Source organism: Lytechinus pictus, chromosome 7, assembly GCF_037042905.1.
Source record: "Lytechinus pictus isolate F3 Inbred chromosome 7, Lp3.0, whole genome shotgun sequence".
NCBI classification, from domain to species: domain Eukaryota; kingdom Metazoa; phylum Echinodermata; class Echinoidea; order Temnopleuroida; family Toxopneustidae; genus Lytechinus; species Lytechinus pictus.
The window spans coordinates 22,305,301-22,366,248 of record NC_087251.1 but is presented as its reverse complement, the minus strand read 5'-3'; the positions used below and the strand labels follow the sequence as shown (position 1 = coordinate 22,366,248).

The 60,948-nt window shown below is 37.1% G+C and overlaps 1 protein-coding gene and 1 long non-coding RNA gene across 2 annotated transcripts; one reads left to right on the top strand and one right to left on the bottom strand.

Moving 5' to 3' along the window:
* Nucleotides 1-3,112: 3,112 nt before the first annotated feature.
* On the bottom strand, nt 3,113-27,511 carry LOC135154733 (calmodulin-A-like). Its single transcript, XM_064102216.1, has 6 exons — nt 27,386-27,511; nt 24,202-24,235; nt 19,509-19,655; nt 5,811-5,940; nt 4,948-5,063; nt 3,113-4,442 (listed from the first exon to the last, which is right to left on the bottom strand). Exons 1-6 carry the CDS (start codon nt 27,386-27,388, stop codon nt 4,399-4,401), a joined length of 474 nt encoding a protein of 157 aa, XP_063958286.1. The 5' UTR covers nt 27,389-27,511; the 3' UTR covers nt 3,113-4,398.
* A 24,273-nt stretch (nt 27,512-51,784) lies between these two features.
* Nucleotides 51,785-54,079, top strand: LOC135154732 (uncharacterized). Its single transcript, XR_010294119.1, has 2 exons — nt 51,785-52,982; nt 53,104-54,079. It is a non-coding gene; the product is annotated as an uncharacterized LOC135154732 (long non-coding RNA).
* The last annotated feature ends 6,869 nt before the right edge of the window (nt 54,080-60,948 follow it).

Sequence of the window (60,948 nt, the reverse complement as noted above, 5' to 3'; positions counted from 1 at the left end):
ATATCATTATTTTTGCTTGAAAAGTTTTTACATCAAATATCATGCTTAAAAATACTTGTTACTGTATTTTTTAAATAAAATATTACATGGTGGTGACAACGGTTTTAAGACTTTGCATATCAATATGATATCAAGTATACGTGAAGTTGATACGTCTTCATCTAAATTTCGCTGCACCATATAATGCCCTACACAATCCAGCACCGCCTCTTGAGTATACAAGCGCCATCGCTGGCTTGACCGCGCCGGCGGGGTACGCGGTTCTGAAATTACGCAACATTATGTAAGTGCATGTCAGACCAAAAATTGCTCAAAAACGTGATTTCGTGTACAAAGTCAATGCAAATTATGTTTTCAACCAAAAATCATAAATCTATGATTATTCTTAGTTGTGCTGGTCCAAATGTATTAATTTTATGCCGTTTATGATCTCAGAAGAGTCCCCAACAAATTTCATTGAAAAAACAATGAAAAACAAAAGGTCCAAAAACACAGAAATACATAAGAAATTGCAAAAAACAATATAATACATAAGAAATTGATCTGATATCGCTTTTTTTTCATGTACACTTGCTAAGAACACCACAAAAACTTTCCAAACCGAAGAACGTTTGGAACTTTACTTAGGGTCCCTAAGTAAAGTTCCAAATGTTCTCACTTTGGTTTTTAGGGAGTAAGAGGGAAAAGTATGATTTCGCATACTAATTACGCATAAATTAGCATATCACTTAATAGCAATTTGCACGAAATAAATTACTTAACAATTTTGTAGATTATGTCCCAGACAACCTGCGTGCCAATTTTCGGCGCGATCGCGCGGCCAACGGGGACTCTTCTGAGATCATACAGCATAAATTAAATACAAATATATATATATAAATTGATATATACAGTGCGTCCCAGAAAAAACGAAACCGAGATTAAGCGATGATTTATCATAACTTAATCACAAATACAATAGGCAAATGACCCACCAATGTAAAGCTTAGAATCTCCTCTTTCTAGATTATTCCTCATTCACGCATGAATGAGCGAAAACAATTTGAAGAAAGGATACCAAAAACTCATTTGGCGGGGGGTATCTGAATTTCAAAAAGAAAATCACATGCCTAAAAAGTTCAATATCTGCTCTTTTAATGATACCTTAATCACAAAAAATAGTCAAGAAGTAAAAAAGTTATGATCCCTCGAAACGATGCTTTTTTTCCATAATTTCATTAAATAAACGTGTTTTCACCGGTTTCCCACAGAAGCTGTCGCATGGTTAACAAAAGACTTAATGCATGGCTGATCGTCAACAAAACTGAGTGTCGAGTGAGTTTGAACGCTAGCCTGTAAAACCTCTTCATTTTATGAAATTATTGAAATTCAAGCCTTATTTCAAAGAACCAGAACTTTGTTATTTCTTGACAATTTTCTGTAATTGAGGTATCAAATTAAAGAGCACATATTGAAATTTATAAAAGTGTGGTTTTCTTTTTGAAACCCAGATACAGCCCGCCAAATGACTTTTTGGTATCCCCTCTTCAAATTGTTTTTGCTCACTCATGCGTGAAGGACAAATAATCTAAGTAATTTCAGATGAAACAGGAGATTCTAAGCTTTACAATGGTAGGTCATTTGTCTATTGTATTTGTGATTAAGTTATCATAAATCATCGATAAATCTCGGTTTCATTTTTTGTGGGACGCACTGTATATATATATATTGTGTGAAAGAAATGGATGAAGAGAACAATGGTAGGCGTAGCTTAAATCAAGGTTCCCATAGCTATCTACCCTTTGGAAAAATTGGTGATGCCGAAAAAATGTCTCTGTCGGGAATCGAACCCGGGCCCCCAGCTTTGAACGCCGGTGCCCTAACCACTAGACCACAGAGACGGGTTAGTGGCTAGGGCGACCCCGATACGATTGACCGTCAGATAGACAGATTTTCGACACCATACCAATTATAATTTCCTTTGTCGGGTGAAGGTTTACACTTTGAAAAAGCCATGGGAATTAAAATATATGCAACATGTGGGTAATTTTTTCACATATAATCTTTGGTTTGGGTCTCATCTATCCAATGAAAGTAAAAGTTTTGTCAGAATGTTACACTTGAGTGAGCACTGTCCAATTTTGTAAAGCTCGCAGAAATCTGTTTGCGCAGAAATGCTCGTTTTCACGCTGTGTCAATGGGAAAGGGCAAAATCAAACTTACCCTGCGAAACATTTCTCATACATTTCTCTTGTACTTTTAGTCAATTGAAATAAAACGGATACATTCAAGGATTTGTAACAATTTTGCCACCCAAATTGAAATTTCAACACTTATTAAGCACAACCTTTACCCTTTTTGTGCCAGCTGGATCTGAGGACATAACTAAATCTGAACAAAAGTTTATATCAGACATCTCCAGCATTTTTTCACTAAGTTTTTATCATTGAAAGTGGGTTTACATTTCATTTTCCATTAAATACTTGTTTCTCCACACATTTCCCAAACTTGGCTATGATTAACAAAACGAAAATCAAGCTTAAGCCATTCCATGTAAATAACAGCTCAGTGTAAAGCAAATACCGTCACGATGGCCTCGGTGTGTGGGGGAGTGGGGTGGGGCGAAATGCACTCTTCAAAGTGTTTTGGGCAAGGAAACAAGTCAAAAAAGGTAAAAGATATCTTCAAATCAGTTTTACCAGCTAAATTCCACGTGTTCTTCATGATTAAGGTCTACTTTTATTCGCATAACTATTTCACAGTTCTGCGCAAATCATTTTTCACTAACTTTTCAAAATTAAGTGGTGCTCACTCAAGCGGAAATATTTTTCGACAGTTATATCGTCATTTGCTTAAATGGATCTGAACCAATGTTAGAATGTGGAAAAATCTTCAGGATATTACAAATGTATAATTTTACAGGATTTTTTCCAAGTGTAAACTTTTTTTTTGATACGCACTGTATATATATATATATATATATATATATATATATATATATATATATATATTCATAAATATAAAAAAAAATGGGGAAGGAGATTATGTTTGGCTTCATTTTGTCACTGATCATTACTATCAGTCACAGTCATTCACTAATAGACAAAACAGACTACGCATTTCAATGAGTGAATTATGAAGAATCTCGTTCTTTTATTGTGAAGTTGGTGAAGATTTTAAATAGAGGCATGCTCCATAAAGTTTATGATGCTTCACATTAATGTAATAAAGAAATGATATATATTTGTAGCTAAACTATGAAATAAAATATGTGTGAGACCCACAGGGATAATACGTGTCTATCACCCATTCGCGCGTATCAACGTTTTATTTAGTGCTATAGTATTGAATTCGCATCAAATCAATTTCAAAACGGTAATCATTCTTGGTGAAGTTTTTGAATTGCTGCCTCCATGGTTTCTCTGCAACGTGGACTCATGCCATGTATATCATATGTCCATGCAATTCAGCCTGCTCAAATGTGTCCAAAATTTAGCGCCGCTATACATAAACCTGTTTTATAACTAATAAGTGGGTAATATTTTGGAAAAAGACAACATTGCATCGCCCATCCCCCCTCCTTCCCACGCCAAACTTTTACTATTGTGTATTATGGTTAGATGTCATTCAAAATGGAGATTGACAAATATTTATTTGAAAAAAAAACAGGGTTGTAGAAATTATAAAGTTTTATTAGCCAGATATAATACAATGAACATCTTAAAAGATTAGAGCAATTTTGTTCTTAAAAATCGAATTAATTCTAACTGAAGATAATGGAAAGTTCTAAGAACTAAGAGATATGACCGATAAGGGATATAATTCTCCCTTTAGGAATACTATACAAAAATCAAAGGATTTACCCAAGATAATCATTAAACTTTTGTTTTTTTAATTACTTTGAAACCATAACAATAAAGTAGAATAAATGTAGTAAGATTATGTTGATATATCAGTTGCATCCGCAGCTGATGATCTAGTCATTCTGACTCTGGTGTTTTTACACTCTAAAAACAAATCAGTAAAAAAATGACTAGGTAATAGGGTCAGCTGGGTGCAACTGTTATTCTAGTCATATTTGACTATTTTTTAGTCGTATTGTACTAGAACATAGTTATTTCTGACTAGAATATAATCAGAAATGTGACAAGACATATCAGTTGCACCCAGCTGACTACTGCACTGTAAAAAATGAAGTGCTAATCTAGCACTTACAATGCTTGTATAAAGTGACTACACTATACGAGTGCTGATTTTCTAGTTGAAATTTGAACTAGAAAATCAGCACTCGTAGTGCAGTCACTATACAAGCACTGTAAGTGCTAAATTAGCACTTCGTTTTTTACAGTGTGGTCTAGTCAATATGACGGTTTTAAGAGTGTAGAATGTTGGAAAGCAGGCTTGGGCCGTTCATCGTCTTTATGAAGTGGGAAGTTTAAGAACCATCAACGTCTGGACGAATTCTGAATTGTAGAAACAAACAACATAATTACCAATCTTACCTGCTATATATCAAATTGGATGTTTGAACCTTAAAATTTGACATGATTATGTGCGAGAAAGATAAATGGAAAACAAAATAAAATACTACTTATGTCACAGGTTATGTAAAATCTTTCGGACCTTGACCTCAATGGTGTAGGCATATTTTGTTAAACGAAAGAAAACTAAATTTTAAAAATGAAAAGCAAAGAAAATATACTTTCAGACTCGAAAATGGTCCTGAAAAGGGTAATTGAAGGAAAATGTGATCTTAATAATCTATTGATTGGGTGTGGTCAATTTGGTTGTTGGAGGTGATGATAACTGTCTGTAATTGTATCATTCTGTCGATGAATTCTTACACCTAGTAACGTCTAATAAAAAGATTATGAAGTTTCTATGAAATTACACTGCGATGTCGAAATAAAGAACAAAAAAGCGGTAGTCAGTGATTCTTCACTTCCATTGATCCCTTCAACTACATACCTTCATAGTTGACCAAACCGTCACCATTCTTGTCAGATTCCTTGATCAATTGATCAGCTTTCTCTTTAGACATGCTGATACAAAACTCACCCAAAGCCTCTCGCATCTCCTTAGCACTGAGCAAGAAAATGATCAATTATTATTTATTAAAACATTTTCCGTTCTTAACAATAATTGTTATCATTATCAGCATCATCAAAACAGATGGCTTATGTGTATTGTGGAAAGTATAAAACGATTCAAGCATTACGCCTGCTTGACAACTAAAGACGTTTTCTACCGCCTTTTCCACAAAAAGTCACAATTTTTTCCTTATGGTCGGAAGAGCTCGCTCGTCACCCCAACCCCCTTCCCAATGACAATGACAATGACAAGGATTTTATTTCTTTGACGGTCCCTCCTGGGGGCATAGAAGAAATATAACTACTTATAACAATGGCAATAATACGCATAAGAAAAATACAAAGGTAACAAAAAAATTCAAAAAAATAATTAAAAAAAAGAATCAAACATGATGATAATAAACATATGTACAATACAAGAGCAATAATAGAATCCCATCCCCGGATCCGTGCAAGGTGATTACAGTTAACTGAGAGTGGGTAGCTTGGTGGAGTTACAAGTACAGAAACTGAAGAAAATAATTAAGAAGGAAGAGGAAAGGGGGAATGGAAGGAGAAGGATCAAGAATAGGGGGAAGAAGATTATAAATGATAATAAGAAATAGAAGTAGTAGTAGTAGTAGTAGTATTAGAAGAAGAAGAAGGAGAAGAAGAAGAAGAACCTTTACAATTTTCTCCCGCTACGCCAAGTCTGGTCTCCCTCAAAATTTCTGCCCCTTCCCAAATCTCTGTCTAGCTCACCTGATACAACCGTTGTCATCTTTGTCAAGTGTTTTGAACCATCCTCGAATATCCTCTTCACTGTATGTGGATTCCGCTTGTGTTCTTGCCATCATCATCAAAAATTCTTCAAAATCAATTTTTCCGTCGTCTAGTAGAAGAAAATATCAAAAGTTTCAATATGAATTTATGCTTTCTGGGTTTCCGTTCCACATAAAAAAATATACCAGGGGCAACATAAGCGGGCGGGGCGGCCATAGACGTATACGGCTCCACCTCCCCAAGAAAAGAGGGGGAGGACAAATATGAATAAGGTATGATATATGTTATCTATCTTTTCACCAATGATTCCACGCGCACGATTAAATTATCGAATTTTAGTCGGGTAGATATGATCAAAATTATTGCATGACCGTCAAGTTGGGTATGACTGCGATTAGAAGATGTAGTATGGGGTGTCTACTTCAAGAATCCGATGGGTGCCACCTGGGCACCCTTGGGCATTTCTTTTTTTTTAATTGACGTCATAGGCCACGCCCACTTTTTCATATACCTCGATATAAATTTCAAATTTTAAGGAATTGTTTGTTTGTTTGTATTTATTTCCATATAAAAAGATAAAATATATACATGCTCAATTTAACATAACATACAGATCATATGGAGGATGGCCCATTTCAGCGGTATTAATAAAATACCGCTGTTCTTCCATGTTATGTTTGGTATCAAATTAAAGCTTATGAAAGATCAAATGTAAATTAATGGATCAATGCACAGTGATAAAGAGTAGACATTCATTGTCAAATCAACACCTCAATTGCCGGGATCATCACTTAAGGACGAACCCTGCAGATTAAGAGTAATACCTACTTGTCATTTTGAAAGTAGTCTAACACATCAGATTTCCTTTATATTTATCCGTTTTCTTATATTTTTTTATAGTGAACTACATGTCAATCTCATACAACTAGATAGGCAAAATCAGAAACAAGCAATATTTTGTATCATAATCATCAGTGGCGTAACTACGGGGGGCATGGGGGGCACGAGCCCCCCCCCCCCCCCCAAATCGACTGGCCCAAAAAAAACGGGGAAAATGAAAAAAAGAGGGAGAAAGGAAGAGAAAGGTAGTGGGGAAAGAAAAAATTATTGTTCATTATAATGTTATATTACATTATGTTATATTACATAAGAAGCATTTTTTCATAACTTTATGAAACATTATTTGCTCAGGGCCTATGTCTTTTTTTTTTAATCTTTATTGATCAAAAAATAAATCACAGTACAAATCAAACAAATCAACAAGCTATTTACATGATTAAAAACAGAGCAGCACTTACGTACATGTAGGTATATACTTGTCGAGACAGATACATAAAACAAATTAGATATCAAATCTCCACTTTTTAAAATGTACAGGTAATTTACCATTTTTCTTCGCCAAAACATATTCAATATCCTTAATACCTTTGATACGAGCTTTGAATTCCACAATATTGGGGTTTTTGTTATTAAATTTACAAAAGTGAACATAGTATTTGAAAGCAAGGAAAATGAATGTTAGAAAGTTATCACCTTGAATACCAAAAACCTTTACAAAGGGGGAAAGGATAATATTCGAATGTTGTTTTTGGTTTATTATAGATAAAAGATCATCCCATACAAGGTTAACCACCGGACAATCACAAAATATATGTACAATTGTTTCAGGGTCTCTTTTACAGAATGAACAGTTTGGGGAATCTTTTCTCTTGATTTTAAATAAAAATGCATTAAGGGCAATTGTCTTATGAAACACCTTGAAATAAAATGATCTGAGGCGGCTATCAATAGTACTCTTAAAATTCAGCATATGTATTTTCTCCCAGTCTACTTTGTCGTTAGAAGGGCACGACTTTTCCCAAAAGGAAATACAATTATCTGGGAGACATTGATCGAAAAATATCGAATATGCATAACTGCTAACTTTCCTTTTCTCTAATAATTTATCTACAACTTCGGAATGGATATCTAAATCTGGATTATTATGCCAATCTAACCATGGACCAGGAATATTTTGTAATAGAAAATTATATTTTCTTCTATCTTTTGCTGAAATTTCAAAGTCGAGAACTAACTCTTCAAATAACTTGTAACCTGGATGGGGTGGATTAAAGAGATCACTTATAAAAACTATGCCCTTATTAAACCAATTTTCATAAAAGAAAAATTGTTTAGATTTGGATCTGACATTTCTATTAAACCAAATACAATGTGAATAACCCAAATACAAATAATCATAACCAAACTCTTTTCTGGATGCTTTATCTCTAAACAAGTACCAGGTCCGGATTGAGTCTGCAAGTAGGGAACAATTTAAATTATTCAAAATTTGTTCAGGTGCATGGGCCTTCCACAAAATGTCCCTCATTGCATTAAATTTGTCTAAAAAGGAAACTTCAATTAATTTCCATCCACTATTGTAATTATCATTTAACAAAAATTTTACCCAAATCATTTTCTGAGCCATTGAAAATGTATAGGGATCAACCATTTTAAGCCCACAGGCAGAAAAGTCATTACAAAAATATTTCCTCTTTACTCTGTCCTGGCCTCCATTCCAAATAAATCTGTAAAATAAAATATTTAGATCCTTAAAAAATTTGCTTGGAATTTTAATACACAAAACAGATAGTAAATACAGCAACTGAGGCATTAATAAAGTTTTAATAACACAGATTTTTCCAACAAAAGACAAATTTCTTGAGCACCAACAATTCAATATATTCTCTATCTGCCTCAGCTTAGGAACATAGTTAAGACTATACAGTGAATTAAAATTCAACGAGAATTGAATACCCAATGTTTTGAAAGAATTATCTCTCCATGTTAGACCTCTTTCAGCAAATGGGAAATCTTGACAACCTTTTTTCCTTCCTATCCAGATAGCTTCTGACTTAGATAAGTTAAGCCTACACCCTGAACTACTAGCAAATTTATCAAGCACTTGAAATAAAATATTAAAAGATTCCAAGGAACCATCCAAAAAACAAGTTGAATCATCCGCCATCAATGAAATTTTCACTTCTTCATTTTGGATTGGAATACCTTTGATAATGTCATTTTGTCTCACAGCTAAAGCCATTGTTTCAATTACAAGTTAAAAAAGATAGGGGGAAATTGGGCACCCTTGGAATATGCCTCTTTCCATATTAATTACCTTAGTTGAAAATCCATTATTCATAACATAACTTTTCCTCTCGCAATAAATGGTTTTTACCCACTTAATAAATTTTGTTCCTATATTGAAGCGATTCAAAACTTCTATCAAAAAGTCGTGGTTTACACTGTCAAATGCTTTCTGTATATCAAGGAGTAAAATAGCTCTAGGGATATTATTTGCCTCAGTATATTCAATCAAATCTAAAATCAACCTAATATTAAAACCAATATTTCTTCCTTTTAGAAAACCAGACTGATCTTGGTGAATTAAGGGGTTTAAAAAAAAATTCAAGCGGTTTGCAAGAGTCTTGGTAAAAATTTTGTAGTCAACAGTTAAAAGCGAAATTGGTCTATAGTTTTTCAAATAATTAACATCTTTATCCTTCTTTGGAATCAACGTTATTATACCATTTCTTTGAAAATTCGACATCATGCCACTCTCCATTGAATAATTAAATGAATTTAAAAGTAAGTCACAAATATCAGGCCAAAATGTTATATAAAATTATATTGGCAATCCATCAAAACCAGGAGATTTGTTACGTTTCATTGACTTTATGGTTTCATAAACTTCCCCATTAGAAATTGGTTGTTCTAAAAAAGTTTTGACATTCTCAGCTAATTTGGGGATTTCAATTGTATCTAAAAATTCAATAATATCAGTTTGTTGGGTATTTTGTTTTCTGTACAAGTTTTGATAAAATTTATGAATTTCATCCAAAACACCATCCTGATTAGAAATTGTTTGATCTTGGTCATTTTTAATTCGATATATTGATTTCTTTTCTGCATATCTCTTCTCTAGGTTGCAAAAATACTTGCTACTTTTTTCGCCTTCTTCTATCCAACGAGATCGCGAACGAATAATCAAACCTTTTGTTTCATTGTCAAGTAACCTATTGAGCTTATTATTAAGCTGACTCAATTTTTCAATGAGATCATTATTCAGAGGGTGCTGGTTTAATTGCATTTGAGTTGAATCAATCTCTTTCAATAAATCAATTTTCTCCCTTTTCCTTTCTTTCTTCTTTCTTGCACCATATTCCATACCTATCCCAGTTATTTTGCATTTTAAGGCATCCCAAATTATATTTGGATTGCACTCTGACTCTTGATGATCGAGTTTAAAGTCACTTATACCTTGTTTCACTACCTGAATGAAATCTGGATCACTAGACAAAAAGCTACAATTGAGTTTCCAAAAAACCAGGACCTTTAGGGGGTTGGGCATATTTAAATTTCAACAGTACTGGTGAATGATCTGATTGTATACCTGGATATATTTTAGAAGAAATACAGTTGTTAACCAAGGTATTAGAAACAAGTATAAAATCTAATCTGGACAGCACTTTCGGGTTATCTTGATGTCTCGTATATTGACGTAAATTTGGATGGAAATATCTCCAAATATCAATTAAATCATATTCGTCCAACAAGAAATTAACAGTTTCATTTGCTTTAACATTGGAATGTTTCTGTTTTTTGCCTTGATAATCTAATGGACCTAATACTGCATTAAAGTCTCCTGCAACCATAAGAGGGGCATGGGGATATTGGTTAATTCTACTAAATACATAAAAAAAGAAATCTGGATCATCTTCATTAGGAGCATATATATTACAAAGAATCAGAGACATATCATGTATGGTAATAGACATAATCAAATAACGCCCATTAGGGTCACTATATATGTTATGTATTGTGGGAGCAAGATGTTTGCGAATCAAAATTGCAACCCCCCTACTATTAGAAGAAAAACTAGAAAACCAAGAATGTTCTCCCCATTGCTGTGACCAAAACTTTTCATCATTAGGTGATGAATGTGTTTCTTGGAGAAATATTATATCACTTTCGATAGAGCGTAAATAATGAAATATTTTTCTCCTTTTAATGAGGTCCTGAATTCCACGACAATTGAAAGTAGATAAGGTTACATACATGGTTCAAAAGGAAAAATATCACTTTGGTAAGCATTATCAATAAATACGTACATTAGACGAAAATGGAAGTATAATCGTTCAAGACACCTCATCATACATGTATCTGCCCAAGACGAAACATAGGATTGAATATACACATTTACATGTACTGCTCTGTTACAAAATACCATCAGGATAACATTAAAAACGAATCGAAAATACAAAAGAAAAAACATCAAATAAACAAACAATTGGAAGTAAAGTAGTGATGGGAAACCAAGGCACCAGGAACAAACAAAGGCTTCAAATCACACACAGCCCTGGTCTTAGGTGCTAGCAGTATAAAAAACAACAACAAATTTGAGCAACTTTGAGCAAAACTCACCATGTGATTAAAACTACGGTATCTAAAACTGCCTCATAGACAAATTGTGGCACTTTTATAACAAAGAAAAAAGAATGACTGCAATTTCTTGCAAAACATAAATCAACTCGTTAAACCCACAAAAAACCTTGTTGTATCTCAAAGATGCTGTTTAAAAATGGACAAATTCTCATCTCAAAAGTTTCAAAACAGATAAGACTTCAATTTTAAAGACACATTACAGCCTTGTTCAGCTATTTTTGTCATGATCATGTAATCCACAATTGCTGCCCCTGATCTGTTGAAAATATATCCAAAAGCTAAATGTGTTGAATTAAAAACTTGGCTCAGGGATATCAACAATACTGCGTACTTTACGAATAGCCCACTAAGTAATTTTTTTGTTTAACTCTTGATCAAAAGTTCAGTACGCTCTCTCTCTCAGGCTCAATTGGGAAGACACAGTAGAGATGCAACGAAAGTTATTTAATACATGTGGAAGAGAACGAAGTTACGTTGTAATCAATTTCCCATTAGGAGACTTGTAGCATAACTTGTCAGGAAAGACAAAAAAAGGGCTCTTGCCCTCTTCCTTCAGACGTTTGAATGCTCCAGCTATGGCTTTCCTCAGTTGTAGAACATGCTGTGAAAGGTCTTCAGCTACAAAGGCTTTCTGATCTTGGTAGAGCGATTTTGATGCCTTCAGCATCTTCATGCAGCATTTGCGAGCTCTTTCCTTTGCAGTAAACGAGCCAAAGCCAATGTGGATCCTCCTGGGACGCTGCACATTTTCTGACTGGGAACGAAATGATGGAGTACGGTGGCATCGCTGGGTATTTTTGATGTCCTCCTCTGGCACCTCTGCAAACTGTAGGAAATCATGGATCACATTCTTACAATCCTCGTTGTTGGACTCTTTCAATCCGAAGACTACTAAATTGTTTCTCCTTGAACGATTTTCAAGGTCATCCAATTTTCTCTCCAGCTTTCCATTTTGAACCTCCAAGGACTTAACAGCATCATTAAGAACAGTCAACTCAAGGATTTGATTTTCTCATCCTGTTCAGACAGCTTCGAAGTAAGTTGATGCAGTTTCTTATCGAGAATTGACTCAATGCGGGCATCTTGTCTCTTCTCAAAATTCTCAAAAAACTGGATGAACCATATAGAGGGGGCTTGTCAATGGCAGCCGTTATATTGGCTTCCGCAGCAGTGCTGGAAGATGGAGCGAGAATATCCCGCTTCGCTAGGGGTTCACGCCCATGGCCGGCGCCTGCAGTATCGGGGGATCCTTGGAGAGGAACCGCTAGGTCTGCGTGTGCAGTGTTCCGCTTGATTTTCTTGTGAAGGGGCGAGTTATTATCCATGATAACGTCTTTGATAGAGTATGAATAGTAACAATAAAAACACGACGTAACAAGAAAAGACGAAATAAATCAACTTTACCGTCTACTTATCACTTATATTCGTCACCGGTGGTACAGGTCTGCTCAAAACTGCTCTCGACGCAAATCACATCACTTGCGACAAGCTGCCATTTTCCCCATCCAAGCGGGCCTATGTCTTTGTTGTTCCTGGTGATCGCATAGACTGTTTAACAAGATATATAATCCTGTTGTACTAAAACCTCCCGTTTTCAATTCAATATACTGTACACCAAATATATTTCCTCGCAATTCGAATTATTATTGTTTCAGTGTAGTGACATTTGCTTCTTTTTCTTGACTAAAAGTGATTGCCCTATTTTAATGTCTTAATGTAAAACATTTCATGTCCGTGCTAACGTTCTCATTAGTTTAGTGAGATGTCTGCTCTTCATGAATCCCTAAAATCAGTCCTTATAATGTAAATTTTTCTTATCTCAATATAAAAAATTTTCAGCTCGCGCATCGCTCTCGCATCATTTGGTTAGTGAAATACGTACGGTCTTAGTGAATTCCTGCAAACAAGCCTTAGAATACTAAATGGGTTCTTGTACCGTTTGTCTTTATCCAGTAGATGCTGAATCAGCAATGTTCACAGCTGTGGAAAGAGCAGAACAGTAGAAGTAGGTTTTAGAATCCTCTATCTCCCCCCAAGCCTTTGGTACGACGAAAAGTGATAAAAAACGAGTCAGTGGCAAAGATGAAATTCCTGTCCAAAAAGCAATGTCTATTTTGAAAGGCTCCTCCAAACAGTTAACTCCAAAAAGTAGAAGAAAAGCAAAATGTAACGTCCAAATAACTGCAAACACGAACACCAGCAGGAACAAAAACGCGTAAAACAGAAACTCCAAGAACACAAAAAGGATGTCATAGCACGCTAGAGAGACATCTCGTAATCCGAGTGCCATGCAGGTCTACCGGCCTGACGGAGAGATCGCCTGGGCGAAGGAGCTGGTGTGGCAGCAGGAGCGATGCCGTCATCCTCAGGTGATGGAGTAGGAGGAGGCGGTCGATCAGCCACGGAAGGGGAAGCTTCACGAGGAACTGCAGCTGGGGCAGCACGGCCGGCCGGGGATGACAAGACATCAACAGGGTCTGGTTGGTGGGAGCCATCAGGTTGATCAGTCACCGTTGATGGACAGGCGTCGGTGATGGGCCCAGGTTGCTGTCGAGGAGACGGAGTGGGCACAACCGGACACGGGGATGGTGATGGTAGTCCGCCAGACACAGCAGTAGGTGTCAAGATCAACGGGGCAGATGGGGTGTTCGGGTAACTCCGGGTACGAAGGTCATCTTCCACTGTCCTCGGTGGCAAGGGCCGATGGACCGGAGTGTAATGCTGTAGAAACTTGCGATTCCTTAGTGTGATCCGGCCGGATCCATCAACACGGACCAGGTATTGGTCATGCTGCCGTACTTCAATCACCACGCCGGTCTTGTCCCATTTCAGAGGATGCGGCCCTGTTTGGTTCTGAATGCGGACGTGGTTGCCAACAACAAGTGGAAGAAGCCGTTTGGTGTGTTCCTTCCAGCGTTCTGCTCCCTTCATGTGACGGTTGCGAAGGGCCTCCTCCCTTGCCTGTAGGGTCTCGCACCAGGTGTCGTGTGGCTTGTATTTGCCAGGGGCAATAGGAATAAAGTCCTGGATCGGGTGGCCAAAGACACACATGGCTGGGGATAGCTTCGTGTCCCTGTCTGGGGTGTTGCAATACTGAAGTATCGCCCGTTGAAAGTGATCCGTATCAAGGGAACCAGTAGTGCCCGTGTTGCTCATGATAAGGCGCTTGATGGTCTTCACAGCAACCTCAGCTCGACAGTTGCTGTGGGGAAATGCAACAGAGGCAAGACGATGATGGATGCCCCAATCCGAAGGGAAACAACGCGAAGCTACCGCTGTGAACTCAGGGCCACCATCAGAAGCCAGCTCGTCGGGAATACCGAAGGTAGCGAAGACACGACGGAGACATGTGATGAGTCCATTCGCCCCCTGTGCAGACCGTTCGACGATTGGCCAGTTCGAGTACCTGTCCACTATGACCAAATAGTTGCATCCTTTGTAATGAAAATAGTCTGCACAGATACACTGAAAGGGGAAGGCCGGCGAGATTAGGGGAGCCGGCGGTGCACTGGGATTGGATGGGGCTATCCGGTTACACGTAGGGCTCTGATCGCGGGGGTGATGCCAGGCCAGAAGACAGAAGCGTCAGCACGAGCAATCATCGAGGTAACCCCTTGGTGAGCAGCATGCAGGTGGGTCAAGATTTCATCCCGGAGGGAAGGAGGAATGAGTACACGATCATTGAAGAGGATAACTCCATCAACCGAAGAAAGTCCATCGCGAAACTGGAAGTATTCACGCAGTGGGTGGGGAAATGCATGGCGATGGGCAGGCAAGCCAGACTCGATGAGTTCAAGGAGGGTCTGCATGTTGTCATCACTCGCTGTCGCAGAACGTACTCTATCCCATGTAACTGATTTGAGGTGAATAGAGTCCAAGGCACACATGGCAGAGGATAGTGTGCAGACTTCAACAGAATCAGTGTAAGGGTCCGAGGTCCGAAGGCCCCCCATTAGCGTTGGTGAGTGCAGAAATGACAGGCGCATGACACCAACCATGGCTACGTCATCTGGGAGGTGTAATTTCTCTGCCTTGCCTGTAGGGTGGCGAGAGAGGCAATCTGTAGCTCGGTGATGGACGCCAGGGACATGGAACATTCTGAACTTGTACCGCAGTGTCTTCTCCTTTAGATTCCTCAAGCGGGGATTAGGGATCCCCTCCAAGGCCCTATCGCCGAAAATCTTGAGTAGTGGCTTGTGGTCCACGGCAATGATGAGATCCTCGCATCCCAAGACGAAGTATCGTGCCTTGTCAAGGGCGTCCGCTACTGCTAGAGCCTCGCCTTCCACTGGGGCGTAGCGGGATTCAGCAGCATGAGTAAACCGACTCCCTACAAGTGTTACCTTCCAACCTGTGACACAGCAGAAGGGGATAGTGCCATCGCAGGTGCAGTGTTTCTGCAGAAGCCAAAAGCCAATGCCATCCTTAGACCAGTCCGTTGCCAGGCAGGTCGGCTTTCTGGGGTCAAATATCCTCACGCCATCTTCGATCTCGCCGGCAATAACAGCCTTGGAGTCTTCAAAGGCACGCTGGAGGGCAGTAGTCCACACAAATGGCGTACTGGGCTTCAGGAGCTGACGAAATGGTAACATCTTCTCTGTCATGCTGAAGGTATACGATACTTGGTTGACAAGCCCAAACCATGACCGCACATCAGTGATATTAGACGGTGCTGGAAAATCAAGGATCGCCTGCAGGTATTTCTGGCATGGCCGGACATTGTCAGTAGTGATTTCAAATCCTGCGAATTCGACAACATCTGCGCCAAGTGTGAATTTGGTAGGGTTGAGGATGATCCCTTTCCTACCACAGATGTCTAGCCATTCGACTGCTTGGAAGAAGCTGTCAGCTAATGTGTCCGCCCAGAGTAAGACGTCATCAACACACTTTGTCTTGTATGGGATGGCTGATACAATCTCGTCGTATCGCCTGGTGTAGCCGTCACCAGAAGCGATGTATCCCTGAGACGCGGTTTTGTAGCGGTATCTACCCCAGGGTGTGATGAATGTTGTGAGATGGCGATCTTCCTGGCAGATGGGTACACTGTGGTAGCCATTCCAAGCATCACAGACAGTCTTCTTCTTGCCGTGTGGAACTGACCTCGCTTGGAGAAAAGGGGATTGAGTGTGGTGTGTCTCGCGGGTTGCATGAGCATTGAGGGCCTGGAAGTCGACAGTCCTTCTCGGTTTGCCATTCTTCTTGGCACACACAACCATCCTATGGCACCAAGTGACAGGCTCACCAACAGGTACAGGTTCAAGCACACCCAGCTGAACATCGTGATCTAATGCTGCCTTGACTGCATCCCGCCAGTGGAGTGGTACAGGCACGGGGGTGTGATGTACGATAGGCTCTGCATCGGGGTCCACCATCAGTTTAATGGGAGGGCCATCCATCAGGGGCAGTGGTTGGTGTTCGCAAGTGTTGAACGTACTACTCTTGTAATAATCAAGGAGGTACTGCTGGAGCTTGGCACGGTTGTCCTCAGTTGCCGGGAAAGGTAGTGAGGTGGGAGGCGGTGGGGGCAATCTACGTTGAGGGCAGTGGCAGGCACGTCTTGTATGAGGCCCCTCAAGGACTGCAGCCGTGTCCGACAGGGGCGGGTCTCGTGTCGCACCCAGTTGTGGGAAACTATCTGAGATGATTCCAAGGCCAACACAGGCTTCCCGGCTGAGGAAGAGCTGATCAGAACTGTCTGTGACGTAGGTAAGCTGTCTCGTCCAGACGGTACGGCCTTGAGCACCCGTGCCAGACAGACACAATGGAATGGCCCCAAGAATCCTGACGCCCCCTTTAGTGGCAGTCCGCATCTTCATACTAACAGGGATGAGGTCCCGTTGACGTAATCCAAGGCGGCGAACTATCTTCATGCCGGCCAAGCAGCTCTGGCACCCAGTGTCAGCCATAGCAGGGGTAGATTGAGGCATCGTAGGGGAGGAGAGCCGAAATCCAAGAGCTTCGTAGTCATCAGGGACAACCAGAGCAGTCACATCTACAAAGGGTTGCGGGGAAGACTTCCTTCTGATCCATGCTTGGTTAAGGCTATCATAAACGTGATGATCAAGGGGAATGCCATGGCCTCCGCATGAGTGATCATAGCCATGAACAGAGCAAAAGGAGTCAAATAGAGCATTCTCCTGTCCCTCAGGGGTCACCGGAGGGAGACGTTTTGGTTTGTCCCTGCTTCGGCATACGTTCTCCATGTGGTGGAATCTATCACAGTGCCTGCATTTGTGTCCATAGGCATCACATTGTGTCTTACGGACGTGAGCAGGGGCACCCCGTCCATGTCCCTTCTTGCCACAGTAGTTACACAAGTCTTGGCCATCCTTGAGGTGCATTTGCTTGGTTTTCCGATATGAGCTGCTAGCGGAGTTTACGACGTGAGAGTGCAGGAGGGATGAAGCAGAACGCTTGCCAGCCTCCTTCGCCTCGATGAACTGGAAGACATCTTCTGGTTCTTGTCCCCCAAGAGGTCGAGCTGAATCTCGGGGTCAGCGATTCCCCTGGTCAGGGCATCCCGCAGTATCTCATCAGTGTAGTTGACATCCATAGAGCAACCAGGGCACTTAATGATGAACTTACAGATCCCTGCTTGACCACGTAAGCGGGCCCCGAAGCTGCGGACTGTCTCATCCCGGTCCTGGCGCATGTTATGTAGCGCCACTCGAGCTACCATGGTATTTTCCTCACGCACAGCGAGCCTCTTGATTGCCGCCAGCACCTCTGCTTCAGACTTGGTGGTGAGGCTGACGCCAGAGGATCTTGTAAGGTCCTTGCGAAGAGGCTCATCGCAGCATTCAAGGAGTTGCACGTCCTTGTCCTTGTCCTTGGTATCTTGGTACTCTCCACATAATCGGACCATCGAGAAGTGAAGTAAGCCCAGTCCTCGCTTGTACCGGCTGCAACTATGGTGGGCCTCTTGACCTTCTCTATCTTGGCAGCAGACCCTGTCCCAGCAGAGGCATGAATTGTGGAGTGGGTCGTGAGCAGGGCAGCAACAATAGAGGCATCCAGATCCGGCGTGGCGTAGTCGCAGCCTGGAATTGGGCAGGATACGGTAGGCATGGTGGTAGCTAGGCAGGTTTGAACACAAAAGCTGTGAACATAAATGGGTTCTTGTACCGTTTGTCTTTATCCAGTAGATGCTGAATCAGCAATGTTCACAGCTGTGGAAAGAGCAGAACAGTAGAAGTAGGTTTTACCCCTCTTCAGGTCTGAATTTCCTAAATTTTCAGCTCGCGCTTCGCGCTCGCAGTATTTGAATAGTGAGATGCGTATAACTATGACAACAAAAAGTGCTTCATGTGTTTAGATGTGTTTGTAACAAAATCAGAAAGTGCTTGGCACTCGCATTAGATGACTATTGTGAGATACTCTTAATGGATTCCTTAAAAACAGTCCTTAAAATATCCATGTTTGGGGTCAATATATACAAAGAATTCAGCTGGCGCTTCGCGCTCGCATCATTTGGTTAGTGAAATACGTACGGTCTTAGTGAATTCCTACAAACAAGCCTTAGAATGCACCTCATCAGGTCTGAATTTCCTAAAATTTCAGCTCGCAGTAATTGATTAGTGAGATGCGTATGATAATCATGATTACAATGACTACAAAAACTTGAAGTGCTAAATGTGTTAAGATGTAATTCTAACAAAATCAGCAAAGGATGGCACTAGCATTAGATGACTATGCTGAGATATGTATACTCTTAATGGATTCCGAAAATATAGTCCTTAAAATGTCCCTGTTTGGGGTCAATATATACAAAATTTTCAGCTCGCACTTCTCGCTCGCATTGTTTGTTTAGCTAGACAGTTACGTATCATGAAAACAAAAAAATATGCTTATGATGTCCCTTTTTAGGTCTGAATATCAAAAGATTTCAGCTCGCGCTTCGCGCTCGCATTATTTAATCAGTGAGATACATATCCTTTTAACGGCACTGCATGTCCTTAAAATGTCTCTATTAGGTCAGTAATACCTGGCAATTGAGCGCGCTTCGCGCGCCCCTAAGTGACTCGAAATTTTTGCTGGTGCCCCCCCCCCCCATGCCGTGACCCACGGTACGCCACTGATAATCATAGTATGCATGTCAAAATCATATGATCGTGAAGGGGTGTCTGGAAGAGTTACAGTTTCACTCATTGTTCAGTTTGCGATTCCTGATATAAATCTTCGTTATGGACTTACTGGTCGTATCGGCTTTTGTTACCATTTCTTTAATTTCCTCCTCAGTAAATCCACATCCACATTGTTCCATCGCAGCACCCAACTCTTCGCTCGTGATAAAGCCATCACCATTACTGTCATAAAATGAAGAGAATGTCCTCCTGTAATCTACAAAGAACAAATTAACGATTTCTTAGTACACAGTATAAAGGGTAATTGGGAGTTAAAGCCAAATGTCACTATGACGTCAAGTTTGCTTTCCTAAACGAAAGCCAAGGAAACATCCCAAAGAACTTTTGGCCGAAATCCATATAAGAATAACGAAATTATGGTTCTATCAAGTTCTCATTTGGTGACGTCATATGCCGACAACGCCCTTATAATCATATAATTTGATTTTTTTTTAATCCATCAGAATTCTCAGAAAATTAATTATTTGCTTTTGCATTAATCATCAGACAAGTCAGTAAAACAAAACCAAGCAAAATTGTCATCCGTTAATTACACGGTAAACAAAATTTAATAACACGTATGGATTTCTTTTCAAAATGTCAGACACATACAACATCGATTTCTATACAAATTATCATCAGAAACATAACAAAGTAAAACAGAAATAAAAAAACATGTATAGATTTCCACAGAAACTAATTACTACAACCGATCGATTACTGCTAAGAGATAAAAATGTTTAAACAATCAATGCTTATAACAGTATTCAATTTTTCAAACAGAAAATATTCAAGGAATAGTCTCCCTAGCAAATATCTAATTTAAATTAGAGAAAAATAACCAAACTTCACACTGTTAAACAAGTCCACCCCAACAAAAACTTGATTTAAATAAAAAGAGAAAAATTCAACAAGCATAACACTGAAAAATTCATCAAAATCGGATGTAAAATAAGAAAGTTATTACATTTTAAAGTTTCGCTTCATTTCACAAAATAGTTATATGCACATCTCGGTCGGTATGCAAATGAGGGAACTGATGACATCACTCACTCACTATTTTTTTTTTGTATTTTATTATATGAAATATTTTGATTTTCTCGTCATTGTCATGTGAAATTAAGTTTCATTCCTCCCTGAACACATGGAATTCCATTATTTTAACATTTTGTGGTTCAGGCAAGTAGGTCCTAATCATCAAATTCGTAAAAATTGATATATTGTATAATTCAAATAATAAAAAACAAAAGAAATTGTGGGTGAGTGGCATCATCGACTCTCTAACTGGCTCATTCATATAACTATTTTGTTAAAAATAAACGAAACTTTGAAATGTCATAACTTTCTTATTTTACATCCGATTTTGATGGAATTTTCAGCATTGTGTTTGTCTAATTTTTCTCTATTGATTCAAATCAACATTTTTCTGAGGTGGACTTGACCTAAAATCAGATGCAAAATAAGACAGTTATGGTATCTAAAATCTTTGCTTAATTTCACAAAACTAAATATCACTATTTGCTTTTTTTTGTATTTTGTTATAAGAAGTCATATTTCCATTTTCTTCTCATTATACTTCGAAACAAGGATTGACCCCTCCCAGAATTTCAATTGCCATTTTCGTTTAAGCTATAGTAATTTATTAATTTTTTCCTTGTCAAATCTGCAAAAATATAATAAAACCTAAAAGGAAATAGTTATCATTTGAACCTTACTGCGTTCTGTAGACAACAATATCTCTTTTTATTCAAATCAACTTGTTGTTGGGGTGGACTATCCCATTAAATGTTATATATTCAGTTTAGACATTTCAATTATTAAAACAATGCACGCGAGTAAACTGGTAAGCCAGATTGTATAAAGTGTTTTTACTCAATAAAAAATGGGAATCGATTAGATTTAAGACATATGGGGTAGGTGCTCGCATGTGACGTCACAGGGTCAAAATTTCAAAATTGTGAATACTTTATCTGATGGCTTATCGCCGGACCTCCATCATTGTGCTTTTATATTTTTCTGTTTTATTAAAAAAGGATTTGATATCGGGCTGAACTCCCCCTTAAAGGAGATTTGTTAAACAACAGAGAGACGTGTGACTAATGATTCATATTTGAACGTTCTATATTTGCTGTTATATATTTTAGTCTGTCCTAATACCAGACTATTATTTCGTCTGTTTGCTCATGTCAGTGTTGAAATCATGGCCCAAACCATCAAGGCCAAGGCATAGAAGCCCAAGGACAAATGCCAAGCAGTTATGTAAGAAAATAGTGGTATCAAATCAAATATTTTTCATACTAAAAAAATAAATGCATGAGACTAAGATATTTAATGTGCTGAAGATTTCTAATTCTATGAACCATAAATAGGGAAGGCGGAGTAAGATGAGCCATTTTTTGCTTTAATGCATTTTAGGACTGATATGACTAATAATCTTGTAGAAATAAGTACCTAGCCTTAAAATTCAATTCTTGGGAAAACATGTTTTACCTAAAAGTAACTTTCTACCCCACAATGAAAGGCACTGTAATCTTTGAAAAAATGTCAAACGGCTCAACTAGCTCCACCCGAGGGGTACGTTGAGCCACAAAAAACTATGTACAAAAGCTATATGGGACAAGAACCATATGACAATTTTGTTTAGTCTTTTCACTTTCAGGGGCGGATCCAGCTTTTTATAAAGGGGGGGTTGGGGTGGTATGCGAGGGAGCGTAGCGACCGAGTCCAAGCAAGCGGAGCGAGCGAGGGGGGAGGGTGTGGGAGGGGGGTGTCCCCCCTCCCACAGTAGGGAAAATATTTGAAAATCTGTGTGTGAAAATGGAATTACAAGTTTAAAAAAAAAGATAAGATTTAAAAAAATGGTCCCCGGATTTTTTTTTGGGGGGGGTTTGCAACCCCCCCCCCTCTAGATCCGCTTCTGACTTTCTATAGTTCTCTATAAACACTAACATCCTCTACAAGTAAAACTTGTGAATTTGATTCTTTCTGCCTGCATACGTGTTTTTATATATACATTACCATATGAATTACCATGGCTCAACTTGCCCCATGTTTGCTGGCACAACTTACCCCAGTCCGAGCTTCATGTGACACGACAAGAATGAGGATCCACACCTGGACTAACAATATTGTCATCTTTTGTCCTTATCACATTTAAAGATGCATGAGGGTAAAATGCAATTAATATCTATATTTCACACTTTCTAACTTTTTTGGGGCTGAAATTTGTATTTTCCCTTTGAAAAACTACTTACTGTTTCAATGTTGAAAACAATGTGGTCGGTTAAGGGTTATGCAATGGGATATCAATATCCCACACTCACAATCACAATGTCTGACTCATTCATAATTGGCCTGGGGTGGTGGCTCAACTTACCCCGCCTTCCCGTATATATATTTTTCACCTGTAAACGAGACACAACATACTATAATATTGGAAATTAGGGGAATCGGGGAATTTTAAAATGTGGTTTCCGACAAAACAGTGGTCTTTGATTAAATAGGGCCCATAAATTACATGAGTCATTTTCGGAATTTGTCTATTTTTTCCATGGACGTTCAGGTGACATGAATTCGCACGTGTCCTCACACTTTGGTCTATCATGCTTTTATAACAGGTCTGTGGGCAATAATGTTCTTAGAAAATTCTCATGATTCGTATAGAGTAGGCGAGTGAGCAACTGAGCACATGCACAATGAAATTATCAAATCCATCTCAGCTAAATATTGATAGGAATAAATTTAGAAAAATAAACAATAACGCTTACAATGTCATAAAATCTGATATAATGTGAAAAAGTAAATGGCATTTTAAAGAAAATTATTATCATTTTTGGTATCCAACCATAAAGTGTTCCTCAAAATAATAAGAGGAACTCGGGTCCCGTGCATTCGTCATTCGGTCAATCAGTGTGCTCAGATTTGTTTGCTCATTTGTTAGGAATTGTGACATTCATGGTTTTCCATAATTATGATTGAATCATTGGATCAGTTGCTATCGTTTTGGATGAGGCCCAGACAATAGGGAGTTTCCGCAATCACTTCGCACACGCTTCTATAACGCAGAGAATCTTTTGTCAAAAGCCCTTCAATGATAAAACAGACTTTGTCGAAAATCGATGAATCAAAACAGAAGTGTCGTCCTGGGTAGCGTTTCATGAAAGGATTCGTCGGACGTTTTATCCGACAAGTACCATTTTATCCGACAGTTACTATAGTAACATTGCCTCTCGGCCAATCAGAATCAAGGAAAGATGTCAGATCTGACAACTTGTCGGACGAAAATGTTGATGAAACGCTGGACTCTGGACAAATGACATTTTCTGAAATTTTTCGTCCGGTCCGAATCTTCGGACGATTTGCTGTCTCGATCCTCTTAATGTAGAAAAAAAACCTCTCAGCTGTCCTTTGCGATTTGACTTGAACGTCAAAGGAATAATTGGTGCGTTGTAGAAAGCGTCTTCGAAGTGATTGCGAAAATACGCTATTATTTTTTTGCTCATCGACGTATGGAGGATTCAAGTCAGAGTAAATGTATTGAAAATGCCCGTCAAATAACAAAGGCAGTTGGGAGGTCTTTGTCGAAATTTGGTGAACCGCAACAGCCACTTTCGTCCTAAGCTACTTTCGGTGCTGAGGAAAAATTGCAATTACGTCGTTCCTCCAGAACTGCCGTTTTGATATTCATCAATTTTCGAGAAAGACCTCTTTGTTTTGCTTTGTCATGCTGGACATTTTACAACGTACTTTCAAATGTTACTTACTTTCAATTTCTTCGGCTGTAAAAAGAGAAGACGCCTGCATTGGAGCAAGAAGAAAAATAAAACGAAATAAATTACTCTAATTTTCATATATTTCTACAAATGCAGACTCTCTATGATAAAATATTGAACATTTTCAAGATATTCCAGAAGGTAAAAGCGGGTTCAAGAGAAATGTTGATTGTGTATATTGACTCCGATTATCTCGCAGAGCGAGTCAGACAGACCAGACCTAAACATACTGATCAAGCTTGATGGTGGAAGGTCAGTAACCTTCGGAAATGGAAACCGAGCACGCAACCAGAAAATAAATATTCGCCTTAAATATTTATGCGTGTTTAGTTTATCAGGGAATTCTTATTAGCAATTTCCGGCTCTCACAAGGTGGTGTAGGAGGGAGAGGGGGGTAAATAAGGCCCCCTTTTCAGAATTCCAATCATATCTTTTTAATGCATAGCAGTAGAAAAGTGATTAGATGCCCAATACCAGATCGTCACTAGACCTACATTACTCAATAGAAATATGAGGACTAATCATTCTCATTTGCATATTAATGAGCGTCAGGAGCCTTATTTGCCCCATCGAAATGAGGCAAATGAGGCCAGCCCTTGATTAAGAAACTATTTTGTGTTGCTATAAAGTAAAAATGGTTCAGTTGGTGCGATATACAATCACTGAAAATTTAATAGTATATCACAGGATTAATATTTAATTATTTTCATAAAGGCCCCATTTAAAAATTTATTTATGAATGCTATCCAATAACATGGAAAGAAATATTGTCAGATTATGTTTTTAACTGTCAGTTATATTATGTTTCTACAGTCATGTTCTATTGGAAATAGTATACGTAAGCAAGTGTGGAGATATCTTCACTGCATTTGTATTGTTTAACAGAACTGATGTAACCATACAGTACTCATTATGTTTTAATGCAGAGGGTCTCATTTGCCCCATCAGGCATATGAAGTTCATAGCTAGGCTTCCAGTCAAAAAAGAGGGAAAGTGGCGACTTTTACTAAAGTATTAGCATGTGTAACAATGCCTTAAAAAGGTAAACTAAGATAAAAGCTGATATACATCGATGGATGGGTACAGTACATCGCCACTAATTTGAGGTGCTGCTGAGTTTGTGCTCGTCAAATGGGCTATGAGACATTTGTTTATACTCGAGATCTGTCTCAAATACCACACAAACAGCATTCCGTTGACACTGATAAACTTGAGCAGTGAGCTAAAAACTAATTGGGGCCTTATTTACCCAGGGCCTCAATTACTCAACTCTCCCCTACATATTTATCTGAAGATGTGCAGATTGTGGTAAATTGCCAATCGTCTATATACCGCAAACTCGTCCACTTACCGAATAGTCTACTTTAATGCCATTCCTTCCATCAACATTTCGTCTAACAACCATTTGGTCCAATCATCACTTCGTCTAATCACCATTTCGCCTATGACCATTTCGTCTCATAACCAGTTGAGCTAGGCCTATATACATGTATATATAACATTTCGTTTTCATTAATTTTACACAATACACTTAGTCGAAGTGGATCAAATAAAATGGTATATAAACTAAATGGCTATTGGACCAATTGGTTATTAGACGAAATGGTAATTGGACGAAATGGCAATTAGACCATGTGGATAGTGGACGAACTGATGGTAGACCAAATTATAGTAGACGAGTTGGCAATTGGACGAATTTGCAATAGACGAATAAGAAATAAATCCAGATTGCAGTTAAAATCTCAAGTTGACGACAAGGGTTCTGTTGCATAAAAGCAGGGGCGAGTTGGGAAGGGTAGGAAACTCAGACACATGCGTTTGAAAATCTATCGGAATACAAAGGCATTCCAATCACTGACAAAGCACTCAACGTGGGATGATATCCCATGTGGCGTGCCGATGTTAACCCTTCGGAGCCGTGTTCACTACTTTTGTCTAGAAGCATTGGTTTGGATAAATTTCTTTTGCAAATTTCAAATAAGTTATGGACAACAAAAAGTAAAGCCCTTGTGATATTTTCATGCAAAAATAATACAAAAGATTCGTGAAAACAAGACATATATAAAAATGTTAAACTATACTTATAAAATTGACTAATTTCAGCATCTTCCGACAATTTGCGCCATTAGAGCTCACTCATGAAATTATGAACATAATTTGTACAGTAATTTATGCGTGTTCTTGCGTGAATCTGAGATAATTAACTTTTAATATTACTCGAATTATGGTTCTTTCTGTTCGCTGATACACATTATACCCATAAAATGTACTGATGCATCATTACGAACTGGACAAGCCAATTGGAATCTGACTTTATCTTGTTGCTCCGAGAAACTGTCGCCTGAAAAAAAAGTGCCCATTATTGACACGTCTGAATGTGATTGTTGAGACTTCTGTTTTATCTTGTCGTCGATACCATTGGATGGTAAAGTTTCATAATGGCACTCAAATAGTACGAGGTCATAATGGTAACTTTATTGCAACGGGGCCCTTATATATAGCAACACTGAAATCCGGTAAAATAGAGAACATCCAGTAGCATTGATCATAAAAAGTGGGTGTATAGAACGTCCCTCGATCTTAGAATTGGAATGCGATGCAGGAACAGTGACATCATGGTGAATCCCATGATGGACCTATTACAAAGGTCCAATGATTATCAAGGAGAGGTAGGCCTATATTTTGTCAAAATGGAATCGGCAACTATTCATTGTGACAGATCAAAGTGATACACAAGTTGAACGCGTAACGCTTTATCACCGAAAAACGCTGTTTATCGAGTGAAAACAAAGTTTATCGAGAGAAACTATGTTTATTGGGTGACAAAAATATGCATGGATAAACTCTATATTTCGCTCGATAAACAGCGTTTTTCGGCGATAGAAACCGTATTTCGCGATAAACACTGCATGTAATTCGCGATAAACTATAGACAAATATGAAAAGAATATTATTCAGATGACAATGACAGCCACAGCTAAGTGATTCATTAACTACCCGATGAATGTCCATTTTTATAGGTCTATGGTGGAAGAACAATTATCAACTAGGACTATGAAATAAAATGGTTTTTACATCTTCGTAATTATACCCGACCTGCATGGAACATTGCATCGTAAGTCATGTAGGCGAGGAAAATAAGTTTTGAATTATGATTCCAACTTGGTGAACTTACCATCTTAATAGACTGGTTTTACTCTGCAAACTTAAAGACGAAATCTGTCTGGACCTGTAGCCTAGGCTGTATTCTTGACTTGTGACAAGGGTGTGGTGCTTACTTGGAGTTTTATTGAATGGGTTCAATGAGTCAATGCGTGTCGAAATAAATGCTGTGCAGCGACGCATTTACCGATCAGTACAAAATGTATTCGCCAGAAAATAATATAGTCTAAATAATAGATATCTTTCCGTTGAAAGTATGTTGTAGGACAATGACGAAGTGGATTAGCATTCACCTCAATGGGATTAGTAAAGGCAAAGTGATACAGCATTAAGAGTTGAAAGGATCAACATTTTATCAAGGAGATGTATAGGCCTAATCAGCCACTCCTTCTTTAAAAAGGAAAAAAATCTGTACAGAGCAGTCTCACTGTTGATTAATGCGATATATTACTACGCCACACGACATGACCACTAAAGTGGTGATGACCATGGGGCCGATTGCACGAGAGGGTCTTTGCAAGAACAGTCTTCCGTGTCGCCCATGTACTATGTGTCATGTGAAACGCATATCAAATAACCTGCAAACATATTTCATTCGTCCGTTAAAGTAAACAAAATTTTTGTTTATAAAATTATGTGACATCTCATGAAATTGAAAAAGAAATGATTTAAAAAGCTGGCTAAAGAATTTTATTCGTTTATCATAAATTTCAGAAATATCCCGCATACACTGTACACCGCGTCATAAAAGATGGGCGACACGAAAGACGGTCCCTGGAAAGACCCTGTCGTGCAATCGGCGTCTGCATTGTCCAAAAAATACAAATCAACAATGCAATTCGTTTGGTTAATTTGAGATCCTTAAAGGGCTAGCGGCAAACTTTGGTGTGTCTGCTGACCATAATCTGCTCATAATATTTTATCAGAGAATTGCTCATAATTCCCGCCCCCATAGCGCCACCTTATGGGCACTGTTGCATAAAACATGAGAAAACTCTGGACATTTCTCACCACACACGCTACAATCAGTCAACTGAAATTTGAATGTAAATACCTCACTCGAAGAGTATTCAATATATCACTTAAAAATGAATTGGTGGTTTAAAATAAGTAGATTTGCCTTCCGTTTTAAAAGAACAAAATAAATAACAAATAGAAAATAACAAGAATTCTTGTCATTCTGAACACTAGAAGCTAGCCAGGTCCTAATATGAACATTATTATTGACCCACTGATAATACTAGAGTAATATTTGAGATTGTTTTAGAGTGCATCGTTTTTGTGTTAAAATCAATTGCGTAATAACCAAATTTTGCTACCGGGTTTTTTTGGGGGGTGGGCGGCGGCGGTGGTGGTAGTAGAAGTCGTAGTAAAAGTTTTCATGACAATCTAAAAACTATAAGCATAATCACAAATTCTTGCACCATCAGCCTTACTCCTTTACAAACATCATTGTTAAAATCGTGCATTGACGAGAAGGATGTCGAGAGCAGGGGAAAGGTGATGCGGGTCCCCCCCCCCCCACACACACACAGGCAGCGGCGCTCCCGTTGGGAATAATAAGACTTTTCGCATCAATTCCTTTAAAAGTGCAAATCAAATCACAATGGAGACCTGAGAGGCATTTGTCGAAAGTTGGTGGACCGCGGGACAGCATCGGAATCTCTTGACTCTGGACAACGACATAAATTGCAATTGTTTGTCCCAGGGGTGGATCCAGCCTTCGCCAATAGGGGGGCCATATTTTCCCCGATCGGCCGCTCGAAGATGAATCTTTGTTTTTTTGAAGGGGTATTCCTAATAGTTACTTCTTAGCTTTATTCTTATAAATCAACATATATAATAATGCGAGCGCGAAGCGCGAGCTAAAATTTTTTTGTTGAAATTTTATGTATTTTTCCTAAACTTTGAACATTCTGGGCAATGCTTGTTATCCTGAAAAAGATGTGTATGCAATTAAATAATAACAACGAACGCAAAGCGCGAGCAGAAATGTACTGATGGAAAAGGTACCTGTTAAAGACTGCTTGCAGTAAGCCATGAAGGCGTTACATATTTTAAAAGTCAAATAATGCGAGCGCGAGCTGATTTTTTTGGGGGGGACATTTTTACCTAAAGAATTGAAAATCAAAGCACTTTTTTGACTTATTTAACAGATTTAACTAAACAATCACTGGCGTAAATCCCGGGGGGATGGGGGGGATATATCCCCCCCCCCCCACTTTTCGAGGAGGGGGGATGGCCTGTACAATCATCCCCCCACTTTTTACGAAAGAAATAAAAAAAAAATCACAAGAGATAATTGTTTTATTGGTGAAAATTCTTCCTAAAATACCGCTTAACAAATAAAACAATATTATTGAATCATAAAATGCAAATAAAGAGCCAGTTCACCATTTCCAAACGAAATACTTATGTCCTTATTATAACATTGAAGAGAAACCCCCGTTTCTTCCAATTCATCAATGTTGGGGTCTTTGGGAAGGGATTAAGATGGAATGTCAAAAAATTTTGAATGTAATCTCTAATAAAACCATTAAACCATCATGGGGTAAAAAAATAATAATATTGGAGGGGTATTTGCCATATGGACATACAGTGGCGTAACTACGGGGGGGCATGGGAGGCACATGCTCCCCCCATCGGCTGACAAAAAAAACCGGGGAAATGGGGAAAAAGAGAAAAGAGGGAGAAAGGAAAAGAAACGTAGTGGGAAAGAAGAAAGTATTATTCATTATAATGTTATATTATATTATAATTATGTTATGTTACATTACATAAGAAACATTTTTATCATAACTTTATGAAACATAATTTGCCCAGGGCCTACGTCTTCATTGTTCCTGGTGCTCGCATTGTCTGTTCAACGATAATCCTGTTGTACTAAAACATCCCGTTTTCAAGTCAATATAAACCAAATATATTTCCTAGCACTTGAGTTATCATTGTTTTATGTAGTGACATAGGCCTATGCTTCTTTTACATGACTCAAAAAGTGATTGCCCCATGTTAAGGTCTTCGTATATATAAAAACATTTCCTGTCCGTGATTACGTTCGCATTAGTGGATTGGTGAGATATGTCTGCTCTTCATGAATTCCTAAAATCAGTCCTTAAAATGTCCCTTTTTCTGATATGAATATCAAAAATTTTCAGCTCGCGCTTCGCACTCGCATCATTTGGTTAATGAAATACGTATGGTCCAAGTTAATTCCTACAAAGAAACCTTAGAATGCCCCACTTCAGGTCTGAATTATCTAACTTATCTAAATTTTCTGCTCGCGCCTCACGCTCGCAATATTTGATTAGTGAGATGCGTATGATAATCATGATTGCAATGACTACAAAAAGTGTTTCATGTGTTCAGATGTAATTCTACTAAAATCAGCAAGCGCTTGGCACTCGCATTAGATGACTATGGTGAGATATGCATACTCTTAATGGATTCCTAAAATATATTCCTTAAAATCTCGCTGTTTGGGGTCAAAATATACGAAAATTTCAGCTCGCGCTTCGCGCTCGCATTGTTTAGCGAGACAGGTAACTATCATGATTACGCAAATTTGATTATAATGTCCCTTTTTAGGTGTGAATATTAAAAAAAATTCAGCTCGCGCTTCGCGCTCGCATAATTTGATCAGTGAGATACATATCCGTTCAATGACATTGTCCTTAAAATGTCTCTATTAGGTCAGAATAACTAGCAACTGAGCGCGCTTCGCGCGCTCACTCAGTGATTCAAAGATTTTGCTGGTGCCCCCACAATGCCGTGACCCACGGTACGCCACTGTGGACTTATCAATTACAATTCCTTGCATATCTAAAAACATGATTGCAAAAAAAATGCCAAAATATTTCAGTCATCCCCCCCACCCCTCAACACGGATTTACGCCAGTGTAAACAATAATTGATGCGAGTGCGAAGCGCGAGCGGAAACTTTCGAGATTTAGACCTACTGAAAGACACTATTCATGTTTTATAAATCATGAAAAGCATGAGTAATAATTGGGGATCTTCCTTACATTAATAATGCGCGGCGCAAAGCGCGAGCAGAAAGTTTTTATATACGTTTTGAACTGATCGAAAAGGTTAAGGGCTGCTTGCACTTAGCCATGAAGACGTTGCATATTTGCACATGTGGAGCGTTGTAGCCCAGTGGATTAGTCTCCTGACTTTGAAACAGAGGGTCGTGGGTTCGAATCCCAGCCATGGCGTAATTTCCTTCAGCAAGAAATTCTTCCACATTGTGCTGCAATCAACCCAGGTGATGTGAATGGGTACCTGGCAAGAATTTATTCCTTGAAATGCGTGTGCGCTGTAATCTTAGTAATTACGGCTGCCAAGCTACAGCTGGGGTAATAATATCCAAGTCCTTTGGAAGCACATATATAGAGACATTATTAATAATGTGATATGCGCTATACAAAAACTGTATATTATTATTATTATATTTCAACAATCAAATTATGCGAGCGCGAAGCGCGAGCTGAAAATTTTTGACATTTCTACAAAGAGAATGGAAAATTTTAATCAATTTTTGTAATCGTGAACAGGATAGCTATATAACTAAACAATTTATGCGAGCGCAACGCACGAGCTGACACAAAAATTGAGATTTAGACCTACAAATTCATGTTTTGTAAATCATGAAAAGAATGAGTAATAAGGGATCTTCCTCCTTAATAATGCAAGCACAAAGGGCGAGCAGAAAAGAAAATGATATTGTGATCTGAAACTGGCAAATGATTTAAATAGAGAACAAGCTGAGAATCTGAATAAACATGCGCGTGCGTGTTTCATATTTGATTTATAGGCCTTCTAAATACAGCCTTTATCATGAAAATCAAAGCGAGCGCGAAGCGCGAGCTTAAACTATTTGATATTCCGATCTGAAAAAAAGAGTCAATTTCTGCTCTATATTTCAAACACTTTGTAGGAAAATTGTGAGGTGGATATGAACTGCACTTAAGAGCTGATATTTTTCATTATTATTACTTTAAATTTTGACATCCTTAGGATATATATGTCATCAGATATGAAAATGATGACTATCTTTCTATTAATTCCTCTTGCTGAGCGCGAGATGAAACAAAAGGGACAATTTGAATTTTAAATTAATATCTTATTCATTAATGCCTAATGAGGGCGCGAAATCTGATGATATTATGGCCTGAAAACTGTACATTTCAAAAACAGCTTTATAATAAACAATTCATGCGAGCGCGAAGCGCGAGCGGAAAAAATCAAGATTTATACCTAAAAGCCAATCAAAATTCGAGTGTGCAGCGCTAGCTGATACGTTTTGACAATCAGACCTGAAAAGGGATGTTTTGAAGCTTTATGGAATACACGATAGGCACCTGCAATCAAAATTTGCGAGCGCGCAGCGCGAGCAGAAAATGTTAATATTCAAACCATTAGACATTTTTACAGAACACTTTTTAAAAATCAATTTGTAAATCACACGAAATAATGAAAGTTCGATTTCCGAGGTGAAACATGTTTTGTATTATTGACTTCCAAAATTGATATTTAAGCTCCATATATTAAGACCACCTAACAGGCAATGTGAGCGTGAAGCGCGAGCAAAATTTTATATAGTGACATAAAATATTCTTTGTATTTTCCAAGTCTTCCCCTCATCTTATTTTATTCACTCGTCTTCCTCCTCTTCTTTTTTTCTCCTCTCTTTTCCCTCTTTTTTTTCATTTTTCTCCATTTTTTGCTTCGCCAATAGGGGGGTCCGGGCCCCTCGGCCACCCTGGATCCGCTTATGTGTCCGGTGCAAATCTTTGGATGATCTGCTGTCCCAGTCCACCATCCATTGTGATTTTAATTACATTTTCAAAAAGGAATCGATGCGGTGTAGAGAGTGTCTCCGTATCGAAGAAGAGTGGGAAGGAATTAAGGGGAAAGGAAAAAAACGCAAAAGAAAAATGAAAAAAAAAATAAAATGGGAGCAAAAAGAAAGGACAAAAGGGGAGAAAGGGCCAAAGAGAAGGAGGAAAACAAAAGAAAAAGAAAACGAAAATGAAAGGGAGTGGGAAAAGACAGAGTAGGGGACGGGGTAGGTGAGATTCTGAGGTACCCTACGCAAGCGCAGGGATGTTGGACGACGTAATTATCCTAGCATCAGTTTGTGGGAACGGGGGATAATTCGTACTTAAAAATATAGGTAGGCCTACTTCAAGTTGATACTGAATTACTGATATGACATTGACCAAATTAATGCCGTTTTCGAAACACGGAAGTAAATTAGGGCAGCAATATTTCCCACACACATTACAATTTCATCCGTTTTTAGGAGACTGTAAATCAAATTGATTCTATAACAATCTAACAAATATTTCTAACATGAATTTTGCTCAAAATTTTTAATGTTGCATTATCTCCCAATATAATATTTCCTTTAAATATGCATTATTGTGATATTTCAACGTTTTTGGAAGTTGTACTGTGGCCTTTGATGGCCTATAATCATTTGATAAATCACCCTTAGCCCTGATAATCATGATCCCATTTTGTTTTAATTCTAAACTCACCTGTGAGAAAATGAGTTTCATTTAACAAAATCTGGACTGTTTAATTTCTTTTTTGATTATCATCAAAAGTATTTAAATTATTGATAAGTTACCCTTGTAGTGACAATTTCTGAGTTTATTTTAGGATATCAAAGAAGCCTGAAATACGTTTGTGATACTGTAAAAACAAAGAATCAAAAGCAATTTTTTTTTTTAGTTGGACGCAAAGAAATGTCCACCTGTTATTATTAAAGACAGTATTTCCCGAACAGCAGATGAATTTCAAAAGAAAGCATTTCCAATACGTGTTGAACCCTAAGAGACACGGACTGAGTAGTAATAATTATGTACATAATGTTTTTCTTGGTTACGCAAAATGACCAATTAGATCTCGCCCTGTAAGGGCGGTTTCGATACGGGACTCTTAAAAAAAACGGTTGCTGATACTTCAGCAGAGTCGTCTGTGTTTAATTTTGGTTGCATCTTTTTTTATCGGGATTTTAACCAATATCTCCCCGAGATCGTCGGCTTAGCTCCCAACAGCGTACCTCACCGATGCTGTCTGGGCTCTTCTTTTTGTAGAGGAGAAATGGATTCCTGTTTTAGCTGACTTTTTACTTACCTCATTTTCCTGATATTTATCGGGCACAACTGAGACCCTCACCATTGACGAGTTTTTGTCCTGATATCGATGATTCATCTAGACGACGAGTTTTCCACTCTTCGATGTACACGGCATCAGGCCTATTTCATCATTCCAAGTTCAGGTCGAACAACTCAATTCGCCAAGTAGATCGAACTTTTGCAGACAAGTCAACTTCTCAACGCTTTTGCCTAGCTGCTAGTCTTCACAGAATCTTGAAGTTGATATCCTATTTTATTACTCTGTTATAAACTGATTGGCTCCTATTTCTTTGAATATTCGACATAACTTTATTTACTGTCTCTAATTTATTGGATAAATCATACAGGCATTTCTTTGAATTGTAAACACTCTGTAAATTTGTCAAAGAAAGCATTTGAATCATTTTAATCATAAATTGAAGTCATCGAACCGTAATTATTTTGTTTACAAGTGCTTATTTTTCTTGAATGTTCATGTAGCTAAAAAGTTGGGATGTTGAGTCGCCGTGCTTGTTGTTAAGTTTTTTCCTTTTTACCTAGTCTGATTGATTGGAGTGTTTGATTTGTCTTTGTTTTTAAAGAGAAACATAACAACATTTTCTCCACCAAATTCATAAATACTCAGATCCGTCCCAACACCCTTATTATCCTCTGTATATTATACGCATATCAGCCACGAAAGAAAATATGACCGAGGAGATGGTCGTCGAAGGTCGGCAATCGGTACCGATATCTTTCTGTAGCCTATAGGATAGACTGAAAAATCCACTGCTATGGGGATTTTTTTTTTTTTTTTTTTCAACATTACCCTATTTTTCTCAGTTCTCAACAGTCGGGAGGGGATGCCTCAAAGCCAGACGAAGTCTCAGCAGAGCATATCCAGACCAAACTAGACTTATTTTCTGTCGGTCTATCGGTGGCCTAATCAAGGGCCTCCACCCCCCCCCCCCTTACTGGAAAGACCTTTCGACGCCCCTGCTCACCCCCCCCCCCGCGCCCTTTAGCGGCGGGGCCTGATCATGCGCCTTATAGACATGCTCTCAGCCACGCACCTCGGGTCGTCTTTTTTTTAAACGTATTAAAATTTCAAGTTTTCGAGTCGGAATATCAAAGATTTTCAGCTCGCGCTTGGTTAATTCATTGATATTCTTCATTATTATGATAATAAAAAGTACATAGTATTTCCCGTTTTGATCTCAAAATATTTAGCGTCAGCTTCGCGCTCGCAATACTTATTGACATACATGACTTTTTTTATTATATTTCTGTTTTTATTATAAATTGAAATAAATCACAAAATTTACAAATGATTATTAGGTAATTGCAAATCACATAAACACAAGTTAGTTACACAAAAAAGACAAAATAACCATGATAAAAAAAACCTACCCACTTATCCTCCCCCACCCCCCCCCCAAAAAAAAGGAATGTGGCAAAGTGATAACTTAATATCAGTGTTATCTAAACAAAGATAGGTGATTTGGTAAATAAAGTAGACAAAACAAAATATACAAGCTATGATTATGAAATGGTTTCCCAACAACTATTGATAGGATTAAAAAACACAACTGGTTATCCAAGACGACATAATATGGAGGTTTTTAAACGAACAAGTATATCAAGGAAACTGAGATACAAGTTGCATGAAATGGGAACTGATGTCTACAACCATATAACCAATACAGTGCAGTATTATTTTTTTTTAATGGGGCACTAAGCCTGTTATACAAAATATACATTATTAGTTATCCTTATGTAACCTGTTGACATTTTTGAAAACCAAATTATAAGGTGAATCGCCACTTCTCAAAGTGAGCGGGCAACTTTTTTTTCTTCTTAGCTATCAAATATTCCAAGTCCTGCTGTTTTTTAACAAATGTCTTAAAAAGAGCATAACTTGGAGGATTATTCTTAAATTTACATGTATGAATATAATACTTCAAAAGTAAGAAAAGGTATGAAATGAACTTATCAGCTGGGAGTCCAAACATTTTTTCAAAATTAGAACCATTTATTTGAACATTATTTTGGGAAATTTTCGTTAAAAGGGATTGCCAAATAGGAATTACCCTTTCACATTCGCAAAACAGGTGGACTATTGTTTCCTCACTTTTATCACAGAAAACATAATTGGGTGAGTCCTTAGATTTAATCTTATATAAAAAATAATTTAATGCTATGGCTTTATGAAAAATCTTTAAATAGAATGATCTTAATTTAGTATCAATGGTACAAAAAAAATTGTGTGGTGTACCTTTTCCCAATCGATAGATACTGGTATTGGTAAATGTTCATCCCAATAAGAGTATCGTTTGTCAGGTGTGTGTGATCCCCTAAATAAAATGTATGAATTTCTAGGGACTTTTTTATAACTCAACAATTTATGTACAATTGTTTCATGAACACCTATAATATCAGGGTCAAAACTCACCAACCATTCTTCCGGGATGCACTTAATTAAAAAATTATATTTCCTTCTGTCTGTTCGGGGGATTCCAAAATCTAACACAAGCTCTTCAAAGAGTTTGTGACCTAAAAGAGGGGGATTAAATAAGTCTGACATCATTAAGACATTTCTCTCATGCCACATTGGATAATCAAGATACTGTTTAGTTTTTGAACGAATGAATTTGTTATACCACAGAAGTTGACAACCACTCAAGTCTGAAAATTTGTTACCATAAAATTCGACAGCAGCTTCCTCCCTAAATAAATACCACATTCTCAATGCTTCAGATAATTGTATATTACCAAGACTGTTTAAAATGCTCTCAGGAGCATGAGTTTTCCACAAAATTTGAATATTATGATTAAATTTTTCTAAAAAGGCTACTTCAATCTTTTTCCATGGAGCATCAAAATTCTCATCCAATAAGTGTTTTACCCATACCATTTTTTGAGCACATGCAAAAGAAAAAGGGTCAATCATTCTAAGTCCAGCCTGAGTATAATGATTACACATTATCTTACGTTGAACTCTATCCTTGCCTCCATTCCAAATAAATTTAAAAAATAATTTATTTAATTCTTTTAAGAAGGCTCTGGGTAATTTAACAGAAAGAACAGAAAAAAGATAGATTAACTGTGGCAAAATAAGAGTTTTGACAACACAGATTCTACCAATTAGAGAAAGATTTCTAGTTCGCCAGCAGTTTAAAGTTTGCTCCATTCTTTTTAGTTTCTCTTTATAATTTAACTCATAAATTGAGATAAAACTACCCCTAAACATTTAAATTTTGAAGCCTTCCAAGAAACACCACGGTTTATGTAAGGGAAGTGTTGATTACCCTTCTTAGAACCTATCCATATTGCTTCAGTTTTGCTAAAATTAATTTTGCAACCAGAAAAACGACAAAAATTTCTGCAAGGTTTCAAAAAGCTCAAAAAAGAATCATCAGAACCATTTAAAAAACATACAGAATCATCAGCAAAGAGAGATATTTTAACATCTTCATTTTCAAGTGGGATACCTCTAATAGCATTGTTTTGTCGGACTGATATTGCCATTATCTCTATCACAAGTAAAAACAAATATGGAGAAATCGGACAACCTTGAAAAATACCTCGTTCCATAGGGACACGTTCAGTTAGAAAACCATTGTTCAAAACATAGGCATTGCGAGATGCATATAAAGTTTTAACTGCCTCAATAAAAAAATTGCTGAAATTAAACTTTTCCAATGTAAGAAATAAAAAGTTGTGAGATACACTATCAAATGCTTTCTCAATATCTAACATTACTATAGACCCAGGAATATCTTTCATGTCAGTGTATTCAATTATGTCAAGAATCAAGCGAATATTGTGACCAATATTCCTACCTTTCATTGACATACATGACTTGTTATTTAGTTTGTTGTTGTTTCAAAGCATTCTCTTATTGATTCTTCCAGTGACATTTACAAAGAGCAGTTTACAAACAAGTGGATCGACTCTGGTAGTCTCACCTGCATTACGCGGTTCAATATAGCAGCAGTGACAATGACTATAAAATAATTATTCATCAAAAAACACCATTCATAATGATACAATACTTCGTTCATTGACCCGGCCGAATGACATTTGACCTTGATCATGTGACCTAAGACTTGTCAGTTATACTTGATTACCCTTATGTCCACAATTCATAAACTGTATCCATAAACTTTGAAAGTTTTGACAGCAATTTAATAATTACCTCCAACATGGCCAAAGTCAATAGACCAGGGATTCTCAAATGGTGGCGCGCGCGCCACTTGTGGCGCACCGAGCCTTCCGGAGTGGCGCGTGGGAGCCGGTATAGAAAAAGAAAAAGCATTAGAAAATAAAAGGTTGATCTACTATTAATCTGGAATTGAGGTTTGATCATTTAATTACAAAGGTAAAATAAAAACTCACTCGCTCTTTTTTGAAATATAATTGCTATTTGATTTCCTCTGATTTTGTGTAATCTAGCATTCGATAACCCCTATTAAGGAGGATCTATTTAATGTATTCATTTACGATTGGTACAAAGACTATGTACATAATATGTGAACAGTGCTTTTAATAATAACAATGATAATCATAATTACGTTTTATTTACTCAGGGTAGCCATTTCGGTTAGGGAAATGCAGCGGGCCCTGCATTTCTATCATATGTTATTACTACCCTTCTCCAATCTAAATGCTGAGCGCCAAGCAAGAAGGCAGAAGGTTCCATTCCTATATATTTTTTGTATGACTCTGTTGGGGATCGAACCCACGGCCTCCCGTTCATGAGGCTGACGCTCTACCACTAATCAACATACCCGGTTTGCTTTTAAAACACGACCCTCATCAAGAACAACGTTTAATACAGAAACATAATAATTAACACTAATTTGAGCAAGTCACTTATCAATTTTTTTTAAAATAAATTGTGTAATTGGTATTTTTATATCTTCTGTTGATTGAGAACCCCTCTCGGCCATTTAAAAGGCTTTTTACTTAAAGGACACGTCCACCCCAACAAAAATTTGATGTGAATAAAAAGAGAAAAATCCAACAAGCATAACACTGAAAATTTCATCAAAATCGGATGTAAAACAAGAAACTTATGACATTTTAAAGTTTTGCTTAATTTCAGAAAACAGTTATAATTTTTATGCACATCCTGGTGGGTATGCAAATGAGGAGACTGATAACGTCATCTACTCACTATTTCTTTTGTATCTTATTATATGAAATAGGGAATATTCTAATTTTCTCCTCATTGTCAAGCGAGACAACGATTAATTCCTCCCTAAACATGTGGAATGAGCATTGTTTCATACTATATGACTCAGTCAAGCCGGTCCTTATTGTCAAATCTATAAAAAATGAAATATTGTATAATTCAAACAATAAAAAAAAAGAAATAGTGAGTGAGGGACATCATCGAATGTCTCATTTTGAGTTGTGCATATCACTGTTTTGTGAAAAATAAGAAAAACTTTAAAATGTTATAACTTTCTTATTTTACATCCGATTTTTATTAAATTTTCAGCGTTTTGCTAGTTTGATTTTTCTCTATTTATTCAAATCAACATTTTGCTGGAATACTTGACCTTTAAGCTCTTCAGGTGGTCCTGCATCCCCCCCCCCCATACCACAATATTTCGCTCTTCGCGTGTTTGATAGTGGAGCAGTCCAGATTCTCAACAAGAAATTTGGCGCTTCAACAAAATTAATTGAGAATGGCTGCAATAGACCTTAATGAACTTTAACCTTCGTCATGTGACCGGAAACTCGCACAGGATGTTCAGTGATAGTTGATTACGCTTATGACCAAGTTTAATGAATCAGATCCATAAACATTCAGTTATTATGGTAGTTCAACAAAAACGCCCAACTTGGCCAATGTTCATTGACCCTAAATGACCTTTGACCTTGGTCATGTGAATTGAAACTCAGGCAGGATGTAAAGTAATATTTGATTGCCCTTATGGCCAAGTTTCATGAACTAGGTCCATATACTTTTTAAGTTATGATGACATTTCAAAAACTTAAGCTTAGGTTAAGATTTCGATATTGACTCCCCCAACATGGTCTAGGTTCAGTGGCGTAACTATACGGGGGGGGGGGCACGTGCCCACCCCCCACCCCCCCCCCCCCCCCCCCCATCGGCTGGCAAAAAACGAGGAAAAGGAGAAGAGGGAGAGAGGAAAAAAACGTAGCGGGAAAGAAGAAATTATTTTTCATAAATTATAATGATAATTACAGGGCCGCGAAACCGGGGGGGCTTCAGCCCCCCCCCCCCCCACTTTTTTCCAAAACCGTGTACAAAAATGTAAAAATGACCATATGATTGTGATTTTTAGCATGGTCAGCCCCCCCCCCCCCCCCACTTTGAAAACCGTTCCGCGGCCCCTGAATTATGTTATGTTATATTACATAAGAAACATTTTTTCATAACTTTATGAAACACAATTTGCTCAGGGCCTATGTCTTCATTGTTCCTGGTGCTCGCATTGTCTGTTTAACGAGATATACAGTGCGTCCCAGAAAAAACGAAACCGAAATTAGGCGATGATTTATCATAACTTAATCACAAATACAATAAACAAATTACCTACCAATGTAAAGCTTAGAATATCCTCTTCCATCTGATATTACTTAGATTATTCCTCATTCACGCATGAGTGAGCAAAAACAATTTGAAGAAAGGATACCAAAAACTCATTTGGCGGGGGGTATCTGAATTTCAAAAAGAAAATCACATGCCTAAAAAGTTCAATATCTGCTCTTTTATTTGATACCTTAATCACAAAAAATGGTCAAGAAGTAAAAAGGTTATGTTTGACCATTTTCTGTAATTGAGGTATCAAATTAAAGAGCAGATATTGAACTTTATAAAAATGTGGTTTTCCTTTTGAAACCCAGATACAGCCCGCCAAATGACTTTTTGGTATCCCCTCTTCAAATTGTTTTTGCTCACTCATGCGTGAATGAAAAATAATCTAAGTAATTTCAGATGAAAGAGGAGATTCTAAGCTTTACAATGGTAGGTCATTTGTCTATTGTATTTGTGATTAAGTTATGATAAATCATCGCCTAATCTCGGTTTCGTTTTTTCTGGAAGAGCCGTAGTGTAGTGGTTCTGACTCTCGCCTTGTAAACAGAGGGTCATGTGTTCGAATCCCACCGCTTTGGCAAGGCGTTAATCCACACTTTGCCACTCTCGACCCAGGTGCTAAATGGGTACCCGGTAGGATGCGAAAGATATTGTATGTTTGAATTTGCCAGCGCCATAATGAGGCAGCGATGAATGTAAGGAATGCTCCCCAGGGAGTGGAAATTGTGCACTTTTCGTGCGGGATTGAAATGAATCCAATGACCGGTGTAATAATATGCTGTAACGCGCTTTGAGCCATTCTGGGAAAAGCGCTATATACAAATTGGCTATTATTATTATTATTATTGATATTGTACTTTAAATTTGACTATGTATTGTTACTTTGATTTTGTTGTGCTTTGTGAACGGAAGTGAATAAAAATCTAAATCTATTGTTTTATGTAGTGACATATGCTTCTTTTTCATGACTACTTAAATTGATTGCCCCATTTTAAGGTCTTAATGTAAAAGATTTCCTGTCCGTGCTTACGTTCGCATTTAGTGGATTGGTGATATAAGCCTGCTTTTCACGAATTCCTAAAATCAGTGCTTAAAATGTCCCTTTTTCTAATCTGAAAATCAAAAATTTTCAGCTCGCTCTTCGCGCCTGCATGGTCTTTGTGAATTCTTAAAAACAAGCCTCAGAATGCCCATCTTCATGTCTGAATTTCGAAAATTTTATGGTCTAAGTGAATTTTTAAAAACAAGCTTTAGAACACCCCTCTTCAGATCTGAATTTCGCAATATTTGATGAGAGAAATACAAATCATGGCCGTGATTACAATTAACTCAAAAAGTGCTTCATGTGTTTCGTTGTAATTCTAACAAAAGCAGCACTATGGTGAGATCTTGAGATATACATGCTCTTCATGAATTCCTTAAAGAAATTTCCTTAAAATAACCCTGCTTGGGGTCAATCCAAAAATTTCAGCTCGCGCTTCGCGCTCGCATTCTGAAATACATATCCATTTAATGGCACAGTCCTTAAAATGTCTCTATTAGGTCAGTATACCTGGCAATTGAGTCGCGCGCCAAATAAGTGACTCTATTTTTTTGCTGGTGCCCCCCCCCCCCAATGCTGTGACCACCGTATAGAACTATTCTCAATTTCAAATTGGAAGTTACTCCTGGAGGTAATTGGTTAAAAGAATCGTTAGAGATATTGAAAAAAGTTTTTCTTAGGCAAAGAAAATGTACTATATCCTACAGGAGTAACTTCTAGTTTGGAATTGAGAATATATTCTATATAATCTTTTTGAGACGAGTTCACTTACATGGACAATTTTGCCCGAAACAGTGAATAGATTTTTTCCCTTTTCTTTTCGTCGGTTAAAATGCATATGCCTTTTCCAACAAGGCGAAATTTTCTCAAATATATTTATTATCTGTCAGTCTAAATTCCATGAAATGAGACCTGTACTTTTCAAATGTGCATCTGTTTTCAATTAACCATTTTCATCTGAAATATATTTTAACCTGATATACCTTTAGATATCAGATCTGCATGATAGAATGGAAAGCCTTGAAAACACATCATTTTTTTTATGGAACACGAACATTAATTTGACTGTAAAAGTGTTTGGTTTCTTTGATTATTTCACTTTCATTACAAGTTGAACATAATTATCTCATTAGTGGTACCTGTATAACTTTCAAACATTTTTTTATTTGATTTCAATAATAGACAAAAAAATGAGGATTTTTCATCCCACTTTCGTTCAAAAGAAGCTCTTCGGCCTATCGGTACGCCTATTCAAGCCCCCCCCCCCCCCTGGAAAAGGCCTAACGTTAGTGACGCCCTGTCTATTTTTTTTTCTTTCATGTATTTTTTCCTGAAAATTTAACATTCTGGGCAATGTTTGTGACCCTGAACAAGATGCGTATGTAACTAGATAATTACTGCGAATGCCAAGCGTGAGCATAAATTTTTAATAAATGTTCTAGCATGATCGGAAAGAGACATGTTAAGGACTGTTTACAGCTACCCACAAATAGGGTACATATTTCAATAATGGGAGCGCCAAGCGCGAGCTAAAACCTTTTGACATTCCAACCTAAAAAATGGGTATTCTAAGCACTTTTTGTAATCATAAATTGGATAGGTATGTAACTAAACAATTGATGCGAGCGCGAAGCGCAAGCGGAAGAAAATTGAGATATTAGACCTAAAAGTAAATCATGAATATATATAGGATGTGGTTAATTTGGTATTATTTATAATGCGAGCGTGAAGCGCAAGCAGACAATTATTGATATTCTGATCTGAAACTGGATAATTTAAGCATATTTTAGATAAAGAACATGCAGGCTGTCTCAATAAACATGCTTGCGCGCGTTTTAGTTTTAGATTTAGACCTATAATCTGGGCATTCTGAATACATTTTTTAATCATGAAGATCAATAACATGAATAATGCAAGCGCGAGCTGAAAATATTTGATATTACAATCTAAAAAAGGTAAATTTTAACACTATTTCAAGTACTGTGTAAGAAAATTGAGAAGTGGATGTGGATCACACTTAATGAATGGTGCGAAGCGCAAGCTGATATATTTTTTGTTCTTGTTTTAGCAAAGGACCGGGACATTTTAAGGACATTTTGTCATATGAAAATGATGACTATCGTCCTATTATTCCTAAGCTTGTCGATATTCCATTCTGAAAAGACCCAAATTAGTTAATAGGAATTCATCAAAATGACATTTTCTTATTTGTTAATCTAATATGCGTAGTGACAGTGTGGAATTGTTGGTTTTAAGGCTTGAAAACTAGAAATTTTAAGAATTTTTAAATAATGAATACGTATTACAATGGTTAATACATTTTTAACAATTAATGCGAGCGCAGATCGCGAGCTGATTTTTTTTTTAATAAAATGTAATGAAAAGGCCTAGGGTTTTTGTTTGCTTATACATGTATAGAATTGATATAGAGTACTCACCAATCAAAATGCGAGCACGCAGCGCTAAATAGGCGTACGTTTTGACCAGTGGCGTACCGTGGGTCACGGCATTGGGGGGGGCACCAGAAAAAAATTTGAGTCACTAAGTGAGCGCGCGAAGCGCGCCCAGTTGCCAGGTATACTGACCTAATAGAGACATTTTAAGGACAGTGCCATTAAACGGATATGTCTCTCACTGGTCAAATAATACGAGCGCGAGGCGTGAGCTTAAAATTTTTGATATTCAGACCTAAAAAGGGACATTATAATCAATCTTTTGTAATCATGATACGTACCTGTCTGGCTAAATAATGCGAGCGCGAAGCGTGAGCTGAAATTTTTGTAAATATTGACCCCCAAACAGGAAGATTTTAAGGACTATATTTTAGGAATCCATTAAGAGTATACACATCTCACCATAGTCATCTAATGCGAGTGCCAATAAGCGCTTGCTGATTTTGTTAGAATTACATCTAAACATGCACATAAAGCACTTGTAATCATGATTAACATACCCATCTCACTAATAAAATATTGCAAGCGTGAAGTGCGAGCTGAAAATTTAGGAAATTCAGACCTGAAGAGGGTCATTTTAAGGCTTGTTTGTAGGAATTCACGAAGACCATACGTAGTTCACTAACCAAATGATGCGAGCGCGAAGCGCGAGCTGAAAATTTTTGATATTCAGATTAGAAAAAGGGACATTTTAAGGACTGATTCTAGGAATTCATGGAGAGCAGACATATTTCACCAATCCACTACTGCGAACGTAAGCACGGACAGGAAATGTTTATATTAATGGAGCAATCACTTTAAGTAGTCATGAAAAAGAAGCATACTATTGTACATAAAACAATAATAACTCGAATTGCGAGGAAATATATTTGGCAGTTTGGTGTATATTGACTTGAAAACGGGAGGTTTTAGTATAACAGGATTATAGATCTCGGTAAACAGACAATGCGAGCACCAGGAACAATGAAGACATAGGCCCTGAGCAAATTATGTTTCATAAAGTTATGAAAAAAATGTTTCTTATGTAATATAACATAACATAATTATGATCTGATATAACATTATAATGAACAATAATGTCTTCTTTCCCACTTCTTTTCCTTTCTCCCTCTTTTTCTCCTTTTCCCCGTTTTTTTTTTTTTTTTGGTCAGCCGATTGGGGGGGGGCACGTGCCCCCCATGCCCCCCGTAGTTACGCCACTGGTTTTGACAGTCACATCTGAAAATTGATATTTTGAGAACTTTATGGAATAAACATAGACAATAGAAACTTGGCAAATCAAATAATGCGACCATGCAGCGTCAGTTTAAAATGTTGATATGTAGACCATATTAACGAACATTTTACAGAGTGCATTAAATTTGTAAATATAAAAAAATATAAAGCTCGATGTCGGAGCTCAAATATGTTTTGTACATTGACTTCAAAACTTGATATTTTTTAAGCTCCATATGAGCCTATAGAGCAAGTTATGAATCTTATCGAGCGCAAAGCGCGAGAGAAAATTTTATTTAGTAACATGAAAGATTTTTTTTTACAAGTCTTCCTCCAAAATTATTTTATGCACTCGTCTTCCTCCTCTTATTTTCCTCTTCTTTTTTCATTCTGTCTTTCCCCTTCTTTTTCTTTTCTTTCTCCCTTTTTTTTGGCTCCGCCAATTTTTTTTAGGGGGGGCACCTGGGGGGGCACACCAAATCTCAGGGGGGCACGTGCCCCCCCCCCCCCCCCCCCCCCCCGTAGCTACGCCACTGCGTGGTACGAGAAAACTAGTCAAAAGCGGTAGATTTCATCAATTACAGCTTGCAGAAAAAGATATTTATGATATCTCTATGTGATAGGAGTGAAAATATAAAATGCGTAATCCGAAAGGGGAAAATAACCCATTTTCTTGTTACAACTCCATGAAATTACATCACTTCTAACACTGCATGACGTCACGGTCTCGGTGCGTGGCCGGTGAAAGCATTTACAAGAAAGTATATTTTCGAAACCCGATAATTGGAGTTATTCTTAAGCAAAATATTCAGCTGTAAGCAATGACTGCATAAAACTTGCATTTCTGTTTTTAGTTTAAAGGACAAGTCCACCCCAACTAAAAGTTGATTTGAATAAAAAGGGAAATATCCAATTAGTAAAACACTGAGAATTTCATCAAAATCGCATGTAAAATAAGAAAGTTATGACATTTTAAAGTTTTGCTTATTTTCACAAAACAGTTGTATGCACATCCTGGTCGGTATGCAAATGAGGAGACTGATGACGTCATCCACTCACTATTTCTTTTGTATTTTATTGTATGAAATGTGAAATATTCGAATTTTCTCCTCATTGTCAGGTGGAACAAAGATTAATTTCTCCCTGAACACATGGAATTAGCATTATTCTAATGATATATGGTTCAGTCAAGTTAACTTTCATTGTCAAATCTGTAAAAAATGAAATATTGTATAATTCAAACAATAAAAAACAAAAGAAATAGTGAGTGAGGGACATCATTGACTGTCTCATTTGCATGTCACTGAGTTGTGCATGTAACTGTTTTATGGTAAATAAGCAAAAGTTTAAAACTTTCTTATTTTACATCGATTTTGATGACATTTTCAGCATTTATGCTAGTTTATTTTTCTCTATTTATTCAAATCAAAAAATTTCTGGGCTGGATTTGACCTTTGAATTAATAGCTTTCGATTTGTCTGATTTGTCAATAAATTTTGGGGTCTGGTCTGGGTCTTTAATAGTCCACATTTAGTCTTCATTCAACTGTCAATGTCTGCTGCACTACTATAGTATACAAAGAATTCACCCCAAGATATGATAATTATGCTTGTAATCAAATAACTTAATTTATTTTATACCTATTAATTTATTGCAGTATGAAAAATCCTTATCACAATTTTAGGGATAAATTGGGCACAATATGCATCAATTAATATGATTAATACAGAGTATTAAATAAAGGCAAACAATGGCAGTTTCGATAATTAAAATCAGTATTTTGTAATAAGCTTTCTAAAGGGAAGTATAAATAATGATCACTGCAAATGAAATTCTTGATTTACGAAATTCCAATGTATTACTATTATTTCCTCCACATTTCCTCGTATACTTTTTCTATTTTCTCTCCCTCCCCGTCCTCTTTCTATTTCTCCTTTTTGGTGCTATATTACCCACGCGTATACGCCCCAGATATATTCATAATGTGCCAGAAAGATTACGAAACTGGAAAAGAGGCCAAGGGGCGAAATGAGCATGCAGGGACAGAAAGAAAGGCAAAAATTAAAGAAATGAAAACCAGGAGGGGGTATAGTGAGAAACAAAAGATATAAAGGAGAAATAATATTTCACTAAAGATCCCATATTGATCTTTAAATTAGATGACTGAGAGGTAAATTAGGGAGCACCAAACAGTACGTGGCGTATCTAACTTTTGTCAGGGTGAACTTCCGGTCCCCTTTGATTAATTCAGCTTCCTTAACATTGAAAAAAAAAAAAAAAAAGTAAGAAATTGATCACGTTTTGACATTCTTTTTTTTTTTTATGTTTGTTAGAAATATAAAATTTATGTTTTCACCACAAATTAGCATTCTACAAGCGACAATATGAGTTAACAGCAAAACATATTTTCATACACTAATTTGGATCATTTATTTTGAAATATGAAGTTTTAACTTGTTAAAATTTTTCTAAACATTTGTAGTTTCAAATACCTATAGGCCTATATGGGGTGCACATTTTCGCCAAACAGTCTGGCAAACTGACACTAAACATGGTGTGAAAAAGCACAGTTAAAGAGATCGATGCATTCTGCGGACTGAAAATAGTATAAAAATTCACAAAACAAAATGATGAAAATTTCATCAAAATCTTATCATTATAAATAGCATAGTTTTGGCGTATGTGCCAGGTCTATGTAATACATGAAATATCGAGACTTTATTTCTCCTATTAATCCTCATCCCCATCGAGACCTTTGTCAAAAGCTGTATGGATCCGCCCCTGAATCCCCCCCCCCCCCCCCCCCCCCCATTGCGATCGACATTGCCAGAGCCGCACATGCGCGCGCTTTGTCTGTCCAAATCAATATCAAACGTATAGTCAATAGAACCAAATCCGCCGAGGAACCAAATCTGCAAACATCAAGCTGCGTTAAACCAGGCGGATATTTTTTTTTGTAGTGATCTTTATTATTCATTCAAATAAATTTCATACATACATAATCAAGAAAATATAAAACAAAATGATAATTGCAGCAGTGCAACAGTGTAATAAACATAGCAGGCAAATTGTATCAGAACAGAGACATATAAATCCAAAATCATGCAAAAATAACATTTCAACTAATGTATGCAGCTAAAGCAAATAATAAAACAAAGACGTAACAACTACACAAATTGAAAGAATGAATGTATATGAGCATTCTCCCGTCCCATGAGCCCCCCCCCCCTATCAGACCCCAAAGCTGAACAAACTAACACACCAACAACAACAAACAGGAGAAATAGACATGCAGAAAAAACACCATACACATAAAGGAGAGAGAGAGAAAACAAAAGACAGTCCTGAACAAAAGGAAAACGAAAAAAAAAAAAACGAACCAATAACAGACAGGACATAGGTCATCAGTTTACAGTGACAGTGATCGATCGATTCCATGCACGGGCAGACGAGGGGCACCCTTCCCTTCCCCATCCTTTTTATTTTGGTTAATGTTTAAAACCTTTAAATATTCCCATTTTTTATAGTGTCGCGTTGACGTATTACGCTCTAATGCAATTTTCTTTTCTTCTTCTTTGCTAATAAGTAACTTTTCCTTTATCTCTTCAGGAGTTGGTGGTTTACCCTTCCCTCTCCCTTGATATATTAAATATTTTATTAGCAAAATGATTAAGTAATCAGGGGCGGATCCAGCTTTTTATAAAGGGGGGGGTTGGGGTGGTATGCGAGGGAGCGTAGCGACCGAGTCCAAGCGACCGAGTCCAAGCGAGCGGAGCGAGCGAGGGGGGAGGGTGTGGGAGGGGGGTGTCCCCCCTCCCACAGTAGGGAAAATTTTTGAAAATCTGTGTGTAAATACATAAAAATAGAATAAAATAAAATTACAAGTTTAAAAAAAAAGATAAGATTTAAAAAAATGGTCCCCGGATTTTTTTTGGGGGGGTTGCAACCCCCCCCACCCCCCCTCTAGATCCGCTTCTGGTAATTGTATGTTTTCGGTTGTTTCCTCGAGACCAATATGGATTTCCACACTCTAAAAAAGAAATGTTAACTAAACATTTGAAAGGTTGGAGGAGTGACAACATTTTCTAAATGTTGCATTTACCACTTTAAATGTTTCTACCCAACACTTTAAATGTTGGATTCAGCTTTATACAAGGTTGGATGTAACATTTGGAAAAGGTTGTCACTCCTCCAACCTTTCAAATGTTGATTTAACATGCGAATTTTTAGAGTGCATCCAGCTTAGTTTTTTGATAATTTGAAGGCTGAACAAATTACTACTCCGTTCTCACAAATCTCCTACTTTTTCACTTTAAAAAAATAAATGCTTATATGTTTATTCGTATTTGCTACAGAAAGATTATTTATCACTTGCTACAAAATGAAACCTGTAGAAGTGATGATTCAGAAAGATGATTTTTTTTTTTTTTTTTTTTTTTTTTTAAAACAAGTTCACACTTAGTTACCAACAATGCATATAGCATTTCCATTTATTTTAGGTAAAAGAGCATTGTAGATTCAATGCCGTAGCTGCCGCGGTCGAGGATCGAACCCCGTACTTTTTCATGCGTAGTCAGGCGTCTTAGACCACTCGGCTACGGTTCCGATTAAAAACGGTTTCGGCCATTTAGAACGATATCTGGTGGAACCAAATCCGCCGCTAGCTACGTACACACGTACACGTACACCGTACCGGCCTAGCGCCTGTAGCGCATGCGCGCTCATAGAAATTGTAGTCGGCCATTATTTGCTGAGACTGGTGTCATACCGTGTCATACGACGTTGTTTTGCTGAAATTAAATCTTAAACGACTGTCTGTTAAACCATGAATAGAATATTGGTAAGAGCTCAGGAAAATAATTTCCGTTGATTTATTTGTATGTATTTCATATTCTCGTTGTAGGTCTAGTACTAGTGGTACCGTATACAATTGATTTAACTAGCTCTTCACTTCCATCATCCATGACTTCCATTTCAACATTTTGCTTACCATGGCCATGGGCATGGGCATGGCTACCTCGAGCGAAGTTCGTGCAGGCTCCACTCCACTTCACTACTACCGCTACACTACGCTTCACCTACCCGAACTTCGAGACCATGAACTCGATCGGATATTCCGAGTGATAAAAGGTGGGATTTTATCCGGACAAAATACAAAATTCATGCAACATCACGATCTTTAAAAACAAGTACTGAAGTAGGGTAACGCGCCGGGTATTCGGTCACCTCCCAGAATTCGGTCAGACAGCTGTTTCAACAGCTATTGAAAAAAAAATAATAATGCATGAGCCAGAAAACTTTGGCATATCATGCAAGAAACCAGCACTTCCAGCCCACCTCAAAAAAAAGGTCGATTAAGACAAGCACACACAGTAGAGGCACTGGTCAGAAAATTGGGATCGTCCCAGTTTACAGGGACTGTCTCAGTTTATAACTTTATAAGGATTTCTTCACACAAGAAATCTAGGAAAGTTCATTCACCTGTCAAGTGCCGACACCAATCAAGTGTGCTAGTCAATGTAAACATATCGGGTTTCATAACAAGATTATTGGAAGACAGTAAGTCATGAAAAATAGATGGTGAACTGGGGGGAATTGAGGTCACTGAAGCTATTTTTAGCACTTTCAATTCCCGTAATTGCTGTCTTTGTCCCGTTGGGGGAAGTGAAAAAAAAACGTCCCCATAAACAAGGACAGTCTCAATTTATCAAGACATGATTTGTCTTGGTTTATGAGGATATCCTCGTTTTCTGGGACAATCCCAATTTTTGGACCAGCGCCTCTACTGACACAGCCAAAAACTAACCTTAAAATTGACCGCATCGGGGGGGTTTTGTTTACTTCCGGGTTTCTTAGCTATTGAGTTAAACGTACGCAGCCTCAAGTAAACTCTTGTGACGTCATGACTTTGTGTGTAGGTGTAATGAATTTGGTACGAGTGTGAAGGGGAAGACTTGTGTGTTCACCCAGTCGCAGCGAATATGCAACTAGCAGTGAAACTGACGAGTAGCGAGGGCTTATATACATTGCCCCTACAGTGAGAGGGCGCTCGACCAGAATTCGGTCGCGCAACATTGAGTATCTTGCCGGTGTGTTTGTGAGGAGGGAAGAGCGTGCAGACACGTTGCTCCTCGCAAGTGAAACACCAATCTTAAATCATTTTCTGTTCTGTTAGGCCTAAATAAGTTTAGAATATATCTAAAATTATTTTTCATGAATAAAAATCTTAAATCAAAGATGTTTATTGCCTATGAAAATGCAATTTGAGCAGGTGAATGACGATGGTGACGAAGTTGGTGAATTTGACCAAGGCTCATTTTGATTGCCTTTGCGTGATTGAGTTGAAATCTACATCTTTCTCAAATGATAAGGCAAATGATGTGCCTACGTTAGGCCTAAATAAGTTAAGAATATACCTACAATTATTTTTATTAATAAAAATCCTTAAAACAAAGATGTTTATTGCCTGTGAAAATGCAATATGAGCAGATGAATGACGATGGTGACGAAGTTAGCGAATTTGACCAGTGCTCATTTTGATATTGCCTTTGCGTGATTGAGATTAAGTCTTAGTGATTTCCTTTTTGGCCTCAATAGTCAAACTCAACCTCAATAGTTAAACTGTGTTATTTTCAATGTTATTATTAATTTGAATAATACATCCGGTTCCAGGGAGGATGGACCCCCCAAGAAAAAAAAAGAAAAAAGGCTCTCCCACGAGTGTTATTTTAAAAGACGTCATTGCTAGATCAAAGGCTGGAAAATTGCCCCTCAATTTTGCCCGTCCCTCACATATCAAAGGTCTGCGGCTGATTTTTTTGGTCGTTTTAATTTAAAATAAGGGGCCTTTTAATATCGTCATCATTGCTAATAACATCAATCGAAACTGGATAACAATCATGTTGACGAATTCGGTTAGAATTATCAGACAGTTACCTGTAACCTGTTGTGAATTCAATTGGAATTCAGTTGCCCGAGTTAGGCCTAAAGTGATTTATAGAATTAATAAAATGTCCCTTTCGTCTAATATCAATTTTAAATTCTTTGAGTTCATACTTTCAATGACTTTTCAAACAGATATCAAAATCTTTACTAACAGTATATCCAACAGCAGGTTGACAACTCGGTATTGGATGGTAGACAAGATGTAAAGGAGGGCGACTGAGGTATATGGGATACCTAGATCAACGCATAGGGATAAAGTAGGTCTACATCTTTTTATTTACTTAACCATACTCTTAACTTAAATTACTATTATCATTATCGATCGGTAATTTCCATCATGCTGTGTAATTCAAATGTTCTAAAAATTTTCCTTACCAGTTTCTCCACAGATCGATGGGAAGACACCAGTAAAATCACTGCATGTTTCCAGCCCTTACCTGTCCGTTGCTATGGAAGCAAATTTGGCGGCATGGGAACAGCGGATGGCAAAATTCGGGGTGAAGAGACTAGAGTTACAGCAGATGATTCAAAATTAATTGTCGGTCTCGTCGTTATTTTGTCTTTCTTTCCCTCTGAATTTTTCTCGTTCATTTTCGGGGGATTTAAAGGACCATTGATGTAGTAAAGGAAATGACAATAGCGAGGGCAGTAGTTTTGTGTTTTAATATGGAACCGGTAAATGATGATGTTGAAGGAAGTTGCAATAAAACAATAAGCATAATTATGAAAAGGATAGTGTAAGAATAATAGATGAAGGCCAATATGATGAAATTAATTTATGTACATTAACTTCATTCAAATTGTTTCATCAAGAAGGCGTACCACACTTGTATTCAAGAAAGATTTAGCATTGAGTGAATTAAACATAGTCTTCAATGACCTCTTATATCACAATGTTCCCTAAAACTTTGTTTGATTTATAAAAGGAATGATATGAAATCAAAATTTCCTCTTCGCTTCCCCTATATCGGAGGCCGACGTAGATCTTATAAGTATCATTGAGCCATTAATTTGATTGTAAAAAATTTAAACTAATATTAAATCCAAAAAATGACAAAGAAAATATATATTCTACGCAGTTGTTACGCCCTGGTACTAATTATTTTGCAGTGCAAGATTGATTTTTACATTCTATTGTTTGTATTCATATCATTCTTAATTTTATATAAATTTTATGTATTGTACGTAGATGGCCAAACAGTAAATTTTGTTACAGAGTATTTGATTTATTGATTTCTTTCCATTTATGAAAGACACGAGTATGAAACCTATTTGCCATTTGTATTAATTCTACATTCACCTTGCCTTTCATTTCATAGACTGAAAAAAATAAACAACATCTTGACTGCAAAGACGTTAAGTTTCAATAACATGTTGCCCATTTGACTCTTTGTCTGTAATGAGATTGACTGAAACGATGATGCTACGCCATTTTCTGGTTGATTCCGTTTTGGATTGTTGTATTAAAAACTCTGAGTGATTGAAAATGTATATAATCTTAACGAGAGGGATTGATATGGTCAGCAGAGCAGAGGATTAATGTTCATTGGGGACCTCTATTGTTGCATCCACCCCCTAAAAAATACAAAAGATAATCCTCTTCTCCGATGCCCATAGTTTGAATGAGCTAGTGTTGATCTACTATTTGACATGGGTTGTGTGGCTGATTATCTTTTGGTGATTGACTGGAGCGACTAAAAACAAAAACCAAGTTATTTGATAGATTTTCATGAATGACTATCGGGACTATCGGGATGGCAGATTAAAAATATGATTTTAGAAAATTATGAACATAAGTATCTCCAAAATAATAAATTCTACTCAGTAGCGGATCCAGGGATGAGCCCCCTTAGTTTGACACTTTTATCATGTAAAAAGAAACGGGAATTACGGGTACACGGACCTTGCTCCCCACTTTGATTCCCCACTGTACTGAATTACCAAATAAGCAAAAAAAAATAATAATAAACAGACCAAAATAATTAAAGACTCCCTCAAACAAAAACAGAACAACCCCAAACAAGCGAGCATGCATCTGAAAATGAAAACGGCAAACGGGTATGAAACCATGCAAGTTGGAATGAACCAAAACAAAACACAAAAACAACATAAACATAACATCGAAAAGCAAAACAAGTGATTGAAAGTAGGAAATTGAAAATCATAAACAAAGTATAAGAACACAAAATCAATAAACAAACGAGCATGCATCCGGGGCACGCATAGGAATATGAAAACGGCAAATAGGTAAGAAACCATGCAAGTTGGGATTATATAAATACCAAAACAAAACAGAAAAAAAATGTAACGTCGCAAAGCAAAACAAGTGATTGAAAGTAGGAAATTATAAATCATAAACAAAGTAAAATAATACAAAAGGAGTTTTGCCTGTAAAAGAGAGAAGAAAAAAAATACAAAAGTTATATTGAACATGTATTTTCATAGAATGAATAATGAAACATATATATTCAGTTTACGCCATCACATGGCGAACTTTCAAACAATACCGTTCAGTCTAAATTCTTCCACCTGTTCTGTTATTTCTAGTGGATTAATTAGGTTTAATTGTTACTATTATTTAAAAAATAAACACTAGAAATGTATAATTAAGATGTGGAGATCACATAAAAGGAATAAAAAACAGTAAGCATAAGAGAAAGTCGAATAGTTAACATTAGATAAATCGCGCATTTTCGCGCGACCGAATTCTGGGCGGCGTGACCGAATACTGGGCGGAAAACACCACCTCGGTCTATCGGCAATATTTTGTTCAACAATATTCAATATTCCAAATGAGTTCAATAATCTGAAAGAGGACAATTTTTTCTTTCTCCTGGTTGGTGGATTTACAAATAAATGAGGTAGGTATTTATTTTACCGGCGATTTCCCCTTAAGTGACCGAATACCGGGCGCGTTACCCTATGGCAGTGTATCCTATTGCCGGACACCTTTATTTCAGTCCTTTAAAAATGACAACTAGAGGAAATACAATCAAGAAAAAATTGCACTAGCTATTCCAAATATTATGAAAATTATGAATATGGTAAAATTATTTTATATTTACCAACCATTTTCTTTGCATCGCACTTGTCGCATACCCATCCACGAAAAACAGTTATTTTCGTGCGTGACAAATTACATCATGATTCCGGACGCGCGCCGGACGGGTAAAGATATTCTTGATTATAATCAAGGCTCCACATTAACTTTTTTTGGTGGTGGCCCGTTCGGGCCACCAAAACCATCAAACAAGAAAAACATTAAAAATTAATAAAACAAACTTCTGAAATATTAATTCTGCAGCCACTACCACTAAGTTACTTTCACTTTATCATCTTGTATGTAAACCTTGTTTGCTGTTATTTTACTTTGCTAATTGGTTTGTGGTGAAATATAAATTGTTTCTATCGTTGTAAAAATGAAATGATTGAAAGAGAATAAATGAATTTATTGTTCCCAGGTTGTGTGGACTTTTTTTTAATCTCCATATAGACACACACTCATAATGGTAAAGTAAATAAATAGTGCATAGCAAACTCAGATAGATGTACAAAACAATGGTTTTTCATTTCTTCCTCTTTGAATCCTGAAACCTAGATTATGCAGGCCCCAAATCCAGTTTATTTCTGTTTTCTCTTTTGCAGCATATTATAGCAGGAGAAAATCACAGAAAAAATATGCTGCAAAATTAGAACAATGCATAAAAGGGGGAAACAAATGAAAATAATTTTCAAAAAGTATATTACAGAAAGAAAACAAAAATAATAAAAGAAATAAGTGAAATAAAATAAAAGAAAGAAAATGAAGAAAGAAAAAACAAAGAACAGGGAAAAAAAAAATTAGAGAGAAAGAAAAGAAAATGAAAGAAAAATGAATAAAACAAAATTGATAAAAACATGGGGAAAAGGGCAAAATTAAGAAGCCATTATGAATATTTTTTAACAGCTGTGGCAACAGTCTATTCTGACTGGAATATAATTAAAAGCCATACAAATAATTTTCACTTACCATCTGGGAATGGCACATTTCTATTTTTATATCCTTTAGTTTGTATTATTTAATATTCAGTAGACACATATATTTTAATCAGGCATATTCAATGGGAAAGGGGTATAAATGGTTTAACCACTGTAAAAAAAAATGAAAGAAAAAAAATAAGAAAACGGCAAAAGTTATATCTGGAAAAAGTGTGAGAGAAAAGTCCTTCCCTATATTTGCCAAAATGTTGGAAAAATTCACATTTCATATCAATGAAATGCCTTCCCAAAGTATTTACTTTCTCAAGAGTGGTTTAAGAAGTCATTTATAAACAAGAAAGAAAGAAACTGTCTGTTCATTTTTGGCTAGAAAAGACACAGCTTCGAAAGAAACCAAGTATCAACATACATACAAATGCACATGTGGGACTGTGATGGACTTGCCTATGTGTTTTTATGTGTACTATTAATTCATTTGGAAATCGGTCTTTTGTAGTCAAAAGAGAGGTCATAAATAAATTCCTCTTCTTAATGCTTGCAAATAATCAGGGTACATCAAATTTTCGTAATATAGACTGTAGAATGTCATTTCATTGGTGTAAAATGTGACTTTGACTTAGATTTTCAAAGTTCTGTGGAAGATTTCTTGGCAGCAACATTTTTTATTGCAGCTCCCAGAGTCTGAATAGGCTGAGCTAGATCTAAAGCACAGCTGTATGCAGTGGCTTCATGCAAACTCACGCCAGCCGGCCGGCGCGGCTGGCTGGATAATAGCTACTGTATGCTATAGCTGTAGGCCTAATATGCAAACTTTGTATGTGTGTATTTGTGTGTAGATCAACAAAAAGGGCGCATGACGAACTGGCTTGCAATTTGAACTGTAGAAAGTTGATAAATGCGTGCAAAATCGGGAGAAAAATTGCGCTACTTTGAAAATTATTGGTTGCCCGATTCGGGCCACCAAAACTTAACATTTTCTCAATAATGGTTGCCCGAAGTGAATTTCTGGTGGCCCCGGGCCACCGCTAATGTCGAGCCTTGTTATAATGATGTAAGAACAAATTTGTGTGATTTTTTTCTTCTTATATCATATCTTGAGTAAATTCTAAGTTTTTGTTTGCTGTTTTTATATCGATTCTGAGCAGATGTTGGTAATAAATTCGTGTTTGATAACTTATTTTATTTTTTCTTGTTAGCTACATGTTTCATGGAACTTTCCAATATTATGCCCCGTATTATGCTCGTTCGTATCGTGACGCTCATCAAGTTCTATCGATGCGCTGCCGATCGTCGACGGCTCTATACTCACGGTAAACCTCGCGCACGGGTACCTTGAGAACTAGCCGTCGACGATCACCCACAATACACCACACCTCATCATTCGATCGAAGGAGGAGCGGACGAGATTGAAATTCGGCAGATCAGACCCATATTTCCGTTAGAAAATATATCAATTGTTAATGCAAAACTATGTTATTTGATATTTTAAGCATTTTCTGTCATTTTAGAGATAAATAAGGTAAAGGTTGGATTTTTTCGCCTTATTTTAGCAATCCTGTTCTATGTATTGCTCTGTGAAATTGAATTGTGGAAGTCTTACGGTACGAAATTTGTTTTCGTACACAGTAATATGAGCGTCCGGAATCATGATAGTGTCCGGTAATACAATACGTCACTATATAGGTATGTGCGAATACGGGCGCATCGCTAGAGCTGGTTTCGGCTGCACGGTTTTCGCACGGGTTTTAGCTGCAAGTGGCATCGTCTCTGTCTGGGCGGCTCATCGAAAATAGGGTTTCATGCGCATGCGCACATAGTTAATGCAATCTCGTGCCTTTATACAGACAGTTGAAAATGTGCTCTTTCTGTACATATAAGTTTCAATGTGGATACTCGCCTGTAAAGTGTGGATATCGGAGCTTGAAAGTTCATCAAATTTTTGGATGCGCAAATGATAGAAATTTTTTTATGGTAAGTAAAAGTATGATCCAATTATGTATATGAATTGTTATAGAATATATTCAAATCGACAAAAAAAGTAAAATTAAAAGATTCTCTCGTGGAGCAGTCGAGATATAAGAGGAGCGAGCTACCCTTGTCACAGCCGGTCTCTCGGCAGTCGAGCTGCCCGATGCGGTGGGCTCCCGTCGGTCTTTCGGCAGTCGAGCTACCGGTACCCGATGCGGAGGGCTTGGTGAAGGGAGCGGTTGATAGTGAGACGTTCATGCTGGATTGAACTGGATCTAAATTGTTTACTTGATAATATTGTGCCTTTTTCTGAAAATGTCTGTCATTATACCGTAGATTGTTATTCTGATATTGATTTAAATATATACATTTTGTCACAAAAACATTCTTTCCTAAGGTTATAGAGTCAACATGTTTTACTTTGATTGTTCAATCATGTTTTATCATTTGGAAACTGGATTCTTTTGGAAGTGGAATATTAATGTTGACTTATTAAATTAAAATGCAAAATCTATAGTGTTTCTTTTTTTTCTTTTGTAGAAAAAAAATATATTTTGAAACTTTTCAATCATGTTTCATTATTTTGAGACTGGATTTGCTTTTGAAAGGGGAATATCATAAATGTTGACTTTTTAATTGAAATGCAAAAATTATGTTTATTTTTTAGTTTCTTTTTTTATATATTTTTTAAAGTTTCTTTTTTAAATTATTGTATTGTTTATTTTTTCATTTTTTTGTCATATTTCATTATTTGGAGACTGGATTTGCTTTTGAAAGGAGCATATCTTAAATGTTGATTTTTTAATTAAAATGCATGAACTAGATGTTGTGTTAATATGCCCATTTAATATTTTTTTCCCCCATGTAAAGTTAAATTCAGAACACAGTGCGCTTAGAAACGCCCGTATTAAGCGCCCTATAAATGTTTTGTATTATTATTATTATTATTTATTTTTTTGTTGTAATTTTTTTCACTCTTGTAAGAAAATACATGAAAACTCAGAGGAAAGAATATTTCATTTCCAGATGGGTCTAAGTCCTGTATTTATGTTTTCTTTATTATTAATTGTACTATTTATTTTTTTTATTCACTTTTCTTTTTTTAGGGGTGCAGGTGGGGGTTGTGTTTTGAATTGGAAAATGGGGATGGGATTGGTACAAGTTTTTGTGTCGCTTTTGTTTCTCTTGTTTTTATACTTGTTTGGAGCTTTGATGTCTGTTTTGTTGTTGTTTAGAGCTTTGTTATATATTTTTCTTGGTTGTTTTTTGGTTTTGTTTTGAAAGAAATAGACCACTCTTTTCCTTTTCTTTTGGCTTCCACTAATAATTTGAATTTATTTATTTTTCTTTAAAAAGAGAGCTCAAACAGGGCCTTTGTAATACAATGTATGTATACAAATATAAGAAATTGACAACTGATAGAATACATGTATATCAAAACTTAATTTTCGTCCTTCTTGATACTTGAAATAAATTGCATACAATTCTACATACATATTTTACACTCAGCTGCTCATTCCTTCTAAAAAAATGTAATCACATGTCCATTTTCTCTCAAATCAAAAGCTACATTTTATACATGTATAACAAATTGTTGAAACAATAGAATACATAAGGAATTGGTGAAACAATCAAATACATCAGAAAAAAGCACACATATTTTTATTTGGTCATACAAAGTACAAAAGAAATTTTTTATATGTAAAAAAGGACCCCGTACATACACATATGTGACTCGTCATACCGAAATGAGAGACAACTCGGAATTTTTCAAATCCAAGTTTTGTAGTGATTATTGTTCTCAGTTTCTTTACCTTTAATTTGATATATCACTCGACCCTTAAGAGTAAATAATAGTGGAGATATTAGCCTTAGAATGCAAGAGGAATTGGGCTTTTGAAAATAAATATCAAGAGAAAAACGCCTTCGAAGTTTGACTTCCGTTTTGAATCCGCTCCATGAAAAAATCTATTTTGCCACCTCCGAGCTAACCGAAATGTCCTAGCAACCGCTTGCCAAAGAAGGCGAAACGATTGACCAATGAGGAGGCTGCATTTGGAACAATAGTGAACTTGCAGGTCACGCGCGACTGCAAGACGAAACAAAGTTAATGTTCTGGTTCGATATGTCAATCCACTGATCTTCTATACAGATCAGTGTAATAGCTCCATAGTTATACTGGGGTTTTATAATTATATTCGTGAAAGAAATAATTGTCATGATCTCCCTTTTTAATGAAATAAAAGGCAGGGAGAAAAAGGAGAAGTCGGACTTAAA

Bases quoted from the DNA above. Each gene is read 5' to 3' on its own strand.
- LOC135154733 (XM_064102216.1), bottom strand. The intron at 5,941-19,508 runs GTAAGTCCATAA...TTCTTCTACTAG, and splicing joins AACAAAAGCCGATACGACCA to ACGACGGAAAAATTGATTTT. The intron at 4,443-4,947 runs GTATGTAGTTGA...TCTACAATTCAG, and splicing joins CGGTTTGGTCAACTATGAAG to AATTCGTCCAGACGTTGATG.